The sequence below is a fragment of the Oenanthe melanoleuca genome, chromosome Z (assembly GCF_029582105.1).
Source record: "Oenanthe melanoleuca isolate GR-GAL-2019-014 chromosome Z, OMel1.0, whole genome shotgun sequence".
Classification (NCBI taxonomy): domain Eukaryota; kingdom Metazoa; phylum Chordata; class Aves; order Passeriformes; family Muscicapidae; genus Oenanthe; species Oenanthe melanoleuca.
Genome location: NC_079362.1, coordinates 17,673,314 through 17,744,716, shown reverse-complemented (window position 1 = coordinate 17,744,716; position 71,403 = coordinate 17,673,314). Strand labels below are relative to the sequence as shown.

At 41.5% G+C, this 71,403-nt stretch overlaps 2 protein-coding genes across 4 annotated transcripts; both read right to left on the bottom strand.

Annotated features, from left to right (window-relative positions):
* Positions 1-25,979: 25,979 nt before the first annotated feature.
* Positions 25,980-38,805, bottom strand: LOC130265248 (IgGFc-binding protein-like). 2 transcript variants are annotated; one of them, XM_056514169.1, is made up of 14 exons: positions 38,669-38,805; positions 37,417-37,483; positions 35,249-36,502; positions 34,161-34,477; positions 33,350-33,680; positions 32,363-32,826; positions 30,787-31,348; positions 30,000-30,592; positions 29,213-29,786; positions 28,051-28,250; positions 27,256-27,636; positions 26,738-27,024; positions 26,564-26,596; positions 26,215-26,297 (listed from the first exon to the last, which is right to left on the bottom strand). In XM_056514169.1, exons 2-13 carry the CDS (start codon positions 37,475-37,477, stop codon positions 26,590-26,592), a joined length of 5,031 nt encoding a protein of 1,676 aa, XP_056370144.1. In that variant the 5' UTR covers positions 37,478-37,483; positions 38,669-38,805; the 3' UTR covers positions 26,215-26,297; positions 26,564-26,589. The 2 variants fall into 2 exon arrangements, with proteins under 2 accessions (XP_056370143.1, XP_056370144.1); XM_056514168.1 differs by lacking the exon at positions 26,564-26,596 and having other exon boundaries at positions 25,980-26,297; positions 38,669-38,795.
* A 1,410-nt stretch (positions 38,806-40,215) lies between these two features.
* LOC130265249 (sushi, nidogen and EGF-like domain-containing protein 1) lies at positions 40,216-44,225 on the bottom strand. 2 transcript variants are annotated; one of them, XM_056514170.1, is made up of 8 exons: positions 44,048-44,225; positions 43,251-43,304; positions 43,124-43,159; positions 42,700-42,830; positions 41,683-41,964; positions 41,403-41,540; positions 40,738-40,913; positions 40,216-40,334 (listed from the first exon to the last, which is right to left on the bottom strand). In XM_056514170.1, the coding sequence occupies exons 2-8, from the start codon at positions 43,285-43,287 to the stop codon at positions 40,331-40,333; spliced, it is 804 nt and encodes a 267-aa protein (XP_056370145.1). In that variant the 5' UTR covers positions 43,288-43,304; positions 44,048-44,225; the 3' UTR covers positions 40,216-40,330. The 2 variants fall into 2 exon arrangements, with proteins under 2 accessions (XP_056370145.1, XP_056370146.1); XM_056514171.1 differs by having other exon boundaries at positions 43,251-43,322; positions 44,048-44,224.
* Between the last annotated feature and the right edge of the window lie 27,178 nt (positions 44,226-71,403).

Genomic DNA, 71,403 nt, shown 5'->3' with positions numbered 1-71,403 from the left:
CAAAGCTGCTTCCAAGTGGCCCAGGACTGATGTAACTTCACAGACCAGGTGAGAAACACAGAGGTCTTTTCCTCCAGCACTGGCCCTCAGCAGGACATGGGCACCCTGTGTGCCCTCCACTGGGTGCCACAACACGTTCCCTGGGGGGAGAGGTTCTGCTGGAGCCAGGAAATAAAAGAGCAGGTGGATGGATGGATGGACAGCAGTTCAGATCTGGATCTGCAAAAGGGGGTTGCTAAGGGAACCCACAAAATCTCCCATCTCAGCCTTGGGATTCTATTTTGTTCCCACAGCTATTCCCACAGAAATGGCTGCTGAAAAGACAATTTACTTCTGTAAATGCCCGCTTTAAAATGAGAGTATAGTGTCATGCAACTAGTCTGAAAGGGAATCAATAGAGGCTTTCTCCCAAACCTCCTGAATAAAAAGCAGGACTCTAACAAGAGAGGATGGTGTTACAGATTTTATCCAAATTCTGATGCCAGCAGTTCTTTTGCTTACACAGTTATCTGCACAGCCATTTTTCCATCTCCTTATTTCTAAAAGGATGACTTTTGACAGAAATGCCCCATGTGGGCACCCAGCAGGATTCAGATTAAGGAGCTCCCTGGGTTTATGCAGAGACAGAGAAGCACTTGTTGTCTCTGCTTGGGCCCAACAAACAGATGGAATCTCACTGTCCCTGGGGGCACAGCTCCAGTTTAACAAAGTGATCACAAACAGCTTTCTGCTCCTGAAGCATTGTCCAAATAAAATAAATCCCATCCCAGCTGTGCTACAGCACAGACAGAAGTGAGGAACTAATTTCTGCCACCATGACCAGCTGGATAGTGTGGATAATGAGACCAGAATGGATTCACAGGACATAGATAAATCATCATAGTTTGTGGAAGAAGGAATGGCTAAAAAACATTACATCATTTTATCACAGGTGATCCATCCTGTTCCTTGTTTCTCCAGGAAAAGAAAATAATTTAGTCCTCATGTTTTTGTTCAGACAGATGCACAAAGACAGGATTTGCCATATTGTACCTGTCTATCAATTACTTTCCCTGACACAGTCTGGTTAATATAACACATTTACATTATTATGGAAAATGGTAATTTCCTCAGTAGTGGCCCTGGATTTTGACTGGCAACAGTACAACAATCAGCCTTTTCTTGCATTCTAGGAGTGACTGTTGCACATTATTTTTTTAAATATTCCACTGCTGGAAGACCTGCAGTCTGAGCTGATTCAAGGTATAGACAAGTCAGAGTGGGAGAATGATTCAGCTGCAATTCCTATTTAAAATTACCATAAATCAGTTAGTTGCACAGCCAAACTTCCTAAAACTTCCTTAGGCTTCCTTAAAAGAGTCTAATTAGGAATCAGACACAGGGTAATTTTGTCTCCAGGGATTTTTGAGCCTCCAATACCACTTTAGCCAATTTCTAACAGGCTCTTGTTTAATAAGTGCATTTGTATGGAATGTGCTGTTATCACAGCCACTCGAAAAAACTCCAAGGTTTTCCAGTGTTGGATTGTGGTGATTGGGGGGGTTTATATATATTTTTGTTTCTATAGTCACCATCTAATTCTATATCAGACAGACACAGGTAGGGGTGGGAGGGCTTAGTTCTGTGCCTCTTCACAGTGATGTGTTTAAAATCTTGATCTTGGAAAACTTTTTGGTATCTTCAAAGTTTTACAGGATAGAGAAAGTAAACGTTGTGTGGACGAGGAAAATATTTGCAGGGAGAGTATAACTGTGGAAGTTGTGAGCTGCCTTGTCACTCTAAATATGGGCAGGATTGGATCCAAAGTTTGTTCTTGACTTTAAAGGCTGACTTAAAAGAGAAGTTCATGTGCTGTTGGAGGCTGAATGTGATCTGTCCCATCACAGACCTCTTCTATCATCACCAATCTAAGGGTGTCATAAAGCTAAGGTTCAGGATGAGGAAAATACCAGGACCTGCTGATTTAAAAGTGCCCTACAAACCCTGGGATATTTCTGCAAGAGTGCACCATCCTCATCCTCACAACACAGTGGTGGTTTTCTGTGTCCCTGGTAATTCTTTTCAAACCTCGAACAGAAACAAAAATGCCTAGTGATGAGATCAGAGATTTAGTTATTACTTTACAGTGTCTACAATAACTGAACCTTTTTCAGCTTGAAGCAGTGTAATAGTTGAAGTACTGATGTGAAACTAAGGCAGAAAAATAAAAAAATGCAGCCTACTTTTACTACATTCTTTAAATCCAGGCTCCTTTCACTTCTTTGGAGACTTGCAAAATGAAATACCAATCTCAAACTATCACCTCTTTTTCTAACTTGATTTTATGCTGTCAAGTATCTGAAAAGTACAGTCAACCTAGGTGTTTCTGGGAACATCTCACCCTACATTTTTCTCAGCTTCTGTAATTAGTTAAGCAGACACATGTTGTTACTTGATTCTGGATCAGAACAATAATCAGTACATGAGAAGGGAGAATAGTTCCTAAACTCTCTTCTAGACATTTTTCTGACAGAGATGTTGAGGTGCAGTGAAGCTGGCCTGGAGTACAAACCCTGAACCCACTCACCAATGCCAAATTTGGCAGCTTTTTCTTTATCATTCATGGCAGTGTCTGTATTTCATGGCAAAACCCTGTCCTTTAGGCTACCTTCCAAACACAACAATAATGGCTCAGAAGCTAACACTATTACTGAATTTTGAAGGAATCACAAAATTTTCATGACCTAATCCCCCCAGGACTGTTTGACACCAAGGTGTGAAAATTGCAGGAAGCAACCCACAGGTTATGTCTGCAGTGCCCAGCACAGGCTGCAAATGGGAGGTTGATCTCTCTGTTCATAAAATTAGACAGAGATAGCAAAGTACTTGGGTCTTGTGAATCCCAGGAAATTAGCTAGTTCCCAAAGTTCCCGGTAAAGTTCCCAAAGAAATGAAACCTGTCACCAAAATTGGTTTTTTCCACATAAGAATTTGAGTGGGAGATGTAGGCCATATGGCACAAAGGTAACTTCTTAGATTAGGGGGCTCTCTCTGAAGTCTGGTTAAAATGGAAAGTAAAATTTGAGGAAATGTTCTGTCTCTCCTATTCATCCAATGGGCAGAGAGAGAATGGTCTATAGGGTAGAAATTCTGCATCACTAAACTCTTAATTCTCCAAATTTTGAGTTCTAGGTTATAGATCCCTACCATCCACTGTTTCAAAATACACCATGATTGAGAAGAAAAATATTCCATGAGATTGCTCTATTTTTGTTGAAGTGTGGCAAGAAAAAACCAGTGACGAATGGATGAAATATGTAGGAGTATTTTGTCCAGAAAATGTTAGGAGAGGTGTTTTAGGGACCACTGAAGCTCCTCAAATCTGCCCTCCAAAAAGACAGAGCAAAAAATCCAGCACAAGTTTTGCTTTGGGTATTTCAAGCAAATCATCCTAGGGAGGAGTTTGCTGAGAAGTGTAAGGAACAAGAGCCCCTGGGTCCCCACCCTGCCCTCCCACTGAGGAGTGAAAAATCCTGTAGCAGAAAATTCAAATCAGTTTACACTGACACAAAGCCTGACTTTAATTTCTTTAAAGGCCTGGAGAGACAGAATGACCTTTTAAAAAATCTCCCTGTGACTGAACTCTTTGAAGGATATTTGCCAGGAAACTGTAGAACAGGCTTATCAAAAAGTCCCAATTTTGAAATGCTCATTGCTTTCCTACAGACTGTGCAGAGCTGTGAAGAATTGAGTTTATATAGAAGCCAAGAAGGAAGAATTTCAAAGACTTTTCTGCTGTTTCACTGGACTAAAAACCACTCTTTTTTTTGTTTGTTTTTACAAGGGTATAATGAAGAATGGGAAGAGGAAGTAAAGAACAAAGTTTTCTATACTCTCTGTCCTGTGCCTGGAGGAATTGAATAAGAGATGAGCCTTGTGTTTCCCTGGGAGCATTGATGGAATGTTTCATCTGTCTGACCTTCTGCTGTCACTACATTTTAGGGAGCTGAATCCATGTGAGAGCTGGATCTTCTAGCCCCAGCTTTGCAAATTCCTGGGTCACCAGGAAGAAAAGGAACAAACATGAACACATGAGAGGAGACCCCAAAGTGCCACCAAACAGCCCAGGCTCCTGCTCTCCTGCAGGCTGGGCACTGCACATGCCTTGGTAATTTATATTAATATGTCAATGCCAAACATCTCTGAGGAGACATGGAGCAGCAACAAAGATTTACTGTCAGTCCTTTGCATGACAAGCCCTACAAACAAACAAACAAACAAACAGATAAATTTTCCTCATTCCAAAGCTGAGTCTTGCCTGAGGCAGGTTTGGGAGGCCAAGAAGGATCTCACCCCTGCATGGTCCCTCTGCCCTGCTCCTCCCCACATCTCTGCTGCAGCTTTCCCTGGCAGCAAAGCCCAAACTGGAGCTGCAGGTGAGGATTCATCCTGCTTGGCAGTTCAGGGAAACCATGGAAACCGTGCAGGGCAGCTAATAAGTTTTCAGAGGCAGCACTCTGCCTTCTAAAGGGATATAAACACATACCTTGGGTAATTCTTCCACCTGCCAGGTGCATGGGACACACCAGAATTTTTGTGTACATTTCTACAAGGACCTGCAGGCAGTGCAGCCTCTGTCTAGCTGTGTTTCATGGGTAAGGGTTTTTGTGTGTTTTGCAGGAGGACACAGATAGCTTTCAGGCTCCATTGCTCATCTGCTTTGATATTGTCACACATGAGCATTGTGCTGTTCTGTGCTGGCAGCAGCAGGAACATGTGGAGTTACACAGCAGTTTTATCTCCAGTTTGTGAATCCTTCTCATCTGATCTTACTGCAGATTAACTATTTATCTTACATAAAGTGCAGCCAGGCAGAACCAAATAATGGACTCTGACCAATTTAAAATGGATGATTCCACATCACCTCCCCCCCAACACATCTTAACTGGTTTTCACATTGAAAATGTAATTTTTCATGGCAAACAGGGACAGGTTTGCCAGAGTGACCCAAACAGAGAGCTAAGTGCCAGCTCTGGGAAGAGGGGTTAGGCACTGTGGGCCCAAAGACCCCATTCCTATGACCTTAGAAACCCAAAATATTAGGCAAGATAGGTACTGCATGTAATAAATAAGAAGCCTTTTGTTCGCTCCCTGACATTGAAGGAATGTTGCCAAGACTTATGAGGCCAGGATGTTAATTCTTCTGCTTTGATCCTCTGACAGACAGACCTTGAAAAAGATATCGCTAGAACTTGTTAATAGTTTTGCTCTGCTTGATAGGCCTTAAAGTAAAAAGACAGAATGTGTTCTGCTTTTGCTTGCATAATCACATATTGTTTTAAGTGCCAAGAAAGGAGTCAGTGGCTGAGGAAGACTACTCGCCCTCATCCCCCGACCACCAGAAGGCAGAAAAAGACCCCCTGGCAACTGGAGGAGCATGCGCTGAACTACTGGAGGAGGAGCACGTAACCCGAAAACTGAACAGCATAAAAGAAACAAACTAAGGGGGTGAGGTGCAGCAGTAGGTAATGGAGCGAGACTCTGCTGCCCAGCGCTGAAGTTGCTTTTGCTTTCTGTAACCAATAAATCTTTAAATTGTTATTCGATCTTTTATGGCCCATTGCGCTCATTTATAACACTGCATAAAAGACTGTAAACAAATTTTTTTAGAAAGTTGAAGATTGTTGAGTAAATGTTACTTTTCCTTTCATTTGGCTTTTTAAGGTCAAATTGTGCAACCAGAGATTTGACACCAAGGGAAGGAGCCTCTGTCACAGGTTTGTCTGTTGGCTTCTCTTCCACTTGCTCATTGTCAAGAGTGTGTGTTTGATTTATTTTTATTTGTTTATGGCTGTTTGTAGAAAGGGGTCTGGGATTTCTAGAAGCTGCTGCTGAGCACAGGGAGGACCACGATGGAGCTTTGCAGGGATGGGAAGGGGGATCTAAAACAGGCCAAAAAGTCATGAAGGGGAAACCAAACCAGAAACATTTAATTCAGATATATCTTAGTAATGGGGAGAGGAGTAAAAAGTGTCAGCAAGAAAATGCCCATGGACCTCTGCTCCCTGCAGGTGTGGAGTTCACCTTGGTCTGCTCAGAGGAGGGATGAAATCCTGTGGTGTTTAGTCCATTCTTCTCCAAGTAATGATGCTTTTTTGTGAATCTGTTTTATGTGAAAAAAAAAAAAGTTTTTTGAGCAATTATTGTTTTATTTGTTCCTTCTCAAATAGCTACAGCAACCCAAAGCAGAACAACTGAGATTTAGGTTTTCTCTGACTTGACTTCTCTCTTTTGTTATTTTTTTTCCTTCACCTATGATGCTACTGAAAGCCAAGAAATTTTAGGGACAGCATTGTGAAACATTTATATTCAATTTTGAGATAATTAATAATCTTGTGAACAGGAGAGCATAAACCATTTCAAGCAGATAGTAGCAATTTGATCTAGCTCTAGGGACATGAAAGACCAAAGAAATAAACATGTGTTAATTGTTTTTTAGAAAGAAAAAATATGAACTCCATTATAAAAAGTACTCTGTCAAATATAAAAATTCCCAGGTTCATTAAATTTAATGAAGTTATCCATTACAGTAAATACAATATGATACCTTATGATAAGAGGAAGAAACTGAAGTGTATTTAATACTGCTCAAGTCTATAACAAATAGGGGTTTTATTAATTAATTGTTAGTCAGAGCAGGATTGCATTAGTATTACTATTTTATATCTTGTTTGTCAGCCTGGACAGACATAAGAACTACAATGTTCCAGGATGACTGGGCAGAATAGTACTCAAGGGGCAGGCAAATAAACCAGCTTGTGAGTTTAGGATCTCTCCCATGTGGGTCTCTTTAGTAGATATTAAAGATAGCTGAAAACAAAAAAAAGATCAGCATTTCATTGTAAGAACACTTTGGATTACATTTACAACCTCTTAGATTAAATCTTACAACCTCAGAGAAAATGAATTGCAGTAAGATGATAAATGCTGGCCTATTAAGCCAAGATTGACTTCTTCCTTTTCTCTTTTCCTTTCTTTCTTTCTTTCTTTCTTTCTTTCTTTCTTTCTTTCTTTCTTTCTTTCTTTCTTTCTTTCTTTCTTTCTTTCTTTCTTTCTTTCTTTCTTTCTTTCTTTCTTTCTTTTCTTTCTTTCTTTCTTTCTTTCTTTCTTTCTTTCTTTCTTTCTTTCTTTCTTTCTTTCTTTCTTTCTTTCTTTCTTTCTTTTTGAAAAGACTCCCAAGCAAACAACAAAAAACTGTCATGTTTGACCACACTGACTGTAAATGCCCCTGTTTAAAATCCTGACTCTGTACACAAGGACAATCCTTTTTATCTTCTCTGTGCTCCTTCCTCATCCACAGCCTTTCCAGGCAAAGGAAAGTTTTGGCTGACATAGGGTCATGGGCTTAGGCCTTTCATAAAGCACCAAAGTGCTTCAATATTTCTCTGGGTCTACCAGTAATTTCACAGTGATTGTCCAGAAAACTTGTTGTGTGGACATGCTGGAGTCTTCCACGTGTGAGCACATGTGAATAAAAACAGCAGGTGTGAGAAGGACAAACTATTTTATTTTGTGACAACAGAAATATGTTTAAGACTTTTTATTCCCCTCCCTTCAAAATGCAAAGCCTGGCAGGAGCCAGAGCCACTCTCAGGGAGGAGAGACAGCCCAGCTGTGAGTGGGGAGGAGTGAACTGGCTGACAGCATCCTTTTTGTTTGTGCTGTTGAGAAATTGGCTTTCCCGAGAGATCACGCAGAGGGTTTTGTTCCAATACTTACCAGAACTGTTAATCCTTTTCCCCTGCTCACCACTGGGTTAGATCTGTGCTCATGGCTGATAAAGAACAGAGAGTCTGTGGTCAGACTTAATTCCTCTCAGCTGGTTCTCCTCCACAGCAGAGTTTTCTGCACTGAGAGAAGCCATCTCCATTTCCTGTCTGAGCAAATCTGACACATTTCACTTTTGGCAAAAGCAAAATCTCCTCCCAGTGCAAAAGTTTCTCTTCTATCAGTCCCCTCATTTCTTTTTTCCACTTGAAAACTGTTTTCTTGTTTCATATCTGACAGGATTTTGGAAGCTATTTTAAGGATTTAGTTATTTGTTTAAGTCACTTCTATTTTTTTTCTTCTTTTTCTTTTTTTTTTTTTTTTCCTCCCCAGTTTCTAGAGCTTTTTCCCAGAGATGCCTTTTTGTGGGGGGATATTCAGCATCCACTTCATCTCCCAGACTGAAGCAGGAGGATGAGTCAAGCACATCTTCCTCCCATCTCACTCTGGGCACCTTAGAACTCTGGTCAGCTCAGGGAAGTTCCCTCCAGGAAATTATGAAGTGAAACTCTCTCTTTTATCAGTCTCTTTTTGTAACAGTGTGGGCTTGAGGATTATTTTTATCATCTCACAAACATGTAACTAAAAAATATGAGCAGTTGCTGTTAGGAGTGTTGAATGAATCTGACAGACATGAGGCAGCTCCATGTCTCGGGTCCACCTAGCAGAGAGGCTGAAGGTGTACCCCCAATGATTTATTTTCTTTTGAATTTTATATATTCAAAATAATCTCTTGACAAATTCAAAACATGAAAAATATGATGGTGATATGCATTTGCTTGACTCATTTGTGAATTACAAAAAAGAGGAACAAAAGCAAGCCAGTGCAAATTGACAGAGCAGGAGAAAGAATGAGGCACACTGAGGCTTGAGACAAAAGGTGATTGTGTAGTAATTAGTAACAAGAGTTTCCATGGTTGCTGGGGATGCTTGTTCTGATGAAGAATTTAAAAGCATCTTCATTAATTGATGGGCTATTTCTCCAGCCTGGCTAGCCTCAGTTTTCAGATTGTGGCAGCTCTCCTTTCCTGCAAAAGGTGTTTCTGAGGGCTGCTCACAGCAGTGCGAAATCCAGTGCCTGCAGATTTATCATCTCTGTCTCTGCACCTTGTAAGAGCAGTTGCTTCATTTGTGCATATCTGAATGCTAAGCCAATTTTATTAGCTACCTGATTAGGTTCTCATTAAGAACAAAGCCTTTGTGTTTTTATATCCAAAATGTTGTGTGTATCTCATAGCAATTCCAGCCTATTAGCCAGGCTGTGTTTCTTCCACTGGTATTTTCAGGCATTCAGTCCAGAACAGTGGTTTTTTTTATTTCCTCAGAGAAGCCCTAACCATTCTGGCAGCTCAGATCAAGCCCTATCAGCCATGAAAATGCTAGGGGACATATTGCAGTTTTCTCTTTCCAAGAGCAATCTGCTTGCACCCAGATAAAAATAAAAATTTAGTGTGTTAAGGAGATACAGGAAACCTGTGGTTTTCAAAAGGTTGGCATTATAAATTGTACTTGTCATTTCATGCTGAATACCTTGTTCAGTGTACAGAGTCAGGACTCATCAAAAGAAGAATTTCTGAAATGGTAAATAGTGACCTTTGGTTTTTTTTCCCTCCCCAAAAAACATAATGAAAAAAACAACCTTCAGTATAAAAAGTTTCCCCATGATCAGCTCTGGTTGTGCATGCAAGAAGGCAAAGCAGTTAATCAATCCTTGAGCCATTCACTTGCTGGAAATAGGCAAATGAAGACAGAAAAACCATTGTAGTGAACTATATTACTTGTTTATGGAAGAATAATTTTTTTTAAAATTAAGTGTTTCTTAAGAGACATTTGGTTATTGTTTATTTACATTAGATTTTCTGATGTGGTCACTGTGCAGTGTTCACAGAGTCAGAGCCAGACTCACATTGCACTTTTGAATGAGGGGGCTGAAATGGCAATTTAAAAAGAGAGTCACATGTATATTGTGAGGCACTCTGCCTTTTAATTTGCTCTGCTCACATGTAATAATAAAAAGTATTTTTAACTCCAGAAGTTAAAAAAAATTAGGGCTTGTAAGAGAACATTTCATTTTACACTTGTAAGACAGCTACACCACATCATAGGGCAAACAAATGTATTGGACAAGATAAAAGCTGAAGGAAATGGTACACACTTACTGGATCTTTATTTTTCCTTTATGCATTTCTAGAAGCTGTATGGAAGGAAAATAACAAACAAGGAGAAAAAAAATATGCATGCCTGTGGTTAAAATAAACTAATTGGAAGAGAAAAATCCTCACTGAAATTGCATCTGTGTACCAAAAGGAAAATCTCTACATGCTGTGAGACCTGTGTGTGAAAATACCTTACACCTGAAAATGTATGAACTGGATCTGAGCAGGACAGCTGAGGTCAGCAAGAGAGAAATAAACTGGTGAGGACAGGCACAAACCTCTCATTGTTCTGAAGTTCCTCCAAAACCCCAGTGATCAGGAGAATATAGTTTTAAGTACTGAGAAACAAACGTTTTAAGACTTGGCCAATATAAATGATATGTGCTGCATGAAATAGTTTTTGTATCCATGAAGATCTCTTTTCGTGTTTATTTCATTTTGGTTTTAATTTTCACTCCTTTTTGGTGTGAAGGAAGTAGCTGTGGCTTACACTGTGTCCAAATGAATAGATTGGATAGGAGGTGAAATTTATCCTTGTCAATTTAAGTTTTTGACAAGAAAAAAAAAAGAAAAAAAAGTTTTCTGCTTCAGAAAATGACACTGAAAAAACTGGATGTCCTCAACCAGCACCTGAGAAAGGTGCTTTCAGTGGAGGGGGAGTTTCTAAACTAAATCATGATGATGTATCCCTCAAGAAAGTACACAGAGTAAGCTCTATAAAGAGGAACTGAATAAACATCAATGCTTTATTTTCATGTGAAACACTATTCTTAGTGTAAATCAATTCTCTGCAGTGTTCCTTGGGACTGTGGTACTGATAAGGATCGAGTTACCAGACCAGGTTTATGCTCAGAGCTGTCTAAAAACATTTCAGAAGTCACCTGCTTATGGTGTCACTCTAAACCCCTGCCTGTTCCACTTCCTCAAAGAGGTACTTCAGTAACCCAGTTCTACTGGCAAAAAGAGCTGGAAGAAAATCCACAGTCATGATTTCAGGCTGTTATGGAAAATCCCCTTTAAATTTCTATGCACAATTATTGTTGAGGGAGGCTTAGGTGTATCCATTCAGGGCAGAGGAAAAGTGTTATGTAGATGATTTGGCTGCCTCAGGATGCTGATGGAGAAGGCTGAACATGTTCAGTGAACTTGGAGGGGAGAAACAACCACCCACTGCTCAGGAAGGGTCTGTGAGGGCAGTGGGTGGACTGGCAGCTCCTCTGGGTGCAGAGGATGCTGTGACCAGCTCCAGTGTAACCTCATTCTGCTGCTGGTGTTGCAGTCACCCAGTGGCACAACTGATGCCAACTTCAGAGTCTCCTCCACCTACAGCTAAATTCAGAAAACAGAAAAAAAAAAAATCTCTAACAAAGTCTTCCTTTCTTTTCCTTCTCTGTAATTTTATTTTCAGCCATTCACAATCTAGTTGTAAAGGACTTTCTTTTATAGTTTTATTGGATTTCCATCTAAATCAGTGGCAAATTAATGCCTGCAACACAGTATTGAAAGCCAGGCAACATTGATTTTGAGGAGAGGGATAAATCCCTCTGTTAGTCGTCAGATAGTTTTCAATTTTTGTCCCGTTCTGCCTTTAGAGTTCCCAAAGGTCCAGTCAGATTTAAAGATCCACTATGCATGCAGCCATGAACTGAAGCATTAACTTGTTTTTCTCTCTTTTCTGCATTTACAGGGGAGTTTGTGTTGAATTCTGGCAAACTAGCCCAAACGACACCCTCACATGTCCCACTGGTGGTTGTTCTGCAGCTCCTCCTCCTCTTCCTATGACACTACAGTGAATAAATTTTGCCTTTGCAGGTCAGGAATTTACACAATAAGGGCTCAATGATATATTCAAAATCCTATATTTCTGGGACAGAAAAAAAATACCAAAACAAACAAAATGCCCCCCAAAAAGCAGCCATTTGGATTTCCTCAGTGGGTTTTGCATTGGCTAAATTGCTAGTGCACCAACTAGAATTATTCTTTATTCATTATTTCATGCTGTGAGATAGGATTAGGACGAAGGCAAAACAGACTTGAACTTTAAAGGGATCAAAGAAAGCTTTATTACTAGAGACTATAAGGAAAAATAATAAGAATCAGAATAAAACTTTAAGAACACTTTCTCTTCCTCCCCCAACTTATTTTCTTTCACACCAACCATGCACAGAAACAATTCAGTCAGTTTACCATCTTTAAAACAGTATTTCATCAATTCACTTGGGAGAGAAGACTTAACTAGGGAGTTTTGATTTCATAAATGCTCAAAAAACACATGAAGTCATCATTTCTGATGATGCAAGCAGAAATACAGATGTTGTCCCTTTAAAAGTTAAGCAGTTCACTTGGGCAAGCAGTAGAAAGATGCATAGAGGGAGCAACTAGACAGCTGCTGTTTTTCCATGTGCTGGAGGTGTAAGGCTCAAATACTTCTGCTCTGGGCATCACTCTCTGAAACAAGGCTTCATTTTTTTTCCAGTGCAGCATGACACTGTGTGTAATTAGTCCTCATTACTGTATGAAATTACATGAGCAGACAAACCCTGTAGGGGAAAAGGTGAGCCCTGGAAGTGTTTAAATTATCATTTCACATGAAGGAAATGGATGCAGAACAGTATTGACACAAAGAACTTCTTGACATAATGGTTTTGAAGTGATGCAGTGTGCCATCATGTCATTTCTCCAGCGAGAGGCACTAAACACTGTCAAATTAATCAAATTTCACTGCAAAATTCATATTAGTATGTCTGACAATGCAATCCCTTGGCCATCAAAATGCAATAAAATCCCTAAAGTTGATTTTGAGCTTGATGGACATCACTGCAAGGTTATCTCTGGTATCACCCTTCTGTGCCCTTCTGAGGAAATATGAACTTGTGGCCCTTTGGTACTAACTCATTGCTTTTGTTAATGTTTGCAAAAATTTCTCTATGGACAAAAAAAGTTCAAACATAGAATGCAAGAGCCAGCTTGGAATAAAAGAGCCATGTACTGCAATAAAGGGCAGATTTATAATACCCACTGAGATACTTATTTTAACCCAGCACTTCATTAATCAGTTTTATTCCTTTACTTGTTATTCAAAATTAGAATAGAATAGGATTCATGCCAAAGCATAAATCAGTCAGTTACCATGTTTTGTGTACCACAAAGATAAATTCTATTTTTTGAAGAAAAGTGAATACCGAAAAATTACGCATTTCTACAGAGTGTTCTGTATCAATTGACAGTTTTCTGTTCAAATGAAAGTAACTTATGCTAATAGATTAATTTGCCTTGGACTCATTCAGATGAGACTGTATTTGTATTGTTGTGTTTCTCATTTCTGGCTGACAGTTGTGGCTTGGCAGTTCAGGGAATGCACTCTAAAACAGATGCTTTGAAATTAAGACAGATTAAGTTGAACACAGCTGCTTAAGACTGAGACCAAAACCAGCCACAAGTCTTTATTAAATATCAATTGCTCGAAATTGGCACAAATGTGTCCTTTCAGCCTTTTTGCTAGTTGAATAAGGGATTTGTCCTAGAAATCTCCCGCCTTTTCAGGGCTGCATAGTCACAGCCTATCCTTCTGGAAGGTGCTGTAATCAAGGATTTAAACTGCTACTCTGCCTCTGATGAGACCCTAGGAGAGCATCCTGCTTGTCATCTCTAGCTTCAGAGACAGTGACAGGCTTTCCTAGCACTCCTGGGATCACTGTGTAATGCCTCCATGTCAGTCTCCAGTCCCAGACCCACAGAACTGCCAGGTCCCATCACTGTGGGACACTCCTGGGGTTTGGAGTCATTGTCAGGGAAGCCAAATTCCCGTGTCCAGAGACCGCTTTGTGACGCCAGTGGAGATGATCCACAAATTTTCCACAGAAACGTTTTTCCAACACAAACAACATTATTGCAAAAACAACAGATGGACTCTGGAGACAAAGGAGCCCATTCTAGGAAACAAGAGGAGCAAGGATTTAGAGAGGTGAGTCTGCAACAGGAACCCATCTGTCACAAACTCACCAGAGCGCAAGTGGCCTTTCAGATTTTTACGAATTTTGCACTCATTCCTTTCAAAAGTAGCAGCATTTTTCTCATCTACCAGATGTATCCCATTCTGCTCTGAGTGTTCTGGTTTTGCTCTATTCTGCCTTTCTACATTTCTGATGGTACAGACACAGCACACCCTGCTGCAGTAACCATGCACACCTTGGGGCCCTGCACATCTAACAGGGGGTCACCACTCTGCCTCTTGACTCATTTTCATCAGTGGCCTTGCTCCTCCTAATAAGGAGTGCAAAGCCATCGAGACTGATCAAAAATATTCACATTCTTCCCAAACAGATTCCTGAAACTAATCTTCTTTTCACATCTTACCCCAAAACCAAAGTCAGGACTTGAGAAGATTTGTTGAGACACACCAGAGTCAATGTTTCCACCTTGACCAAGCATTTGGTATCCTCTCTGTGTGATGTCATTTGGAGTAGCTAGCTTAAAATCATACATTTTTTCTTTATAGAGTTGCCTTCTATAATTTTTGTTATTTTTTCCATCATGTTATTTTATCACATGGCACAGTGTCACCTCATTTGAAAAATATATTTTTTCAGGCATTATGCTCTTGACAAGCTCAAAATCTCAAAGGAGATGGGGCATATTTGTTAAATACTACTCACTCCTAAAGTTAACTTGTAGAAATAAGGTCAGCTCCTGAACACTCTCATTAGAGAACATTGTTTGAAAAATTTTGATTCTGTGCTTCACCTGCCTTGTTTTATTTTCTCTTTCCTGCTAAATATGGAATATATCTCACATATCTGAAGCTCCTGAAAGAATGAAAAACTAGAACTGCTACTATTTTTTCCTCTATCCATCTCTCTCTTGCACATCTTTAGCTACTATGACTAGATTTGGTCGTTTTGTGACAGGTTTATTCTGAAGTTTATGAAAAGTGCTTCCCAAATTATTTAAAGAGCCTTGTATTACATCTTTATTTGCTTCCTAAGTTTTTTTGCTAACACCTGCAGGACAATGCATATATGTATATATCTATGCAATACAGCACAAGTCATCAATAACACAGCTGTTTAAAATATTCCCATTGCAAAGCTTTCAGAAAAACTTTAAAAAAGGAATTTTAAAACTGACCACAAAAGATTTTCCTTGTGAGGCTCAAAAGAAAGGCAGTCCTGGTAGTGTAAAGGGTTTCCCCTGCACACACACACACCACAGACAGACACACTGCCCTGAATAAGGTGTGAACTTCCATTTTCTGAAATTTGTGGGTGTGCTGATTCCTGGTTGTTTCTTTGGTAAAAGATTTGCTGTGAAAAATCTGGCAGTGCTCGTTCAGACATGAACCAAATGTTGTGGGGCAAAAAAACAAAACAAAAAAACAGTGAGGGATTGCAACACTGTGAGATGGAATTTCACAGAAACAGGCAGAATAGTCTCCATAAAAGTATTCTGGGTGTATGTAACTGCACTCCACAAATAAGCAGGTGCTTTTACACAGGGCTCAGTTAAAGCTTCTCCTTTCCCAGTGCCACCTGCTCACCCTGTGTCCCTTTTCCCTCCCCTGTGCAAGGTGGCACTTATGATACAGCAAATAACCACTGTGATGTACCAGAGGCCTTGGAAGATTTTTTTTTTTTCGGTTGTTGATTTTTGCCTTTTTAATGTGATTTGGTTTGGGTTGGGGTTTTTTTGTTTCTGTTTTTGTGTTTTGTTTTGTTTTGTTTTGTTTTGTTTTGTTTTGTTTTGTTTTGTTGGTTTGTTTGGTTAGTCAAGGTTTTTTTTCTTTTTCCCTTTTCCTTCTTTCCTTGCAACATCTGTAACAACTTAATTCAGTGACATATGCTACTAATTTCTGGATTTTGGCCTTGCACTTCTATTTTGTAATTTTTATTGGTGCACATTCAGTCTAAATTTCACTCTGAGCTTCTGGAACCTTAGGGATAAAGTTGTGCTCCATGGCAGTGTGTAGATATATGATGGTTAAACGAGGCACAAAGCAAAAGTTGACAGTTCCCCATCCTGCATGTGCACCAAGGACATGAATTGTATCTGCTAAGGGAGTCATTACAGGGAGGTTTCAGACATTTATAGGTTTCAGCTATGAATTACCACACACAATTTGCATAGGTTTCTCAGCTGAACATATTCTAAAGTATTCTTTTTTGGCCTGCTGACCTTTAAACACATTTTTCAAAGGCAGTGGAAATGTTGATATGGTTGTTTTACTCTTCTGAATGCAACAAATTTCTCAGTTGCCATGACTGCACATACTGATGGGGCTCTTTGAGTTCCCAGTGTGTTCATACAGCCAAACAGACACTGGGACTACATCATCCCCATCTCTTTCCCACAAAAATTATGGGTGTTTGCTTAACAGCCCAGCACAAAATTTGAATGCCATTTTTGGAGAAGCAAACCCAGCATGCCACATGTCCCCTGCTAGTGCTGCCCAGCCCGGGTTGGCCCCTGTGGCACCCCCAGGTCTCCCACACTTATCTCACACCCATGGGGCAGATCTGCTGCCCCTCACCCCATATCAGGGAGGGAGATAAATCATGAAGCGTGATGGAGATGTTTAGAGGCCAGCCTGGATCTTCCCTGGGGCATCAATGGTAAAGCCCCATATTTTGGGCTTGATTTCATGCATTTTACACATTGTCACCACTGCACAGTGAGCTGGTCACTCATATTTGATGACTTTCCCATAGGGAGAAAATGGCCCTAATGTAATTTCTGTCATGAAAGGCAGAGGGTTGCTTTCATTCTGGAAAAGAGGTAAAATAAATTAATGTTTTATTTTACAGCAGTAGTTTCACGCCACTGTTTTTTACAGCATCCCTCTACTGGGGGGTGCTCTGTGTTTTTTTTAAAAATGGTGATTTTTGTTAGTGGTTTGTGTTTGCACACTTTGTTGATTATTAATAATCATCACTTCAGGAGAAAACAGAAGTTCTCTTCTATCTTTAGGTTCAGAAATCAAGAGAGATGACAGTGACACCAGCAATAACACAAGACATAGCTGTTCAAAATATATGTCATCCTTTTCTCATGTTGGGCTGCCTACAAATATCCATAATAAATAAAATATTGCATGTGTCAATAATGGGAAAAAATCCATGTTTCTGCTTAAATATTTTCCTAGTTTAATTTTTTTTTTAATTGAGACCACCTATTCCCACACATTTTTATGGAAAAATATAAACAACACCTAAACAACTAATATTGCCTATATGAGTAAAATCCACCACACATGGCAAAACTGATAAGGCTCTTGGATTTGAATGGAAAACATTGCTTGTTCAGTATTTAGCCCTTCTTGCTAATCTAGGAAGAGCATATGAAATCTGCTATTTATTTATAATTACAGACATTATACAGAAAACATCAGAGCAGTATATTTATTAGATGACTTTCAATAAATTATGTGATTATTCCTTCTCTTAATTCTGAAAATTACAAGCTATCTGCTTTCCTAGCACACTCATTACATGTACAAAGGGGCATCTTAAGCATCAGGCTTAAGACCTCAGGCTTGCTAAATATAATAATGAATGACAAGTCTTGAAAATATAATTTTTGTTCAATTTCTCCAAGAGTTTCAGCATCTCAATTCATAACGACTGTGTAGACCAGTCCTTCTCTGTACTGAACTGTGCACATTTTTCAATTTCTCTTTGTCAATGGATGCTTCAGATATCCCAAGGGTAAAGAAAACCTAGTCTTTTTTTGCAGTCTTCCAACAGATGTCTCACCTGGGGACCTTGGCTGGTGGCAGGTGCAGTTATACCTGCACGAGGTGGGGACAGCTCAGTCCTGCTGAAGAAGGTTTTGATTTCTGCTGCTGAAGGCAATATTTGCATAGGAAGCTGTTTTAGCAGGGAGGATTCAATGCAGATAAAATTTTCAATATTGCTCTTGAATGATGAGGGATGAGAGCAATAGAAATATTGACACCAAGTTTAGGAGAATTTCACAGCAAAATATGAAAAATGTCATGCTCAACTATATCCATGAGGTTTCTTATAAATTTTTTTTGAAGGGCTTTTCTACTGCAGGACAGAGACACCTATTTCCAGGTATTTTTCTACCATTCATCACTCTGACTTATATGCTCTAAATTATTTATGTCTTGCATGAAAAGAAGGCTTCAATTGCATCCTCAGTGCTCGTGTCCTTCTCAGCCTCCTGACCACCAGAACTTGGGATAAAATTTGCCCCTCACAGGTTTTCTTGCCCCATGGCCTGTTTGTGAGATTTGCACCTCTTGCACTCAGGTCATGGTATGAGTCATTCCACCAGAAATACTTTGCTTGTGGATGCAATAAAGGTCTGGTCTGCAACAAATAGATATCTATGAGAACTGGAGTGTGAAAGTACAGGCTGCTTGACGTGAACCCTGGTGCACAAGCTGCCCCAGATGCTCACTGGGCCAGAGAGCTCAGCCTGCACTGCCTCCTGCTTTCACCAAAAAAAAAAAAAAACTCCATAAGCCCTGCTCTAAAAAAGGGAATTTTAGAGATCCCAGTTGTTTAATCTTATGCATAAAGTTCTTTTCTCCTTCTTTTCTTCTTCTTTATGCTTAATACATCACTGGCATATAACCTGTATCACAAGGACTACACAGGATCACAGCTTCTCCTTTCAGCCTGTGCCAGCTCCAAGTGGAAGATTAGCACATTCTGTACACATTTTAGTGAAATCAGGGCTGTTAGGTGGCTTTGAAATGCGTTTGATGCTGGATTTGCTCTGGCTCAGGATTTTACCAGCTGCCTGAGGGTGATGGTCTGGTGATACTCTGAGGTTCTTGGTCCAAGTCACGATGAAAATTGAAGACATTTCAAAGAGAGAGAAAAATAGTTGGCATACACAGGACAAGGACAATGGTTTGACTTTCATGATGCATGTGTTTAACAAATGGTCATTTCCCTTTTCAGGGTCAAAAGAGCAGTTTAAAGAAATATGGGGTTTGCTTCTTTGGAGAGACTGGATATTCATCAGCCTGTCCAGACATGGCCATGAACTCAAACCCAGTTCTGAGCCATGGGATCCATGCTTGTGTCTCTAGCTTGGGGCAAATATGAGGCAGTTTGGCTTAGGCTGCTCCTCTTTTGATCACTTCTCTATGACATGTGCCATCCTGTGCAAAATCCCAGAGACAACCTCAGCAATCCCTGGCCCCTTTTTTCTGTTCTGTTTCCATGCTTAACAAGGCTACACCATCTGCAACAGGAGTGAGCCATTGGCATCTCTTCTGCCTCACAGTGTCTGGGATGGAGTTTGGTATCATTCCAACAGGTGTGTGCCATAAAAATCAGAGCCATTGGAGCACGTGTGGTATTTCAGAGTCCATGAATGTGTGAGAGAAACTCCTTTTTTCCTGCACCAGGGACACTGCTCTTCTGCTAGCACTGAGGCAGGTGTTCCTGGGCATGTGCTGAGCAGAGAGATCAGAGCAGTCCTTTCATCCCTGTCTGGCTTGTGCCTTCATTCCCCCCTGAAGCACCTGATTTTGCCTTCAGAAAGGGCTTAGATTTTATAATCATGATGGGATTATTATTTTGTGGGAGAAACATTGTAGTATTCAAATGAGGTGTGATGGACTCTTGCTTGAACTGCCCCATTGCTGTGATTTTATTTGTTGCTTAACTCTTCTCGTGTAAAGAATGAAACCTAAATCAATTAATCACTGATGTTGCATACATTTTCCTTTATCATTGTGTTTGCTGCTGTGGTTTGTTGGACCACATGGCTTCACTGAGGAGTTCTGTGTCTTTTCTTTGAGTGGCTTCTCTTCTTTTCCCCACTGCCTGAAGCAGGACTGCTTGTTTCACTCCTTGAAAGAAAGACAGTTTTTTTCTTAACAGAATTAATGCTGATTTATTTTTAGCAGGCTGGGAAGGCATTAAGCACTGAGCAGGCCCCTGAAGCATTTCTGCAGGGACTTACAGGACAGTGATTCATTTTCTGCATCTGCTGAGGCTGTCAGTAGCAGGGTCACCTGTGGTTTTACATTGACTTGTCCTTTCATAGCACTTCTAATCTCATTAGTTGTGATAAAATATGAATATAATCTGCCGTGTGGATTTACCATGAGTATCACTCTTCCTGGATTAAAAAAAAAAAAAAAAAGCAAGCGTTGTCATTACCCTTTTCAGAAGATTTTAGCTTTCTGTTTTCAATAACTGTGCCCTTTCTGGGAGAATGAAGCACTTTTTTGGGGGTAACTTTCCCTCTCAGTCATACTAAGACCTTTCTTAATAATTTTCAGATATGAAGGAAATCTTATTTGTCCATAAGCTCATTCATTTCCTCACACAGCCATCACAACCACAGTGCTGCTTGGGCAGAGAAAAGTGGCTGAGAGACCATAACACAATGTTTGTTACTTGAAAGCTTCTGCAGAAGTATTCAGATTCATATGGCATAATAATCTCTGTGGGTTTTAATTAAATCTACTCAGCAGGCTTGCTCTGCCAAAAAGGCACCTTTTAGCTGTGTATATTCTCCTTTGAGAATAGCTGTGCAGGGCAGTAGTGTCTGTCATCAGCCAGTTGTTTTAATTATTTCCAGTTTTAATTGTATTGGCTTTACAACAGTATGGCTTTTGTGTTTCTGTTGTAGTAGGTGTGTGAATCACACTCTGCATCAGGCAGACACACAGATCCTTTCTCTGTTGTCTTAGAGAAGCAGTAAAACATGTAGACTGGCACAGAAACTCAATTCCTCCTCCCACTTCCCTTGGATTCCTGACAAATGGGTGAAGCACGGTTCAGTGCTCTGAGAAATTATTGCAAACAAGCAAATAATAAGTATCTGTACACGTTTGTTTAGCTATACTGTGGGAGGAGAGGGAGACAGGTGAGGTTATTGCTGCAAGATCCTATCCCAGTGCTCCCAAATTGAAGGTTTATCTCCACAGGTTTTGGATTTGTGACTGAATCAAGTCCTGTAAGAGTTGCTATGGATCCAGGACTGCAAAAATTATTCCAAGAGTGGTTCAGAATCGACTAGTAGGAAAAGATGTTTATATTTGTTTCTTCACTTGGTGATTCATAACTCCTGCCCTCTAAGGAAAAAGGGGAAGTGCAGAAGAGACACTACTGTGCCTGGCAAAGGAAGATATTTACAAATTACTGGTGATTTTTGTCTTTTTACCCAGGCCCTCCCAGAAGGATTCAGCCTGTGATATCTCTAAACACCTGCTCTCTGCAGCCAAAACACAGAGCACCTTTAGAAACAGGACAATTTAAGATTTAAATCAGCCCCAGAGGGGTCCCTGTGGCCTTGGCGACAGCAGAGCAGCAAGGTTCTGCTGTGCACAGGCACACCAAGAGGGCTTTCCATGACAGAACATCACAACTCTGATTTAGAAGCTGCAGGGACATCCTCCCTGCAGTGAAAGGCAAGCTAAAAATGTGGCTTATTCTTGTTTTGGGAGATAGTGCCACTTCTCTTGTCCCTCCTTTCTTCACTGCATTTAGGGCTGGAGGAGCTGAATCTCATCTTCAGTGGCCTGAGACAAGCTCTCCTGGTGCTTTGCACTTGTGTTCCAGCAGTTCTTAGTTCTCCACACCTTTCCTCTGTATTCCATGTCTTGTTTCCATCCTCCTCCACACAATCCTTCAGTGGAAAAGGAAACTTTGGGGGGTTTTTTTAATTAAGAGGCACAGCTCCCTCCTTGTACAGCACATGTGCACGCCAGCTCCACTCCTGCTCCACCAGCGAAGCAGTCACTGAAATTTTTCTTCACTGACTGCATTGCCTGCAGCTGGTGCTGGATTTGTAATTCCAAGTTCTGCTGTCTGAGGATATTATTGAACAACAAAGAGCCTGAAAGTGCTGCCCAAAACTGTGTGAGACTTTGTAAAACACAATAGGATTATAACTCCAGCCTCACTGGCTGCCTTGCCAGCTCTCTGCCCTGCCAGGAGGGAGGATGCAGTCGTGCAAAGCAGGTGTTTTTGGCAAGTGATCACAGTTTACTCACACAGAACACACTTTCATCACAGTTTCACTGGAATAAAAGCTTCTCCTGTTTCTGGTTCTGCTGGCATAAAAGCCTGCTCTCAATTCTTAGAATTATTTGTAATATTCGGACTGGGCAAGGCACAACTATCAGACTATCATCTCAGTTCTGATGGGGCTGAGACTTAGCAGTGCCAAAACACAGTGGTATAAGGGGCAGTACTGTCATTTCCATGGTCTGGTCTTGTCTTTTTTCATTCAGCTTAGCTACATCTTTATACCTGCTTGTCTTTCCCAGAGCTGGATCAGTATTATGAACAAATCATGTAACCTTCTAGACTGCATCCACTTTCATATATAGGAATTTTAAAAAGACATATCTAAGCATCTAGGCTTATTTTGCAGAAAGAAAATACCATTGGCATTTTTATTGTTTTTAAGCAGATAATGACTGCAGAGGTGACCCAGTCTCTGAGACATGAGCTAGGTTTACTCCTAGTCCCTTTCAATTCCAAAAGGGAAGTTGTCACTTAGTTTAAATACAAAAGTTCTCCACTGAGGGGAAAAAAAATTCACAGGGGTTCAGAAGTAACCTTCACTGGTTTTACTTGTGGAAGTACTTTGAAGGTAGAGCACACATCTTGTGCCATGGCGCAGGGGTACAAACTGGAGGTACCCTGCTTTTCCTAGGGCTCTGCTCTCCCTCAGCACAGGGAGGGTGTGTGGAACCATCAAATACAAAATACCATCAAAAATTGACACCCTAGCCAAAAATCCTGGATCCTAGAGCAAAACATAGTCTGTGACTCATTAGGAGTGCAAAAGTCAGGGTAGAATGTGTGGCTGCTCCATCTTTAGAAGTGTCCAAGTCCAGGCTGGACAGGGCTTGGAGCACCCTGGGATAGTGGAAGGTGTCCCTGCCCATGGCAGGGGTGGGACTGGATGGGCTTTAAGGTCCCTTCCAACCCAAACCATTGGATTGGAAAACTCTTTGTGCCATCTCCTGTGTGCTCCCATTGCTGTTACCTCCAGTCCCTGGCTGATGGATCTATGGATAGATCTGCTGAAAAAATCCAGGGAGAGAAGGTGATTTTTGTTTGCAGCAACCTCTTATAATTTTTTTTTTTCTAAATTAAGTTTGTCTGACTAGTTGGTAGGCAAAAATGTTCATGATGCTATAGGTCCCCTGTGAAAAAAAAATGTGAGATTCACACCTTTTGTTTTATATTTCTGTGGTTTATTATCAAAGCTGTACTTCCACTTTCCCATAAGGTTTTCAGTTGAAGCTTAAGGTGGCATTTTTAATTTACTGAGAGTTTGAATGATTGGGCTGCAACTAAGGAGCAAATTAAATTGTAGCCTTGCAGCCAAAGCTAGTGCATGATCTTTAAAAAAAAAAAAAAAAAAAAAAAAAATGTTGGCGCTTGCAGGCAAAAGAAAAGAAGATAAAAACAACAAGAGAGGCTTGTTTGTTTTAATTGGAGCCATTCCCTCAGACTGATAATTTTGAGGCAAAAACTAACTGCATTTTGTCTTTGATGTAGAAACAACTGGCTGTACTTTTGAGTTAGAGAGCTTTTTCTCCTGGAAAACTGCTGCAGGATATTTGGCTTGAACAGGTGGCAAAACACCACATGGAATGTGCACGCTCTGCCTGGTCTTATTTTAAGGGAATCTTGTCTTTCTAAAATTTTTAAATAAGGATTTTATTTTATGCTTCTAATGGTTTTAAACCAACAGCTTTTATTCTCCATGAGACTTGGGCATCTTCTGTGACTGTATTATAAAAATACTTGAAACAGAATAAATTATCAAATAAGGATGATTTAAGAGTTAACATCAACTCCTGTGTGCCAGTGAAGTTTTTCTCCATTAAAACACAAAGAAAAGTTAAATGCATTTGTTTCTGAGGAAAAGGCGAAATATTGATCAACCTTTGATTTATTGCAATTGATCTTTTACAACACAATAACCTAAAAAGGCTTCTGAGACATCCCCCACACTCTAGGTATTCCAGGGCTCAGAAACCACCATAAATAGGTGACTGAAAATCCTTTAATAGTCGAAAAAAATTAAGACATAAATAAATAAATAAATAAATAAATAAATATTAATAAATAAATAAACAAAAGGTCAGAGCACTAGCAAGTTTGCAAAATAAAAATTCCTTTCAGATGTGGAGAGCACGGTGAAGGTGACAAAAACCGTCACTGCAAAATGCAACTATGTTCATTCTTGACTCAGAAGGCAATTAAAAATCCTTTAAAGGTTGCTGTATCATACAAAAATAAAATAAAAAACACAACTGCAATAATAATGGTTGAATTTAATTGAATGTGGGAAATATTTTCGTATCATAATATTTGAAATGCACCAGCAGAGTTTTGTCTCCTGGTGCTCCCAGGGCTTCCAGTGCCCAGCAGAGCTTCTGGCCCTTCACCTTAACCTCCTCCCCCACCTTGGGGACCCCAAAACCCCCACACACACTGGAGCACACCAATCCCCCTTTCCCAAACCTCTCTCCCAACTCCTTCCATCCCCAAGACCTTTTTCCTCTCTGGGTCACACCAAAAGAACTCAAAACTCATCTCATCAGGTTGGGGTACCCCACTCCCCCGGATAAACCCCAATCCCATGACACCTTCCTTGAAAATTACCTGCAGACCAACTTTTCCCACTTTTTTACCCAAAAAAATTACCAGATTTTTGAGGGTGAAAATGGCATAAAAAGGTAATTTATGCTTATTTTTTAGCTTTTATTTCAAAATAATTACAAGGGCTTTTTGCTGGCCCCAAGTTGTTGCGAAAATACCCAGGAATTCTGCCAGGCCTTCCCGTATTTCTGGGAATTTTGTATCCCACTGCCAAGGTTTTGTTATTATTTTTGAGGTGAGAGCTCAGAGATTTGGGGACTTCCCAAGGCAGGGTGGGAGACACCTGCTCCCATGGAGATAAGTGAGAAGGAACTGGGAGTCTCCACCTCGCAGTCTGGGTGGTCAAGAATCCAAGTGGGAATGGGGAAGAAAAAGGGAAGAAGAGGTGGGGAGGGAGAGAGGGGGAATTCAGCATGGAGGGGGGAGACTGGGGAGGGAGGGGCTCAAAAACTGGGGTCACAATGCCTTGAAATTTGGGCTTACAACACCTCAAAATTGGGGAGCATATTGCCCCATGTTTTTGGGTCTCATTGTCCCAAACTTTGAAGTCACATGCCCCCCATTTTGGGGTCAAAACGTCCCAGAATTGGGGGCCAAAATGCACCAATGATATCCCACACTTGGGGGTTAAAGTGCCCTCACTTAACCTCAAGTGTGGGGATCACAGTACCCCACATTTAGGGTAGCAGGACCCCATATTTGTTGTTACATTGTCCCACATTTTGGGGTCTCAGTGTGCCACACTTTGGGGTCACAGTGACTCCCATATAGGAGTCTCAATACCTCAAACCTGGGGATCACAGTACCACATATTTTGGGGCCACAATGCCCTGCATTTTGGGATAAAAAAGTGTCACACTTGGGGATCACATTGCCCCGTACTTGAGTGTCACATTGTTTTACTCTGGGGTCACAATGATCCACAATGATGCCCAGGCATCACTTTGCCCCAGACTTGTGGGTTATGGTACACCACATTTTGCACATACCACATGATTTAGGGCCAAAATGCCCCACAATTTGGGGTCATAGTGCCTCACTCTTTGGAGTCACATTGCACCACACTTTGGGGTGAAACACACCACACTTAGGGATCACAGTGCTACCCACTTTTAGGTCACATGGCCCCACAATTTGCAGTCAAAATGCCTCATGTTTGGAGTTGTGATGTGCCACACTTGGGGGCCATGTGCTACAAATTTAGGGGCCACAAGTCCCCCTGGATTTTGGGGTCAGGATGCCACATACATCAAAGCTGCAGTTCCCCACATAAGGGTCCCAGTGCCCCACATTTAGGGGTCAAGTTGACCCACATTTATGGGTAAAATATCCCTAACCATTGGGTTGATGACCCCCCCAGTTTTCTGATTCAGCAAATAAACCTCAAATATCACATCCCAAAAAAGCCTTTAGAAGCATTTATTGACTGCTGCATCAAAACCAGCCCTTGGCAATACTATTTTTATATGGGAAAAAGCACTGGGATTTGGATATTTTTGACATGAATTTGATGTATTTCTGGGTTCCAGGGGGTGGATGGGACATCAGGACATTAGGATCCACACAGAGTTAATCCATTTGGAAAAAATCCAGGAAAATGTCATGGATTTGAAGCAAAATCCAGAATTTTCCCAAATTTGGGGGAATTTGGGGTGGATCCACCTATTGGATGGGGTAGATAGGAGCGTCAACTTCCTGACGGATCTGGTGGTAGATGTTGCTGGAAGAGAAAGAAATTAATGATTTTGGGCATAATTGGGTCAGTTTTGGCAAAAATGGGGAAGCATTATGCAAAATGGATTGTTAATGTGCAAGTAATGTCAGCATTATGTGTAATGGCCTGATTTGGGGGAAAGGGGCTACTTTTGGGGGGGAAATGGTATGTACTATGCAAAATGGCTCGTTGGGAAAATGATTTCATTATTGGGCAAAAAAAGTCCCCTTATAATGCAAAATGGCTCATTTTTTGGCAAAGCAGTTGCTTACCCTGATCGTTCCCACAGGATCCTGTCTCAGTCGCTGCGGATGAAACCAAAGAAACTGGAAAATTCCTTCCAGGATCTGCCCAGCCCCTCCCCCACTGACAATATTGCCAAATTTCTGAGTGGGAAAACACAATTTTTCTTGGATTTTGGAGCAAATAAATTAGGAATTACTCACCATCCAGCAAAATCCCGGGATTTCCACATGTCCACCACTTCTCCAACACTCTGGGCATCACGTCCATCTGGAAGCTTCAGGTCATCTCTGGGGCTTCCGTTGAAATTCCCACAGGGGGCACAAAGACGAGAGGCCAGGGCTGAGGTCACGGTGATGGTCGCCTCCCCATTCCGGGTGATGGTGATGGACATCCCGGACCAGTGGGTGATGGTGACATTCTCAGGGGAAGATGCCACAAAGATGGAGTCAGAGATGGTGGTGGGGGGCCGGGTGAAGAGGCCATTGACCTGGGGATATTACAGAAAATTACATGATGGAAAACCAGTTTGTTCTTGGGCAGAGGGTTGGCTAGAGCCAAAATCACTCTCCTCTTTTTTCTAAAAATGGCTCATTATTGGGCAAAATCTCTCCACATCAGACAAAGTAGGTCACTACCAGGCAAAATCTAGAGGGATTTTTGCCCAAATCTCTCTAGATTGACCCGAGCCACCCCACAGCCCCTCACCTGCTCCACTCACCCACACCTCCATGTCGCTGTTGACGCTGACAACGCCCTCGCGGACAAAGACGATGGCAGCCGTGGCTGCGGGGACATTCATGTCGCGACAGTCGCTGACCTCAACCACCACCTTGAACCAGTCAGGCGCGTTCTCATCGCAGAGGGCTGACACCTTGTAGGTGCCACTGGCCAGCAGGGGCCCGGCAGCACCATCGAAGGTGGCCAAGGTGGCTCCAGGCGTGACCTTGCAGTGGCCTTCCCGCCTGGCACACGCCTGTGCCCCATCACGGGTGATGCACACCTGGTCCTGGGGACACTGTGTGTCCCGGCACACCAGTCCCCGTGATGGGTGACAGTGGCATTCCTTGGAGCAGTTATTGAAGGTGACAGTCTCACGTGCCTGGAACAGGAAATCTCACAGGTTAAGCACAGTCTCCTAATTTCCTGAATTTCAAGGGGAGAAATCATAGAGAGTGAGAAATTCAGGTGGGTTTGGGGGACTTTGGGCAGTTCAACCAGTTAATGGCAACTTTTGTCCAGCTAATCACAATTTTTTTTTGTGTTCTTTGTTCTTTTTTCCCCATTAATTGTTCCTTTTTCTTCATTAATTATTAATCCATTTTTCCTGGCTACTCCTTTGCTAATTGTCCTTTTTCCCCCTCCGCTAATTGCCCTTTCTGCTGTTAATTGTCCCTTTTTTTCCCCCAAACCCTCTGGAACTTTCAGCACGGGGCAGCTCAACCCCCTGACTGATTCCAAGAGAACCAACCCCACCAGTCCCCAGCCTGGGATGCCACATGTCCCATCACCTGACCTTGAGGTAGCGTCCCCTGTGGAGGCAGCCGCAGCGCTCAGGTGACACGCAGGTGTCCCCGTCGAAGACGAACCCCTCGTCACACTGACACCCCTCAAAGCACCCCCAGGTGCAGGGGGCAGGACCCACGAGGGCAGCACAGGTGAGGTCACAGGTGCGAGTGCAGAGCTCGTAGTGGCTGTTTGGGGGGCAGGACAGGGCTAGGGAAAAATGGGAAAAACCCAGTTGTTGGGACAATTCCGAAACTGAGTGGGGTTTTGATCAAAATTTGAAGGTCTTCAGAAAAATATGTGGGTTTTAAAATTTGATGGAGTATTTTTCAAAATGGGAGTTTTTTCCCTAGTTTGGGCATTTTCCTCAAAACTTTTTTTTTTTTTTTTTTTTTTTTTTTTTTTTCCTTATCAAAATTGGGGTGTTTTTTCTTTTAATTTTAGAGCATCATTCCAAACTGGCATTATTCCTCCATACTGGAGTGTTTTCAGCAAAATGCTATTAATTTTACCTAAATGGGCTGGTTTCTTCAAAAATTTTGGGTTTTTTTCTTCAAGAAATTTGAGCAGAATTTGAAGGGTTTTAGCAAAATTTAAAGGTTTCCTGCAAAATATTTTTTTCCAAACTGAAGAGGTTTTTTTTTCCAAAATTAGAGGAAAGAAGTGCCAGACTGGAGGGAATTTTTAAAAATTTGATCATTTGTTAAAAATTGTGAGCAGTTTTTTTCAGATTCTTTTTCACAATTGAAAAGTTTTAATCAAAATTGAGAGAGAACTTTCAAAATTTAAAGGAATTTTTGCATAATGGGAGAATGTTTTTTCCAAACAGAAGGGAATTTTTCAAAAAACCACAGTGAATTCTTTCAAAAATAGAAGGCTTTTTTCACTTTTTTTAGGGTTTTCATAATATTGGAGGGTATTTTCTAAAACTTGAAGGAATTTTTGCAAAACGTGAGGATTTTTTTGAAACACAGGGGAGCTTTCTCAAAATTTGAAGCAACATTTTCCAAAATGAGGAAAATTTTCCCCAGGTGGGGAAAATACCTTCCAAAACTATTTTTCCAACGCTTGAGGGATTTTTTTCCCACAAAATGTGAGGGGGTTTTTTTCCTGGAGAAAAGGTAGTTTTTGAGGAAAAGAGGACCTGAGTGGCAAGATTCCTCCTGACTTACGGCAGAACTCCTTTGTCCTCCACGCTCTGACGGTTGCGCCAGCGGCTTGGCAAGCGGCGGCGTAGGCCTGCAGCGCGTGGCACAAAGCAGCGCGGTCCCCGCTGGCAGCACAAACGTCATGGACGCAGTGGGTGAAATATTCCACGGGGCTGACACGCGGGTGGCACTCCCGGAATGGCCCTGCCGCGTCACGGATGATCCCGCAGGATCCGTTCCTGCCGTATGCCTCCTCGTTGGCGACGTCACACCTGCTGCACGTGCTGTCGTCGCAGCCGTCACCGCATGCTCTGTTCTTCTCTGGAACCTTCCAAGAGGTGACAAATTCCTGGGTGGTTCCCGCCAGTGCCCCGCTGGGCAGACGGAAGTCATCGCTGGGGTCCCCGTCATAGTCACCGCCCAAGCCGCACAGCCGGCCGCGGTAGACGTCGGGGACCGTGATGAGCAGGAAGGTGGCTGTGTTGTAGAGGACACGGACTCCTGCAGCAGTGTGGAGGATGATGTTATTCCCTTCTTGGCCAATGCGGAGGTTCTTGTCCTCTGTCACCAGTGGGAGGGTGTAGCGCTCCGAGTCCACCTGGTATGGGGATAAGGTGACACGCGTGACACTTGGAATAGACCCAAGTCCATAGTGACAGGGTAGCTGTGGAGGGAAGCACCCACCCTCCTTATAATCATGGCATCACCATGGGAATCACTGGATCCTCTCCACAATTGACATTGTACCCATGGATGGACATCACCACCCTCTTCATCACCACCACATCACTATGTGGGTCTCCAGACTTACCGTCACCTCCCACCTCCGTCCCCGCTCCATGGTGACGGTGTACCCGTGGATGGATACCACCACCCTCTTCATCAGCACTGGGCCACCATGACTGCCTGCCTCATGCTCCACCAACACCGTGAAGTTGACCAGCCGTCGTGCCGGCTCACACACGCGGGCCAGGACGTAGGTGCAGGATCCCGGGACGTTGAAGGTGCGTCCATCAAAGGTGACATAGTGGGGGTCTCCTGACACAACCAACCGACCATAACCAGTGGGGTAACATCCCAACACCCCATCTTCCACCCGGCACTCCTCGTGGGCGCCACAGAACGCCTCCTGGCAGGTCACTGTGCCGTTAGCGCCGCAGCGGCAGCGTTCTCGGCACGAGGGGTAAAACTCTGTGTTCTTCTGGTAGTAGCGACCGTGGTACTCACAGCCACACTCAGACTCCGGGACGCAGTCGGAGCCACTGAGGATATATCCCGTGTCGCAGAAACAGCCCTCTGAGCAAGGAGATGCAGGACAGGAGGTGGGGACGGAGGGAGTGTGGCAGGTGGGCTGGCACGGGCTCCCACAGAGCTCATAGTGGGAGTGAGGGGGGCAGGAAAGAGCTGGGAAAAAAAAAATAAGGAAATAGGGAGTGAGAGGAATATCTGAAGGGAAGGGGAGTCCCTCAAGGAAGGAAGGACAAAAGGAGGGATGGAGGAAGGGAGGGAACGAAAAGGGAAGGATAAGGAGGGAGGAAGGGAGAGAAGGAAGGGAGGAGAGGGAGGGTCCCATTTGCCCCCACCCCACCCACACTCACTGCAGAACTCTGCCGTCCTCCACGCCTCCACAGCCACCCCGTGATTCTGGCAGGCGGTGACATAGGCAGCGACACCCTGACACACCGTGTCGCGGTGCCCCTTGTAGTGACAGGCATCGAAAGCACAGTCCTGCAGGAACGGCTCCGGGTTGATGACACGGTGGCACTCTCGGAAGGGTCCCTCTGCTCGGGCGATCACCCCGCAGTACCTGTCCCCGCGGTACGGCTGCACCTTGACCGCGTCGCACACCGGGCACTCCGCGCCACAACCAGCCGAGCACCCGGGGACATCCCCCACTTTCCAGCTGTCGCCCAGCTGCGTCTCATGGGAGGCGCGGTGGCCACCAGGGGTGACAAAGTCATCGTCGGGGTCACCATTGGCGTTGCCACAGAGGCCGCAAACGGCACCCTGGTAGGTGGTGGGGAGCAGGACACGGGCGTAGCTGTACCAGTCAAAGGTGACAGTGACACCAAAGTCGGTGGTGACAAAGCCATGCACGCCGCGGTAGAACACGGAAAAGTGGGGGTGGGTGAAGGGTAGGGACACAAAGGTGCCGTCCACCTGTGGGGTGGGAAGGGGAGGGAGACAAAGGGTGGAGAAAGGAGGGAATAAGCTTGAAATAATAGTTTGGTAATTTTATGTACTGTATTTTTATTTATATTATAATTTTATTTTAATTTGTCTTCTATTTTTAATTCTATTTTTTCTTTTTACATTTATTCCTTCTTACTGGCTTTGATTTTTATCTTTATGCTTTTTATTCTTATTTACTTTTTTCAAATTTTTATTAGAATTATTTTTGTATTTTAATTCAGTTTTAATGTATTATATATTTAATATAATTTGGGGTAAAAAATTGGGGAAAAATAGAGTTCGGCAGGAAAAGGGAATTTGTGACAACATGTTGGATTTAGAGGGGAAAGGAGGATTGGCTGGGAAGAAAGGACAAAACGTGAGAAAGAAAATGGAATTTCAGGGAAAATAGGTAATTTGGGGGACTAGGAGGATTCGGAAAATAGGGTTTTTAGGGCAAAGAGGTGATTTTGGGGGAGAAAAATAGTATTTGAGGGATAAAAGGGGGAGTTGAGTGAGAAGAAGGATACTTGGGCAGAAAAAGAGGAAAAATTGCAGACAAAGGCATTTTAGGGGAGAAAATGAAACTTTTTTGTGAAAAGGGGATTTTACAGGAAAAAAGAACAATTTTGAGGGCAAATTGGGGAATATTTTGGGAAAAGGGGTAATTGGAGGAAAATGAAGAGCCATTTGGGGGTAAAAGGGAGGAGTCCAGGAGTATAAAGTGGTACTTGGTGAAAGAAACATATTTGGAGAGATAAAGGAGATTTGAGGGATAAAAAGGGGATTTGGAGAAAAAAAAAAAAGGTGTGGGGGGGGAATCTGGAGGAAAATGGAGAATTTAACATTAAAAATGGTACTTTGAGGGGAAAAAGGAATACTTTGGGGGGGGCAAAGGTAATTAGAATGAAGAAAAAAAGGGGAATATGTGGGAAATTGGGGGTGAAAATAATTTTTTGAGGGACTTTGGGGGTGAAAGGGATTCCTTGAGGGGTTACCCACCTTGACCTTGCGTGGGTGCTCCTGGCTCATGCTGATGACACTCCCATAGACCTCCAGGTTGACGGTCTTGGTGAAGGACACGGCTCGGCTGCCGCGGTGGTTGTTCTCCACGGTGACATTGAAGGGGACCAGGGCAGGCTTGGGGATGCAGAGGGCAGCGAACTGGTAGATGCAGGAGCCTTGGAAGTCAAACCTCAGCCCGTCAAAGGTGGTGTAGTGTGGGTCACCTGTCCCGATGCAGGTGTAGTGCTTGTTGGGCGTACACCTGGCGATGCCATTTGCCGTGACACACTTCTCATGGGATCTGCATCCCCCTGGCTTGCAAGTCACTGTCCCTGAACCCTCACAGCGGCACCGCTTCTGGCAGCTCCCACCTTCCCAAAATTCCTCATGAAGCTTGTAGGAGCGATTGTTGTGGAAGCAAGCAGAGGCTGTGGTGCTGGGATTGCTAGTTGCCTTGATGCCTGCAAGGGATTTAAGAGTCTGTGAGACATCATACAGGGATGGACCTCAGGAAAGCCTCAGTGGAATTATTTTAGAGAGAACCAACCAATGCAAGACTTCCCTGTAATGGAGGTGTTGGTTACATTGACCCCTAGACCAAATGAGAGTTCAAGATACACTCCACATAACTCTCAGGAAAAATCTCAGCATAATTCCATTCTTTGGGCAGCTGGCGTGAGATCAGGTAGATTTGGGGGTCATTCCTTCCCTACTGGTTTTGTTGGTGCCATCAAGGGTTGTGGAATCCATGAGACACCAAGCAGGGATGGCGTTCAGGAAAATGCTGGTATAATTCCATGTGTTATGGACACCTAGGGTCAGAATAGCTGGATAGGTGGATTTGGGGATGTTTCGGAGTGAAAAGACACATTGATTGTGTTGATAGCTACAACCATTGCTCTAGGCTAATACCCACAGCTGAGTTCTCACAAGGATCCTCTTCTCCCTTCCCCAAGATCTTCACAGACCCCCACATGAACTCACCACACCCCTCTGTGCCCTGTGCAGTCTCCTGGTCTCCACAATCTTCCTGGCATGAGGGATCTCTCCAGCTTTCTGCCCAATCCTCACCACCTTCACCAGGAATACCATTGGGAACCATGGCTTCATCGTCTGTATCCTCATTGAAGTTGCCACAGAGGCCACAGCTGGCCCCAAAATAGCTGCTGGGCACTGCCACCATGATAACCTGGTCCTCATCATAGGTCACCTGAAGCCCAAAATCCGTCTGGAGGATGGTCCGACCCTCATTTTGGAAAATCTGGACTTTTCCATCTTCCAGGGTGGCTGGAAGGTTGGTGGGTTGGTTGTTAACCTTGTGGGGTGGGAAGGTGAGGAGGGTTAAACCTCAGCAGGTAGTTCCCAACCTCACAAAAAGCACATAGGTACAAACAGAGGGAGAAATGATTTTATGAATAATTAATTTTCATTATAAATCAAAATTTTTGCCCTACTTCCCACAGATTCACACCAAGAAAAGCTCAAGCCCCAGATCTGAACCATTTCCTACATCTTCTGAGCTATTCTTGTTTGCACAAAGACCAGGATTGGGAAAAAACCCATTCCACCTGGAAAAATTGATTTGGAATGTAAAAAATTTCCCAAATTCCACAGATGTGGAGGTTCTAGTTATTTTTTAAGGCCAAAATCAATATAGCAATGATTTATCCTCTCATGCTATTTTTTTGGTGCTGTTCCTTGTTTTTTTGAAGGTCAGGCTCACCCAGAAATTTTAATCCACTTGGAACAAATGGTTTTATTGGGAATAATGAACCCGACACCTGGGGAAACTCACCTGGACAGCCTTGTCCTCACCGGCGCGGATGGAGACGTTGTAGGCGTAGACGTAGACATTGGCCAACGGCTTCTTGGAGTGATCCTGGCTCCGCTGCTCCTCCACGGTGAAGGGCTCCAGGGTGGGGTCGGCCCCGCAGTACCTGGCCAGGGTGTACCTGCAGCCGCCGCGGGGGGACACGGAGGCCCCATCAAAGGTGTGGTACTGCAGGGATGGGGAGCCCGTGCAGGTGCCCAGGTAGTCGTGGCGGCAGGTGGGCGCGCCCTTGTCCAGGTGACAGCTCTCCTTAGGGCGGCACTGCACCTGCCGGCACGGGTCTGCGGGGTTATCAGTGACAGAGGATTAAATTCTGTTAATTCAGTATATTATTGATACGTCTGAGTATACATTTATTTCTATATTTTGCATGTTTTTATGTCTCATTCGTATTTACATGTCATTTTTTTCTGTATTATTTATAAATATCTATATATAATCTCCGTGTTTATTTAGATATGAATTACTTATCCACATATTGCTTATGTATTTCCATCATACAGAACTATTAAAAATATAATCAATGTGTATGATTCTAAATGATGTATATATATAAATTTATCACAGACATCTTATATATATCCTATACTTGTCTCTAATACTTAGATATTTGCTATTTATTAGATGTTTGTAGATAGTGATTTCTGTGTATTATTTATATATTTCTCCATTAGTTCTTATTAATTTATTTAGTATATTACATTTAGGGTTCTTTTTACTATTATTCCTATATATTTGTATATTAGTATTAGAAAAGTATTACTAATATTATATATTATACATTATACATTATCATATAATGTTATATATGATTCTAATACAATGATATTATTATGTAATGCTATTTTTTATTGAATTCATTATTGTCATTTTTATGATTACTTATAATATAATTATTATAAATATTTGTTATGGATATGGATATGGATATGGATATGGATATGTGTTTTGATATGGATATGGATATGGATATGGATATGGATATGGATATGGATATGGATATTGATATAATTGTAGCTAATTTATTGATATCAAAGTCCACCTCCACTCACCACTGTCGCAAGCTCCCTCTGCTCCATAGCGCTTCCCCTGTCCCATCCCAACGTTCCACACCCCAAATGCTGCTGTCTCATGCTCCACACGATGGATTCCAAATCCGCTTCCCAAATTTATCCCAACCCATGAATATTCTGTCCCAGGGATCTTCTCCCACGCCACACTCCCCAACGGCCTCTGGTTCAGCAGTATCCCAGAAGTTTCTGCTGTCTTGGCCACCAGCAGGATGCGGTTGTCGTATCCCTCCAGCGCAACGACGCTGTAGGAGTTGCAGTAACTGCTTATGTCTGGGATGCTGACAAAAAACGGCTCAAAGTTCACCGCTCCGCTGTTCCCACCACTGCCCAACAGAAAAACCTGGACGCCAGCCTCTGACGTGACGAACAAGCCCAGGGGGGATTGGGTGCCGTAGAGCAGCGAGTGGTTGGGGTCTATCTCACGCGTGGTCTTGGTGACTTCACCATGGCCTGTGACACGAGTTGGTTGGGCAGCGGTGATGTAGATGAGGTTGGATTGTCCTTGGAAGGGCACTGGCGGCACAAGGAAGGATTTTCCCCACTGGGTGACAGGGTGGAGCTGTTCCACCACATGATCACAGCGGCTCAACCTGCCCACACAGGTATGACCGCTGAAGACAGCCACGGGCTTCTGTGCCACCACCCGTGTTCCAGAAAGATCGGCTGCACTCTGGATCTGTGCTGCTTGGAACGGCTCCAGCGGGATGGTGAGGGTGGAGCCACGCCGGTGCAGCTGTCCACGGAAGGTGACGTCGGCGTTGAGGTGAATGTTGACTCTGGTGGGCTGATCCCAAGCAGCCACCACAAACTGTGCATTGCGGGTGGGGCCAGGGTTAGGGGTGACCACGTGGTATTCCGTCCCCCACCTATGGACTGGAATAATGACAGCAGAATCAGCTGCCGTGGGTTTGTCGTTGACCATCACTGCGGTGACGGCGGCAGTGGTCTTCACCACCACAGCGTTCTCAAACATTTGGCTTCCCACCATCTCGGCTTGGGGTGGGATCTTCACCAGGACTGGTTGGTTGGCAGCTGCCTGGACCGTCATCCGTAATCCAGGTCTCTTCATGGAGATGGTGGCGGTGGTGGACGGGGAGGGGCCAGTGAGGAGGAGGAGGCGGAAGTCGCTGCGAAGGGTGCGCTGGTCACCGTTCTGCAGGAAGGCCACCAGGAACTCATCACCCAGGTGAAGAGGTGACGTCTCAGAGGTAATGCTGGGGGCATGGAGGAGAGCTGGGGGGATGAAGAAGAGGGGCAGGTAATTTGATAGATTATTGATTTGATGGAGATTTGATCAGTTTGATGGATAATTGGTTTGATGGACAGTCGATTTCATGGATCACTGCTTGCTGAATTATTGATTTGGTGGACTACTGATTTGATAACTTGATCAATTTGGTTGATTATTGATTAATGGATTATTAATTTAATGGGTTAAAGATTAGATAAATTATTGGCTTGATGGACTTTCAGTCTAATAGACGTTTGGTTTCGTTTGCTAGACCATTGATTTGATGGATCATTAATTTAATGGATTATTGATTCAATAGATTATTGAGCCAATGGACTTTTGAGTCAATGGATTAATAGATTAAAGGACTTTTTATTGGGCAGACTGTTGATGAACTGTTAATTTCATGGGTCATCAATTTTGATTTGACAGCTTACTGAGTTTATGGGATGTGGATTTGATTTGATGGGATATTATTTTGGAGAAAAAAAAATAAATTAACATTGATCTGATGAATTATAGCTTTAAAGGATTACAGATTTGATGGACTTGATTGATTTTATGAACTATTAATTTGTTAGATCATTGATTTGATGGAGTGTTAATTTGATTATTGATTTGATTAATTTTTCATACACTCATTCTCCAGGTAGGAGAGTAAACTCTGATTGGGAGAGTAAACTCTGAACAAATATTTAATGAATTAGATTAATCCGTTGGATCATCATTCCCAGGAACAAACCATTTGAAGAACTGCTATTTTGGTGAAAACCCAATTAATTCCCTGGGCAAAAGATGAAGTTTTTGGGCTGGAAAATCCTTCTTCTGGGCTGGAAAACCCTTATTTTGAGGAAATTCATTATTTCAGGGGAATTTTACAGCTTTTGGAGCATTACCCCACCCTTTTTCAACTTACCCCAGAACATAACAGTCCAGAACCATCTCAGGACATCTGCTTTTCCCAAGCTGCCATCCATGATGCTCTGGGTGAAAAGGTAAAAAAAAAAAAACTAGTCAAATTCTCATACTGTTCGAAATCTCACTAGAATTTTCCCAAAATTCATTATTTCTTAACATAAAACTCTACAATTCCCCAAAATCTGTGTTTTTCAGCCTTGTACTCATCTCAAAAATCAGTGTTATACTGAATTTGTCCCCAAAATCTGTTCTTCTCATTCAAGCTATCCTCAAATTCATTATTTTAATTGCATTTACTCAAATATCTGAATTTTATTGCAAAATAAAATTTAAAATAAAACCTGGTGCAAAAATTGGCTTTTGTGGGGGCATTTCCACATGCCTTCCCCCACCATCTCAGCTACCTTTGAATCTTCATTTCCTTTACCTCTTTTTTTCCTTCCCCTTTTCCTCCCTTTTCCTTTTTCCTGTTCTATTTTTCATAATCTCCTCTTTTCCCTTTATTTCCCCCATTCTTTCTTTTGCTTCATTTTTCCACTATCTCCTCTTTTTTCCAAATCCCATTTTTCCATCCAGACCCCCTTTGGGCTTTTTAATTTTTCATCTTTTTTTTTCCCTTTCTATCCCTTTTCCCCCTTTTTACTCTTTTTCTCCATTTTTCACTTCCTTACCCTTTTATCCTGTCCTTCTTGTTTTTCTTTTTCCCCCTCCACTTCCTAATTTTTCTTTTCTTCTCCCCCGTTATTTCCTTTTTGTCTTACTTTACTCTTTTCCCCTTTTTCCTGCTTTTTCCCCCTTTTCCACATTTTTCCTACTTTCCTCCCTTCTTTCCCTAGTTTTCTTTTCCTCCTCATTTTTCCTTTTCCTCCCTTGTTTTCCCTTTTCCCCCTTATCCCACTCTTTCCCTTTTTTCTTTCTTTTGCTCTCTTCTTTCCACAATTTATCTTTCCTCCCTCCTTTTCCTTTCCTTCTTCTTTTTCCCTTTTCTTCTCTCTTCTTTCTTTCCTTCCTTTTCTCCCTCTCTTGTTCCTTTCCACCCCCCTATCCTGTCATTTTCTCCTCCAAATCCTTTCACAAACCTTCCAATCCCACTGCTCCTAGGATCAGACCCAGGGCTGAGGTGAGGGGGAGGGAGGGTGGGGAGGGTAGGGGGGATTGGGGAGGTTTAGGAATTTTCAGGTGTATTTTCCCACCTTAGGGTCTTTCCTGCCAAAAAAATTATCAATTATTAGATATTCATTTGCCCTTACCAGCCTTTGATCCCCAGCTTAGCTCCGTATCCCCAAAGAGCTCTGTTTTATCCCCAAATCTGTGAAGAAAACACAATCCCAGGACAGCAGATCTGACTCCTCCCTCAATTATTTTCTAATTTTGGCAGAAAAAGGGGAAAGAAAATGACTAATCCAGGCACCCCCAGGGGATGACCCCACCCAATGACGTGAGATAATTTTTGGCCAAGAAAGGTGAAAACAGAGAGAAAAACAGGGGTTTTTTGTTAAAACTGATGTCAAAAATTGGCATTACCAGATATCGAGGTTTTTTGTCCAATGTGTTTTAAATTATTCCACAATGACAAGGAGGTGGGGGAGTAAAAATAGTGTATTTTTTTTGAGAAGTAGAGGGTGCAATTTGGGTAAAAAAAGAGGAAAAGGGGGAAAAAAATGGAAGGGGAAGAGGGAATTTTTTTAAAAATATGCATTTTGTGGGCTGAGGAGTTGATGGGATCAAAAGACCCAGGCCAATGGCAAGAGGTGCACCAAGGGGCAGTGCCAAGTCCTGCCCTTGGGTCACAACAACCTCTGCAGCTCCAGGCTGGGGCAGAGTGGCTGGGAATCTGGGAATCTGTCCATTATAAAAGGCATGACAGCAGCAAAACCTGGGCCAGGTGCTCCAGGTGGCCAGGAAGGCCCAGGGCCCGTGGGCTGTCCCAGCCTTAGTGTGGCAGCAGGAGCAGGGCAGTGACTGTCCCTGTTGAAACCAGTTTTGGTTCTCTCATGGTAATAAAGACACTGAAAGCCTGGAGGATGTCAGGAGAAGGGAACAGAGCTGGGGAAGGGTCTGGAAAACCAGGAGCGACTGAAGGAGACTCAGCCTGGAGAAAAGGATGATTGGAGTGACTTTAGCTCTTCCTACAGTTACCTGGAAAAGAGGTTGCTGCCAGGTGGGAGTGAGTCTTTTCTCCCAGGCAACCAGCAGCAGGACAAGAGGAAATGGTCCCAAGCTGTGCTAGGGGAGGTTCAGGCTGGACATCAGGAGGAATTTCTTCACAGAAGGGGTGATTTGGCATTGGAATGGTCTACTGAGGGAGGTGGTGTTATCACCATCCCTGAAGTGTTCGAGAAACATCTTGACGTGGCACTCAGTGCTGTGGTCTGCTTGACATGGGGTGTTTAGTCAAAGGTTGCATTTGAGGATTTTGGAATTCTCTTCCAGCTTTAATGATCCTGTAATTCTGTGACTAGAAGTCAAGGGTAGGGAGGGATAAAGTTGTGTCTTGTATATTTTGTGTATCTTGTGATGTCCAGGTGTGTTGTAGTTGCAGCATTTTGGGGGTGTGTGCCAAGCTGTCTGTTGTGGGTTGTGTCTCTTGTGCACACGGATGCCAGGTGACTTCATATTGTGCAAGACTCCAAAAATTAACACCCAAAAAAGGCCAAATTGGATAAATTCTGTCACATTTCACCCCAAAGCCCCTCAGATCCTATGCAGCTGTGGGAACAGTGAGGGTGATGGTGACATAAGTGTGATGACTGCACCATGGGTGCCATGCAATGACAAGGACATGGATAGTGCAATATCTTGGCTGAAATTTTATTGCTCTGATAGAGGTTGGCATGATCTTGATATGCACAGTGGCTTCATCGGTGATAACAGTGGCAGTGGTGATATCCCTCTGCCCCACTCCCCTCAATTCACCTGGAGGAGATATCAACAGTCCAAGAGGAACAGCCACTTTCCACCCAAATGCCCAATACCCCACAAAAAAATCCCAATATTCCCCTCAGAATCCAAATTTTCCTCACAAATTATCCCATATAATCCCCACCTTTCCCCAACAAACTTCCAATTGTTCCCCAAATACCCAAATTTCTCCAGTTCCTAATTTGCCCCTAAATCCTCAACATTCCAACCAAGTTTCCCACTATTCCCCCCTGAATTCCTAATTTTCCCCAGCAAATCCTGTCTTCCCCTGAATTCTCAGTGGTCTTCCCACAGTCACAAATTATTCCCCCAAATCCCCATGTTTCCCCCCACTCATGAATTTACTCACCAAATTCCCACTTTTCCTCAAAATTCCCAGTTTTTTCCTCCAACTTACAGCCAGCAGTTGTTCAGCTGGGGGGGATCCACACCTGTCACCTGGAAGTCATCCACCCGGAAGACCCAGCGTCCCGGGACCTTGACGTTGGAGGTGGTGGTGATGTTGATGATGGCATCAGTCTGGGATCCGGGAATGTTGTAGAAGTTGGTGTCATCACCGCTATTGAATCCTGCCTGGAAAATAGAGTGGGGGAAGTGGGCAGTGAGGAGGACTGATCCCATCCAAAGTGGGTGGTGGGCCCCCAAAATTATTTTAGGATATGAACATATTTGGTATTGCCCAGAAATGATATGGACCAATCCATGACCATCAGTATCATGATCATCATCTCCAGAAGAAGGGTGGACTACACCATCTTCACCATCATCATCATCATCACCATCACCATCATCATCACCATCACTATCATCATTACATCACTATCATCTCCAATACCTGGGGTGGGCCAACCTCTGACCTTCATCATCATCATCTCCAGAAAGGGACAGGACAACTTGATCTCCCCAAAAATGTTGTGGGCCAATCCTGGACCTTCATCATGATCATGATCATCTTCATGCCCAGGAAATAGGATGGGCCAATCCCTGACCTTCATCATCATCATCATCCTCAGAACATGGAGTGGGACAACCTCCCCCTTCTCCTCCACCCTCCCCACCTACATGTGCTGGGGTCCCCCCGAGTCCCGTTTCAGCGTCCCCATCACTTGCTGCCCCTGTGGTCCACTGGATGTCCCAGTAGTTGAGGATGATGTAGAACATCTTGGAGTCTGTGGTCAGCACAGCCTGGAAGGTGTTGCCCTATGGAGAAAGGTCACAGAGGTCAAGGCTGAGTCATGGAGGTTGTGGGTGGGTTCTGGAGGTCAAAGAGAGGTCGGTCAACAAGGCCACCAAGTGGGACAGCAGGAGGCAGTGAGTGACCTTCATACCCCACAGACCTCACCTTTTCAGAGATGGAGCCATAGTAGGCCACGTGGTCCCAGGTGGCCACCAAGGCCCAGGTGGCCGTGAAGGGGCTTTTGGGGAAGTACTGTGTGATGTGCTGGCTGATGGCCTCCAGCAGGGCTGGGTCGGTGGTCTGGCGGTAGAAGATGTCCCCACCCAGCACGTTGTCCACATCGGCCCAGTAGGGAGCCACAAACGGGCTCCCGTCCTCCAGAGGGAAGGGGTCAGGGGTGTACTGCCTGACGGGCTCGTTGAAGGAGATCACCCCATTGTTGTTCACCTGGAGGCGACACCAAGGAGCTGGTGGGTGCAACACCTTGACTTGGGTTGTGGAGTCCTAGAGATGAACCTTACAAGCACATCATGAACCACCACCCCAACACCTATCAACACCCCAAGACCCACAGCCCACAGGTCTCCCCCAAAACCTACCAACCACAGGAACCCTCACCCACAGGGCCCCCAACACCCAAAGAACCCCTCAACATCCAACAACCTCCCAAGGCACACCACACACAGGACCCCCCTCAAACATCAGATCCATAGAACCCCCTAACAGCAACCACCCCCAGGACTTTCTGGAGACTCACCACCCACAGGACTCCACAACACACACCAATCCCCCCGAGACCCACCCCTCAAAGACCATCAAAAAATCCACCACCCATGTGATCCCACAGTGCCCACCAGCACACCTCAAGATCCACCCACCATGGGACCCTCCAAAACCAACCAACTGCCCCAAGACCCACCAGCCATATGACCACGAAGGACCACACCACCACCCACCACTGTCAGAACCCCTCAAGCCCCTCAACCCCCCCAATACCACCAGCCCCCTCAAGATCCTCCACCCATCTGAAGATATTTCAGTGTCCAAGGGTAAAACCCACTACGAACTCAAGAAGGGTTGATCTTGGGGAGACACACACAGTAAAAAAACTAAGTAGAAACGGAGGGAAAATCTGGAAAAATGTAGGAAATTCCCAAAAATACGGAATTTGGGGTGACCTACGAAGGCAGTTTTGTAGGTTTTGCCATAGAAGGTGAAGGGAACAGAGAGGGTGATCTCCTTGGATGTCCCATCATCATGTTTGGGGTTGGTTTCATCCCCCTGCTGTGGTCCGTAGGGATAGAGCAGGGATCCTGTAGGAAAATCAGGATTTGGGAACTGCCCCCAAATTCCCACCCAATTACATGGATTTTGGGGTGTAACCCAGCAAATTTGAGGCTCCCATGGTCTTGGTTACCTAAAAATGGTTGTTCCTTCTACTGGGTTTTTGTGGTGAAACTGGGGTGAAAGGGAATGCCCCCAGTGGAATTACATGGAGAACACATGGATTTTGGGAGAATAGTGGGAAAATGGTATGATGTGGGTGGGAGAAAGTTTGTTTTAGGTGGAAATAATGTTTTTTTAGGGCAAAGCCCCCCAAAATCACCTTTTTCAGATAAGGTTTTGGTGTCCACCATGGAACCTAGAAAAGAAATAGCAGGGAAAATGAGTTGATCTATCATTTTTAGAATAGGGACAAAAATGACAACACTTTTGCAGAAACAAACATTTACCTAAAATCAGGAGGAAGAAAGCACTAGAGGGTAACATCCTCGACCCTAAAATAACTGCAAAAAAGAGGAAAACTTGAAAAAAACTATGAGTATATTCAAATAAGCAAACCAACATCCCCCCCACCCCCCCCCCACCCCCCACAAAGAGGTGATTCAGTAAAATGAAGTTCCAGAGGCAAAAAAACAAAAACAGGTCAAAACACCAAGCACACACTTTTCCCAGGAATTCTGTGTTGAGGGCTGTGTGTATGTGAGGCATTTTTACCATTTATTAAAAGAATTGAAGTATTTGAAAAGTTGGCTTTTTTATTTAATTACAGTACATTTGAAAGTATTATTATAATTTAATTCAGGACATTTTAAAATCTGATTTAATTTTTAAAAATTCTAATTTACTATGATTGCATTGCAACCAAAAATTTCATTTAAGTGAACATTATTTAATTTCATTTCAACTGTTAATTCTAAATGCATTGGTTTTTATTTAATAGAGTTTTAATATGTATGCTATTTTTATTTCTCTTCTATTTATTTGGGTTTTTTTTATTTAACTTTAATTGCATCTTCAGTTTTTGCTATTTGTGTGAGTGAATTGAAGATATTTTTCCCCTTCTGTGCTCAAATTCAGGATTTTTTGCCTTTTTTCTGAATAAAATGAGGATTATTTACATTTTGTTCCATGCATTTTAAGGCCATTTAAAGGCACAAATCTTCCCTAAATGCATGAAAAATCAGGATTTTAAAGAGACTGTATTCCAAGGAATGACCAAATCCCAGCAGAATAAAAATTCTCTCACCTGGATTTCAATGAAGTGAAGAGCTGCAGCCTGAAAATGAGCTCAAACACCCCCAAATGCTGGATTTCGCCTGGTCCTGCTCCTTTTTTATCAAAACAAAAGATAGAGAAACATCGAATTTGCCAACTTTCCACCCATCCAATCTCTCTGAGCTCTCCCAGGATTCTTTAGAAAGGGAAATGTAATCACGTGTTGAAGATTTAATAATGTGTTGGGGATTTTGGGCTCCTCCTGTTTTTTTTTTTTTGTTTTTTTTTTTTAAGCACAGTGAAGACATTTTTTGAATAATTTTGGGGTTCTGGAGACACCTCTGGAACCCTTCTCACCTATGTAGGGGGTTTGCCCCTATCCAAACTTTCATCCCCTTATTTAATTAAAAAAAAAAAAGTCCTTTAAAAATTATTTTTAATTATAGATTCCTTTTCACATTTTTATGATGAGGAAGAAAACAGATTATCCCTTTTTATTTGGGATTTTGAGGATTTTTTTATGCTATTGTGAGTCTAAGAAAAATCTTTATCATGTATTGTGGCCTTTATTTTTCCTAGGAAGAAAAAAGAAGTCCTTATACACTGGAATTCTACTTTTATGAGGAAAAAACCAACCATTTAAACCACCATCATTTTTAGTGTGGTTATTTTTTGTTTTTTCTAAAAGGAACTTAATATTTCTGTTTTTAGGGATTTTTTTAAGAGGAAGAAACCTTTTATTCTCTTTATTTTAAGGAAAAATTATTGTTCCTTATATACGTTGCATTTTTAAAGTATTTTTTTCAGGAAAATTTTTATTATCTCTCCTTTTTATTTCTTATTTTTCTAAAGGAAAACTCCTTCATTTGCTTGTATTTTAAGAAACCTCATTTTTCCCAGTTCCAGATAGTTTTTTTTTAAGCTCTTAAAAGTTGTTTTGTCTTGGTTTTTTTGTCCAGAATCTGGGCTGGGACTTCTCCAGAATCCTCAGCTGGGACTTCTCTCATTAGTCTTCGGGGGAAAAAAAAAAAAAAAAAAAAAAAAAAAAAAAAAAAAAAAAAAAAGGACAGGTTTGGGTCTGTCTGCCAGGAGACAGTGGACGGGGGTTGAGAGGAGGGCAGGGATTCTGAGGAATTCACTGGATTTTTGGAGGGGCTGCCTGGAGGAGAGTCATCTGGGATGTCCCTGTGCATTCCCCTCACCCGTGGGTGCCCCACAGCTTCTGAGGGACCCCATCAGTGGCAGGACCCACCCACCCACTCCCAAATTCTGTTCCACTGAGTTTGTTGCATTGATACCTATCAGTGCCTGTTTGTAGTGGAAGTTCCTGTATCTGCTCCCTACTGGTGTCTCTGTTTGCTTTTAAATCCCTGTGCCTGAATTTCTTGTGCCCCTTAATTAGTATAGGGAAAAAAAGACACTTGGAGCACCTCCCTGGTTGACACTTGGATTTTATTTATCATTAGTTGCATTGAATCTTTTTGCAATGAGCCTTTGGAAAGAGAAGGTGATGCAAGGAGACACACAAAGAAGCTCATTTGCAGATTTTAAATAAAAATCTGAGCACACATTATTAAATTTGTAATTCAACTGGCTTTTCATACTTTAGAAAATGAAAAAGAAAAGCAAGGAGTAATCTATTTTAAATGGGCTTGTGTGTGATCACTCCATCAAAAGTAGCATTCTTTTTTGTTAGCAAAGGCTCGTTTAAAAGAAGTCTACCCATAAAATGAGAGAGTACATCTTCACTGCTAAAAATTTGCCAGAGCTAAAAGTTAGATTTTAAAAAGTATTTAAGATTTGAAAAAATTCCATTTTCATTCCCTTACATTTATCTGTGACTGAATTATATTTGTGTTAGGATTCATCTGTGCATCCTGGTGTGAATTAACAATCTGCCAAGATGACAGCAGGAAAGTGGACCAGAACTGCATTAGAAAGGAATTTTATTTGTTGCCAGCAGTTTCCAGCTACAGTCGAGACTGAGAAGCTCAAATTACACAGCTAACTTATTCTGAGAAGCTATTTATTTTGATCAGACTGTAGCTTCCTTTTGTGATGACATTGAACACAATGTACTCAGGCTTTCAACAACCCAGGAAAGCCTAAGAACAGCCAGGTAAAGAAGATTTTATCAAAAAATCATATTGACCATTGATCATTTAAGATTCCCAGTGGGTTAGAAATAACATTTTCAGAACTACTAACCTTTTTTTTTTTTTTTTTTTCTTTTTTTTTTTTTTTTTGTTGGGATCTAGTTAAAAAAAGCTTTGCTTTGGAAAATTTTATGCGAGAGGACTTCAGTGTTCTCCACAAAACAGATGGGGAAGGTAATGGATATTGCACATCCTTCTTCCTCTTTTTTCTTTTTTCTTTCTGCCAAGCAATCAGATCTGCTTTACTGTGACTCACACAACCCTCTTGTTGCTGCTTTATGCATTATTTGTGCTCCTGGCTTACTTCTCACAGCCTGTCAGCAGGCTTTGAATTGGGACTGAGGTTTAATTGGACCTTGTACAACTAAGAGGGACAAGCAGATTCACTCTTTTTTTAATGAGGGAGAGACTCTGCATAGCTGCCATGGTATCTGTTCAATAAGATCTCCAATTAAATCAAACATGATAGTCAGTAACTCAGGATTTAGAAAGCCACATTTCACAAGTTTTGTGTGGATGTTTGACAGGATTTAGAAGAGATCTTATGTGAGTGTGTAATTTCAGCCTTGAACTTCCTTTCTGACTGTTTAGCCCTAACACAAATGTCCTAATTCTCTTGTGGAGAAATGTCTCAGTTCTCTGTATGCAGCTTATGAAAATGAGAAGAAGAGAAAGGAAAAAAACACTTAAAACTTTGTGCTGTCTCAAATGACAAGAACACCTATGACAATTATTAAGTGTCACCTTAAGGGATGTTTCCCTGCCAGAATCAGACTCTGCCTATTCTGCAGTGGCAGGAATTTGGTTACAAAAGCATGCATGTCTTTGTCCTCTATGAAATGTTAAAGACCAGCCCTAATTTTAACATCAACACGACAGATAGTCTCATTTATTTTTTATAGCAAATCCTTTTACATCTGGTGTCTTCCTTTACTCTTACTGACAGATTCCCGTGTTCAACACAGTGTTAAGCTTTGACCCATGACATGGTAAAATGCTTCCAGAAGGTTGCTGTGTTGTAATAAAATCAGCCAGGACTCAGTTTCTTCATGCAGGGAAAAGCCTGTTCTTTATTCCCATTATGTGTTTTTATACAGTTTTTACAGACCTGGTGTTGATCTCCTGTTGATTGTTAATTTTCTTGCTATTCAGTTAGTTGCTTAGAAGCTGTTTTGTGTGTATGTGCTAAGACACTTTCATTCAGATGTTTACATATCTTCTTCACTGATTCTCATGGGACATATTTATTGTTTGTGCAGGTGCAGACCAGGATAGATTGTTGTGTTAACTAACTTTTCATTCTTCTGATTCTTTGTTGTGGGAACTTACAGGCTACTTCCAGCATAGCTAGGGTAGCAGGGCCCAAATAATATTTTTCTTTCTTTTATAACCTTGTACCTGTCTGCAACAGTGCTGCTGTCTTCTACCCTCAAAATAGCCCCTGCCTTCCTCAGGTGATTAATGTCACCTTGCTTTGGATTTCCTTGAAAATTCAGCTGCCCATAAACTCCTGGGGTCAGCTAACTCTCAGAGTGACTTCCCAAGCTGACAGAAGCAGTCTGTGTATGTCGGAGCCAAAGGGAGCAAAGGTGAGTCAAAGGTGCAGAGGAAAATCTCTCTGAGGCATTACAATTCTGAGAAAAATTTTAAAAACACCTGGTTCAGAACGTCTGTGCCATCCATGACTGTTAAATAAAACAAAAAGTAATGTTCCTGCACTGCACTGGGCTGAGCTGGAGACTTCTTTCTGACAACACGTGTGTTTCAGATCTGGGACCAAAAGAGCATGGACGGCACTGGTGATTTCTTATTGCTGAACAGTGCACAGCATCCTCCTTTGCTTCTCTGTGCCCTCTCAGGGAGCAGTCGGTGTTTGGAAAAGGGACAGGATTTGGTACAGGCTGGACTCAAAGTGACCCAAAGCAATATTCTGTATCATCCAGGACAGTGCTCAGCGGTAAAACTGCGGGAGGTGAAGAGGAACTCTTCCCAAAGTAGCCACTTCTTGGAGACTGTCTGGGACCCAGTTTGCCAGTGGGAGGTGGATGGGTGACTGACTTCAGATCCTTTTTATTTTTTTTTTAATTCCCTTCATTTATTAGATGCTCTTTATCTGAACCCATGAGATTCTCCTGCTTTTGTTCTTCCAATTCCACCCTCACCCCTCTGGGAGAGACAGAGCAAGAAAATGACTGTTTACCCTACAAGGGACTTACCCAAATGAAACGGAGCTAAGAAAGACCCTCTTTCATTAAAAAGGCTCAGGGAAATAACAGACCAACAGAGGAACACTGGAGTGAGTACAGAAACATTTCTCAGCTGTGCTTGATATTGGTAGCTGCATCAAAAACTTTTGGAATCGGCCTTCTGTAGTTTTGGGCAATAGAATTTTGGCCTGATTGTAACACCACTATTTCAGTCTTGACTAGCATTTAACCAGCCATTTGTCTATAATTGTTAACTTTCTATAAGCAGCGTAGTACTCTTAATTATCTGTGTTTTGGGAAGTTATGATATGGCTTAAGTCAAGCCAAAATTATGCTGACCAGAAGTAACACAAGGGTGTATGTAGATTAGGATATACTGTAGAGGAAAAGGAGCAGATCTGCACAACAAAGCATTCAGGGCTGACATTCACATCACACAGATTCAGGGTGTTCTATTTAGATTAGTCCTAGGCTGGTCCTGTGGACTGAAAGGCTGCAGGAGGTGAAGCATTTTAGGAGACCCTCTGGATGTCAGGGTTTGGTTAAGCCTTGTCCAGAAAAAATCCCATCAACATGGTCTGAAAGGGCTCCATAAAATGAATGAATGTGTCATATGTGAATATGATTGGGAAATTCACTCTTGAGCCCAATTGAAGTGGTAATACAACTGTGTTATTCATAAGGAGATACACACTTCCAGAAATTATATTACTTTCTTCCAAAGCCACAAGTAATACCGATTCCTTTGACTCAATTTTTAATTAAGGCTCCCAAAATGTAAGCCATAATATATTGCAATTGATTTTAAGAATTCATGAGGATCCACAGTAATGGGTAGCAGCTTTGAGACCTGTGAGATCTGTGTCTTTGCACAGGTCCTGCCTGCCTGCCACCTCAAATTTGGGAGACATTACTTTCAAGGGGACTGAAAAGCCTGACCAGGTTTACCAAACTCATTTGTGTTTCTCTGCTGTTTTGTTTTTGCTGCCTTCCTGTGGAGGGATGGGCTGTTGGAAAAACTTATCCTGCATCCAGGCGAGGGTGTTCCATGGCAGAACACAGGGGCTCTAACCACAGTTTCCAGGCTGACTGCTGGAAGTGATTTCTAGGTGATCCAGCTGGAAAGAGTCTCCCAAGTAAACAGTAGGGTTCAGCTGGGAACGTCCTGCCTAAAGTCACTGAGCCATACTTCAGGGAGCTGAAATGTTTGTGGAAATGTTTGTGGTTACTGGGAACTGCTAGCAGAACCATCTGAGATGAGTATCTTGAAAAAACAGAAAGTGCACAGGAATTTTTTTATTTACCATTTTGTTTTTGGTGTTTGTTCGTTCATTCGTTCGTTTGTTTTGTTTGTTTGTTTTTGGATTTACTTGTGTAGAATGTCTGAAAGACAATTAAAATAAAGAAGTTGGGCTGATGTCTCCTTGGCTTTCTCTCTTTTTAATCTACCATTTCCAGCTGCTGTGCTGGGGTATGTGAGGCAGAGCCAGAGAGCAGTGCCTTGTCCCACAGTTCTCTGGCTGTCACAGGTGAGGGAATTCACTCATCAAGTTCCTCTTGTAGTCCCATCAACACAATGATGACAACAGCCCTTTTGGTCAGTAAAATAACACTTTTAATAAGAGTCTGGGTCAGAGAAATTATTTTTTTCAAAACTCTGCAGGGAGAGGCAGGTTTTGACCATCACTTTACAACGTGACAAAGCAACCAGAGGTAACCTCAGAGTCTCTGGAAGTGGCACCAGACTGTAAATGTGGGTGTCCACCTAGGGCTGGCAGATACCCCAGGGGACCCTACAGAGATCCCAGTCCTAAAACATGCAGCTTCTGCAGGGTGGGATATCCCACGTTCCTGTGACAGCAGCAGGGTCTTGCACAGTCAGAGTCAGCATCAGCACCTGCTGATGCCCACGTATTTTCAGTGTGACTCCTCTAATATGTATTAATTATTTCTGTGTATAGCTCTTTCAGTAGTTACCACAGAGTTATTCCATTTTACACATGGCAGAGGAGGTTAATGACCTGGAATCTCACAAGCACTGTATCATAATTATGTCAGTCATTAAACCTCTAATGGTATGTTTGAAATATGGGAGAGGCAAAAGCTCATCTTGCTGTTCTCTCATGCTCCAAGCTGCCTTCTACATTTTCATATTTGCTGAACTCAGGAGAGGCCAAGGATGTTAAACTCTATGTGGAAATGAGGCTGGCAGATCAGTGGTGTGTTTCATCCAATCTCTCACCTCTGAAATTAGCTACATTTGTCGGGAGAACCATTGTGATGTCCAGAGTGGCCTGGCTGGGGAGCAGGGACCTGCTGGCTCCATTTCACACCTGTGGATGTGCCACTGCAGCCTTTTGTGTCTTTATTTCTCCTGCCAGGTACCTTTCCTAACGACTGCAATTGAATGAATTTCAGCCCAGAGCTGTGGAATCAGGACAATGAGCCCCTGGTTTGCTGCTGTTGTACCAAAAATCCTCACAGAGCCAGAGAGGCCTTGAGTTCATCAGCACTTGGAGTGTTTTTGGAAGTGCAAAACTGTTGTGGTGTGGACACTTGGATATATCCTTCATTTCAGCTTCATTTTAACACCACAAAATACATAGGTGAGTTTTCCCTGAATTTTATGTCCAATGGCAGTTCCAATTACTTCCTCAGCCACAGAAATTGAAAGCTGCTGAGGAATCAGCAGAGTGGGTTCCACACTTCTGCCAGCCTGCTAAAGGTTTCAGGCTTATCACAAATCTCAGTTTGAAATACCGATTTGAAAAAAAACAAAATATAAATAACATACATCTTCACTGGAACACTTCCCTTCAGCTTTTAAATTTCAGAAGCATAAAGAGGAAAATCTTGAAAACACATCTTGGTTGCCAACATGCGTGAGGACATTTAAGTGGAAAATAATTGTGATCTGATATTTAAAGAAACCAGTCTTGTTGATTTATTTTTAATATTCTGTTGTTTATTTCTTTTTAATTTAGTTTTTACTAAAAATTCTGTTTCCTCAGTAACTTTCAGTTTCTGTGGTTGACAAACATAAACTACATTTTTTTAGATTAAAAACCCAAATACTTGTTAACAATAGTGAATAAATTTACTATTCTAAATTAGGAAATATTAAATAGTGCCTTATTACTATAGATATTATTTATACAGCTATTTAAATAAATATTCCATTATTAGTTTTAAGCACACATTTCTTTGATCAGTGGGCTTGCTTGACATTTTCACTCAAACAATTCAAAAATCATTCTTGTAGCTACACAAAATTAATCAAAATTTTCTGAAAATTTTGGGATAAAACATCAGAGTTCACTTATATACAGAGGAATGAAGAAAAAATGGTTTTCTGGAGGGAAGTTGTGAAAGAAAAGCTAAAGAACAGAATGTATTCATAATCAACAGGGATGAAACAGTGACAATGGTAATATTGAAAGATTTCTGCTAACAAGACTCCCAATACACAAATATGTTTTAAATGGCTTCTTGGTACTCCCATTAGTTGTATGTAGATATTAGAAAAACAAAAAAAGCCACAGACAAAGAAAATTATTTGAAGAGTTTTTTTAAACAAATGTTACCAATTTATGTTGTCATGTAAAAATTTTTATTTCATATCTTGATCTTTTTAATGCTATATCACAGGCTAGCTGCTGGTTTTCTTAGGAAAACATTAATTTTAAGACAAAAGCTGGAAATTGTTGGAAAAAATTTGGTAGTTTATCTGCTTTTCCCATTGTAATTCCTTTCCCAAACAATTACACACTTTGTGGTTTTATGCTGATCTGAAAAAGAAAAAAAAAAAAAAAAAAAAAAAAAAAGAAAAGAAGAAAAAAAGAAAAAAAGGAAGCTTAGAGAACATTCCCATAACACTCTTCATTTTCATCATCTTTATTCATTAGCTTTTACAAAGAGTCCCATGACCAAATTCCTTTAAATGTTTGGTTAAAAAACTCTGCTGATATTAATAAAAACTAAAACCAAACCAAACCAGCCAATCACCCAAAAAAAAAAAGAGTCCTTTCCATTTTGGGGTTTATTGTCATATATTGTAAATGTCAATGCTTAATTTTTACTATGTTAATCTGGAAGTTATGTGGGAAGGGCATAATGGTGGCCCAATGAGACCAGATAAATAACACTGAGTAATGCTTGAATAATCCTCTGACAGATTTGATGATGTTTGGGGTTGGTAAGGTTTTGGGTCCTTTTTCTGTTTCTATATAAACCATTTAGGAAATACCATTATGGAGAAAAGTAGAATAATCTCCTCTGAAACATCAAATTTTTCTTGGGTGAAATGCCTATTTTGGGGGTCAGAAATGTACTCCAGCTCCTGTTTCAAGTGCCTTAGGACTCCTGTGGAATTATGAAATATTCTTTTCCATTTTCCCTTAGTAATCAATCATAGCAAGTGTGTGCCACTGCATTGGTATTGGTATTTATGCTGCATCTAAATCTGCAAAAATTCTGTGGTAAATCACATCTTCTTTATGTGCATAACAGTGATGTAATCGTGATACTTAAATTTCACTTCACTGAAACATCCCTGCCTCGAGTTGTTTCCTGAGCAGTGTAATCAGCAAAAGTGGGGCCCCCTGTACAGTAATTGATTATTGACACAGTCAGAAATCTGCAGCTTTCATAATGAATGATAATTCCTCGAATGAGATGTGCCCTGTGCTTGTGAAATTTTACACTGCAGCATTTAACCAATACTGTGAGAATGAGTAATGTGGTACGTCTCTCTTCTTCCTAATTCTCATATTTTTGTTATCTATACATTTTTCAGCTACACCTGATGGTGCAGGAATGAGGCCAAATTTTTTTTCTTTTTTTTTTTGTCAGCTTTTATTTCCCTTTCTTTCTGCAGTTTCTCTATTTCTAGCTAGTCCTCTAAGGCAGTTTCATCTGTGTTTTTCTTCTCTTCTGCTTTTGTAGACATAATGCTGAATCAATCTTATAAGGGAATGAAAACCCCCAGAATATGTTTTTTCCACTAATTAACAGAGTGCCCAGGATTTTGGAGTTACTTTTCTGATGAATAATGTGGCTGATTTGACAGCAAATTTTGAACTATGGCATGCCTTGATCACAAAGCAAAAAATGTAAGCTCTTCTAGAAATATTACTTAGTAATATTAGATTGGATTAATTAGTGGTGTTTCTTCCCCAGGATGTTGTATTTTTTTCAGAAGTATGAGCAGGATTTATTTTTCAAGAGGGAAGTAACCCTGGAATTTCTGACAAAAATTTCTTGCAAATCCATTTTTTATGAAGAGCAGAGTGTTTCAGACCCATTAGAGGAAAATCTGCTGCTTCTCTCTGAAGAAGAAGGAGTTCTTCTCTTGGGCTGTGAAATTAGGAATTCAGCTACTTGAGCACATGGGTCTGCAATTTGCAATTAATAACTTTTTGCTGAGTAATTATTGGTTTCATTTTATGCTTAAAAAATTACGTGAGCTTTCAAAGCTATTTTAACCTTCATTTTTCTTTTGGTGTATAGCTGTGTCTGAAGTTTATTGGTAAAGCTGTAACTGTAAATATTTGGCAACTGGCAATTTGCATTGCATAATTTAATTACTTTCACTGTGTTATTTACACTCAGTAATGAGATACTTTCTAAAACTAATTAGATGTTCTTGCTTAGTTGCAAAAATCTTTTAAAGGCATTTATAATTCAATGTTCACTGCTTTTTCTATGTCCTCCAGCATCAAAGACAAGCCAAATCACCTGTTTCTGTCCCCTTTAGATGAAACAGAATTTTTTCCATTTTCTGTTCATGGACTGGTTGTGTTTCCCAGCTTCAGGTACATTGTTTAATCTTTGGTGACATTAAAGACTGCTAAAGGAAATTGTAGAAAAAAAGACGTTTTGTTTTTCTTCATTGACCAGCACCAAGGAAGACACAACTCCCATGCACAGGGAGTAGTCTGCAAGTGCAGCTTAGTCTGGTTTCAGAGAGCAGAAGGAATGACCTCTAGTGCACTGTGTAATTACCCTAATCTACTTCCATTCCTTAATTAAGACTGTGTCATTTCTCATAACTTTTGCCTTGTGGAAAGACATTTTTCTGCCCAATCTCATCAGAGAAAGAGCAATTCACTTTCTGTACATATTTTGATGACAGGTCCACTCTAAATATTTGGATTTCTTCTTAGACTTGATAACTTCACATGCTTTTGATGCCAAAGTCATTCTGCTGGGTGTTTAATTAGAGGACATCAAAGAGGGTTATTTACATTTAATTCTGTAGTTAGTGTTTGGCCTTCTCAGTTTTATGCCAGACTTACAATACAACACCCATGCTGTCTGGCATTAATTGAACTTGTAAATAATTTATGTAATTAATTTACTTGATAAGCCTTCCCATCTCATTTTATGATTTTGCTCTCTACCAAGTCAAATCTAGCTGCACTGGCAACGGGCTCAGCAAAAATAAAACACTTTGAAAGTTATATCAGTGCTGCAAGGTGGGTGATACTTCACAATGCTCAACTGCTTTGCAGAGTGTTAACCATCAGTACAAAAATGACTTCTAGGCTTGAATAATTAATACTCCTTAAAAAAAGCTTACAAGAGATGATCCTAGACTTACTGACCCTTGGGCCTGACCTGGCATGGTCAGTCCTCGGTTGCCACATTCCCTGGCATTCCCAAAGTCTCACAGCTCTGGTCTAAAGGGAAATTGTGTCAGGGTCACAGCAGCCATGGGCTGCTCCAGCAGGGGACAGAAAGTCAGACCCAGTCAAGAGGAAGTTCAGGGAAATAAGTCATCCAATATGATGGCAAAAAAAAAAAAAAAAAAAAAAAAAAAAAAAAAAAAAAAAAAAAAAAAAAAAAAAAAAAAAAAAAAAAATTGCCAGCTCAGTAACTTTTTGGGTTTTTCTCCTTATTTAAATAGTGACATACACGTGATCTTTTTGCTCTGTCTGTCCTTTCTTTCATACAAAGGCTGGTGGGCTTTTTTGTTTATTAGGCAGGGCTATTTTAAACCACTGTAGTAACAAAGTCTTTTTGCCCTTTGCTCATTTGGTGCAGGGCAGCATCCAGACTTTGAGAGGACAGAAAAAGAGAATTTTTGGATGAAATTCTGCAGGTAACTTCAGCCTATACCTTCCTGTCTCACTCTTGCTTCCATCTCTCAGCTGGCTCACCCTGCTGAAAATGTATTTTGGATTTCTTTGTCCAGTGGAAAGAACAGTTGTGCAGAAGGGGTGCACAGGATGGTGGAGATGGTAATAGCACTTGTTTCAAAGGGATTCCCAAGTATCTTCTGATCGTGTGGATGAACTCAAGGTATTTGTTCTGCTGGAAGAATTCTGAACAGGTAAATCCTGGTCTCTGCTCCAGGTGCCTACCCAGTCCATTCCCACACACAGTGGATGAGTCCAGCAGCAGAGCATCAGTCCTTTAGGAGAAAGGCTCAATGGAAACAAACACCTCAAACCCTCCTGTTTGATGTTCACCTTCCCCCTTGAAGTTTTCTGCAGATTTTGTCTGTGAATGTCAGGAGACCAGCGAGGGAGGGAACCTGGGCATGAGGCTCCAGCAATTAGCAATGTTTTCTCATTGCTGCAAAGGGAACTGTCACCACAATATCCACTTTTCAGTACATAACTGCCTCATTTTATGGCCAGCAAGCAGTGTGGCACATAGAGCCCTGAACAATAGAGGGAAATAGTAAAAATAATAATCACTTTCCCAGACAGAAAACAGCAAGTTGGGCTTGAGTTGCCAAGTGATTGAGGAGTTTGTGTTGGGAGGAAATAGCAAGGTTTACGTCCCTCAGCCAATTCAGAATACAATTATAGAATATATCTGAAAAGGCAAACAAAAGACTGAGGAAACTGGCCCTGTGGCTGGACATTCTTTTCCAATACAGCAGAATTAGGTCAGAAGCTGTGGGATGGATGGAGTTATAACTGCTGCTTTTCACTAACTCTGTTGAGAATATTCCCTAAAGCGTTGGTTCCATGGGGTTCAAATGCTGAGCCAGTTAAATTAATTTAATATATTGCATAAATATTATGCACTGATTTAGACAGGGAAAGAGGTAATTGACTGACCTCATATTCTAAACATTAAGCCACTGAAGCTGGGTAGAAAAGAGTGTGCTCCTGATCCTCAATTCACAGGCTTGTTTATTTCTTCATCATTTAAGTGAAGCAATGGCTTGTGGTGTAAAACACATTTTGCAGAGTCCCATGATGAGACAATAGAGCAGGGGGTTGAAGTCCCATCAGGACTGATGACATTGAAGGGCCCCACACAATCCAAGCAGCACCACTGCCCTGGGAGGGCAAACCCCTGGAAATTATTTGGGTGGGAATCAGAGAAAGCCTCTCTGCCCAGCTGCCATTGGCCCTTATGAGCAAATATTCAACATGAGCCAGGGACTTTGAAGATCTGATTCTTGCAGCAGGCTTCCACAGCACTGGCCTCTGATGTTCCACAGCAGAGGCTGGGATAACTGGCTCTGTGGAAAGCCAGCAGGCCAGGCAAACTGAGAAGCAGGAAGGATGACACAAACTGAATTTCCTGAGAGGTTCAGGTGCCATCCAGTGAAGACCAACAAGATCCTCAGTAAGAGAGACTGAACAGCAAAGGAAGGGAGTAAGGAGCTGCTGTTGGAAGATCCTTTTGTGAGAAAGGAACTTCTGCCTCTTGCAAATGAGAAGTATATGATCTGATGATTAAAATGTTAGCCCAAAATGGAAAGCTGCCAGGCGAATTAAAAAAGGTTTTTTTTGACAAAGCAGAAGCGGAATATTTAAAATCAAGTAATGATGGACTGTTGTGAGTGTTTCCTGAGCTGTATTTTCAGCAAGTATTACTGAGTTTAGATCCAGAACACATCACTGTCTCAGGCAAGAGCTTTTACTGCTGGCAGCATGCTGCTGCAAGGACTGTGTTTCAATCAATCCTTTGAGGAATATCTTTATATTGAGGAATTTCTTTTGAGGAAAGGGAACAGACAGGCAGGAATTCAGAAATATTTCTGTCAAACTCTTGTTGTACAATCAAGGAATTTTAAAAGACTGTTTTTTCAATATGATGGTACTGTAGGTATTTTCTAGGCAAAACATAGATTTAAAGTAAATATATATTTCTGAATCTCTTTGCAAAAATATCTCTCTTCTTGTTCATGCTCTGCAGGGCTAAATATTCATGGAAAACTAAAAAAACCCAGCATTTAGCATTTCTGTGAAGAAATTTTTCCTAAGGGATGCCGAAGGAAATGCTTTCTGCTCAGCCTTTGAACATACACAAAGAAATGACCAAATTATTCCTGAGAACTACTTATGTGTTTTATGAGGGGAATCAATTTCTGTAACGTGTTGACAGCAGCTTATTGCTTGTTAATATATTTAAAAGGCACTTGAGAGACAATTGGCTGCATTGACTGCAGAGGAAAAAATTTATTACCTGTAGCACAAGATGGGGAGGATTGCAGGTTCTCCAAGTATTGGTTACTTTGAATGGACTCAGGCTCAGTCTTTTTAAACTGTTACTAATGGAAATTTAGTTTGCAGCTGTGTGACATGAATCTGTTGGACTTATTTTTCAATTAATCTATTGGTTTTCTTTCTGCAATGCACAAGCTCTGTGCTAATAGGGGAATAGTTTCTTGTTACAACTCAGTCTGTACCAGGGATATTCCGGAAATAGGCAAAATGGGCTGTCAGGCAGGAAGAATTGGGAGTATTGGAACTACAACTGCCAAAAACCCCAAACCAACAGCAAAGTTTTTCCATGCCCAAGCACTTACTGGGATGCAGGGGCTGCAGCCAAACTGGGACCCCACAGACTGGCATCCCCCAAAATATCCCTGTCCTGCAGAAAATGTCCCCACAGAGCCCTGCCCTTCTGTGGTGTCATGGCTTTTCCAGCACTAAGCTGAGATGTCCCCAGGAATGGTCCTGCAGCAGCTGAAGCTGCAGCCAGCTGAGGGGTGTCTGTCCATCCCCAGCATCCCAGCCCTTTCCAGAGCCACCCTGGCACTGGGTCTGACACTGCTGACCTCCAGCTGTGGGAGCTGCCAGTGGAAGCAGGACAGAAAGTGCTGCAGCTCCAGGGACTGATGAGCCCACAGCCCATTTTGGTGCAAAGCCACTCAGCCAGATTACACCAGCCAGGAGCACAAATCCTCATGGATATGCATCTTTCAGTCTGCCTTCATTGAGGAACTCTATTTTATAAATCTCCCTCTTTGGATGGCTATGAACGTAAACCTTCCTTTAGTCTTTCAAAATCCCACCAAACAGACTCAGCTTTTTTCACCCTGTCCTGCTTCTTCCTCCTACCCCCATCCCCACCTTCATTATTCTCTTGTCATGTCAGACAAGATTAATGAGACTGGTGGGCCTGGTGAATTCTTGAAATAAATAGCTTCTTTTATTGTCCCATTCTAAGCATCAGTTTTCATTTTAATCTCTTCGGGTTTGCCTCTCAGCCCCCTCTGACAAAATCATCCCTCCTGGATACATAGTGTGAGATTTGTGTGAAGCTGCAATTCTCTTCAGTGCTGTTTACCAGTTCTCATCAATAAAGTAAGAAAGAAATTTAAAAATCACCCAAGAAATATTTTTCTGTTGCTGTGATGAATGCTCAGTAGCTCGTCTAAATAAAATCAGACTCAGTGTGAATTCCAAGAATTTATTTTTTTTAAGGGTGGAAATATTCTGCTTGTGTAGGGAGGTTGGATTAGATGAGCTCCAGTGGTCTCTGCAACCTTGCCCATTTTGTGTGATTTCATGAAAAGGAAAGTTGTGATATAATATTTTTAGAACTTCAGGGGGAAAAACCTGGGCAAAATTTTTCAGAAAAGTTAACAGAGAAAGAGGCAGGGTTACTCCTGGTCAGGCCACCATTTGAAAACTGTTTTCTGATGTTCTTTTTTCTTCTTTCTTTTATTTTCCTTTCCAAAGACGAATACAAGCAAGGCCCTTAGAATTCTTTTTAGATAAGATAAAAGAAATGAAATAAATTAAGGACATTGAATTGAAACCAGAGGGACACACACCACTGTAATACATAAAAAGTGTTCAAAAAAGTACCTGAGTGAAATCTGACAAAGTGCAAGATTAGAAATTATAGGTTCATGGGTTTGCTTTTATCTATTCTGAGCTCATTAGTTCACCACAGAGTAAGAGAAATTAGAATCCAGTTTCCTCTCACAGAGGCCAGGCTTTTCCAGAGGGCAGACAAGGAATATCTTCCTTTTTTTTTCCTTCACAGAAGTAAAGGACCAAGACAGAAGTCTTTGGTTGAACTCTGTGTTGCCCCAAATTATCCTATCATCTCCAATTAGGGTTTACTCTTTGTCAGCACTTTGCCTGGCTGGAGGTCAGCACTGCAGGAAGAGATGGATGTTTCAGCACCTCGTACATCTCAGATCACCTGGCTCTCTGTCTGCCTTCTTCCTGTTGAGCTCTGATGAGTCCCCGTTTGGTTTCCTTTGTGTTCAGGTGGAGATTAAAGGCACAAAAGGCAGCCAGTTCTTATAGTAAAGCCATCTCCTTCAGATGCATGAATAGGGTGTTACCACTGCTACCTACAGTAACAGGGGAAAGTTGTTGTTGATGAGGAAAGAGAATAGTGGCTACTTTCTTAATCATTTTGGTAAACAGGAAAAAATTGTTGGGGAAAAAGAGGAAGGGGAAGAGGAAGAGGAAGAGGAAGAGGAAGAGGAAGAGGAAGAGGAAGAGGAAGAGGAAGAGGAAGAGGAAAGATGGAAGGAGAAGGTGGAAGGGGAAGGTGGAAGGGGAAGGAGGTGGGGAAGGAGGTGGGGAAGGAGATGGGGAAGGAGAAGAGAGGGGAAAGGGAAGAGAAGGGAATGGGAAGAGGAAGAGGGAGGGGAAGGGGAAGGGGAAGGGGAAGGGGAAGGGGAAGGGGAAGGGGAAGGGGAAGGGGAAGGGGAAGGGGAAGGGGAAGGGGAAGGGGAAGGGGAAGGGGAAGGGGAAGGGGAAGGGGAAGGGGAAGGGGAAGGGGAAGGGGAACGGGAAGGGGAAGGAATGTGAAAACAGTCTTAAGTGTTCCCCAGAAGCACCCTGTTGCTGATGTTGGATACAGCAATGTGACAACACACTCCCAGGTTCGTGCACAACAGCCAATTTTATTGAGTGCTCTGTTTCTTCTGTAGATCCGAAGGTCTGTGCAGTCAATCCCTACTGGTGGAACCAGTTTCCACCCAGCCAACCAGCCAAGAGCTGCTCATGTCTCCAATGGCCCGCACTGGTCAAGTTATATAATCAAGGTACTTCTGTAGTTAGTTACCTTTCAGTTATAAAAGCAGGATTAATTATAACTGTGAGGCCTTCAGGCCAGCTGTTGGCCACTACAACATCCAGACATCAAAGTTCCTCCCTCCATTCCCTCTGCCTCTGACTCCCCATGTTCTCTTCACTTTCCTTGCTCGTTGTCATGAAATGTAAGTCATCTCTTGGTATCTCACAGGTCTGTTGCAGCAGATGGGACATCAAAACCTAGTCTTAAAATCCTCAAAGCTTCAAAAGCCACCAAAAGTCTCTCCTCACACTCATGTGATGTCAAGAGCCATGTGTGCTTCACTTTGCTCATCCAAAACAGAAAGAAAAATTATTAGTGCACTTTTAGTTATTAATCACATAGTAGAAGGTACAGCAGGTATAGCTTCACACCTCTTTTATGTTTTCTGCCATATATATCTGTTAGTACTTTCACAAATCAATCCAAAGAATCCCCTGTCCATTTCCCTGTGATCTGTGGAAGGAATGCTGGTTGCCATTCCCCAGCAAAAAAAAGAACAATAATTAAGAAAGAGAGTGGAAAAATTCTGTAAAAGAATATTAATTCTTGAGAAATAGTAAAAGAAAGGAAATCTTCTCTAGCAGTAACAAGGTTTTCACATCACGAGCCCTGTGTTGTCAGACCCTATAAATCCATTAATACTGACAGCCACAGAGTGACAGCTGTCACTCCTGGTCTGTTCTTCTCTCTGTGAAGGTGGAAGGGAAGGCATGCTGAAGTAAAACGAGAACCTGGTCCCACATGGATATTGGCAGACAGAAAATTTAGCAAGCATGAACTCAGTCAAGGAATTTCATTGGGAACAGGAGATCTGCAGGCACAGTGGGTACCAGCAAGAAGGAAACACACCTCCCTTCAAAGGGGCTGGCCAGTGAATGACCTGAGCAGGGACACAGCTTGCTCTGAACCATGACTGCCCTTCCCTGCTGGTAGATGTACAAGTGGCAGTGTCAGGGGAGCCCCAAGAAGGCAGTGCTGGGTGCCAAGAGGATCAGCTGAGATGTGTCTGGGCGTGTTTCTCCATGACAGCTGCCTCCTTGGCTGACACTCCACAGGCTCAACCGAGACACTCTGCCACTTAGGCTAAATGAAGACATAAAAACAGAGCTCCAGAGGTCTCAGATGGGGAATCAAAGACTCCTGCTGGGACCCCAGCAGTCACTTTTCATCTGTGGAGTGGGTTTGTCACACTCACTGCTGGGAAAGAAATCTGTCAGAGGCTTGCATATCAACATCACTTCAGCCCAGCTTCTCCTGCTGCCATTCTCTTTGGGATTTATTGGCAGTGTAGTTTAAAAACCTTTTGGAAGTCTCCCCGGTGGTTTAGGGGGAAAATCTGGATTTATGGATATACCCATATTAGTTTTGAACACCACTATGAAGGAAGGAGGGGGGAAATTAATCTAACAGAAAAAATAAAGGTTAGGGAACAGCTCAAGTGTGAATATTGATCAAGACACACACTTATGCATGCCAAGTCTGGTGCAGGTGAAGTATTTGCCTAGGTGTAGGAACTATTTCCAACTCATGTTTTTTACTGTCTGTTGCTTTGAAAGGAGCATAAGTTTGACATACTTGGCAGAAATACTTAAACCAATTGCCTGGATTTGCCTGATAACCGTTAATTTGTCTGCAGCTAAGAGAAAGAAGACTGATGGGTGACATTCTTCTGGTCTGGCCTGTTTTAATGTCCCACCACAGAAATACATTCCATTTGTACCCCATAACACAGGGGTGATTCTGTCTGAGGCTGACCACCATCCAAGGTAGATGTCCTATCCTGTGTTCTTTGCTCTGCTGCCCTGTTGTGCAGGTGCACAGTCCAGCTCCTTCTGGGTCTTGTTTTCAAGGAAATCCCTTCCATGGTGGGCATGGCAAGGCAGCCTGGGGATCACATTTCTTCTGTTTTTTCCTGCTATCTGTGCCAGCTCAGCCTGGCTGTAATGCAGTAGTAGTACTTCCATTCCTCCTAGGGCTACTTCACAGACCCTCAGAGAGAAAATGATTTGTGCACCACACTGGCCCCTAATAATCACTGCCAAGTACCTCTGAGGGGCCAGTTCCACCCAGGGATCTCCTCTTGCTGTTGTCTCTTTGTAGGAATGAGCACAACAGGTGCAGTCAGTCAGATTCACAACCTGCCTGAATGTTTAAGTAAAGACAACTCATTCCATATGTTTTCTCATATGCTTCCTGTAAAACGTTAGTTGCAATGTGGTTTAGACTTCCTGAACAGACCAGCTAACACAAAATTGTCTCTTTCATAATATTGCTGAAAAAATTTCCAAATTTACTGCTTCCCTATGATTTTAGTTCATGTTCAGGGAAATTAAGTCAGAAACCTGGCTGTTTTGTATCTCTAAGGTATTGCAAACAATAAATTCACTTTCAATAAATAAAAATCCAGTCAGACTGAGAAAACATAAGACTGGTCTCTGAACTAATATAAATCACAGCAGATACATGGAAATTGAACTCTGTGGGTTTACATCAGCTAATGTGTCCAACCCAGAATTTATGTAATGCAGTTACATAAATCTCTTAACTGAGGACTCCTACTCATTTTGTAGAAATTCATCAATTCACCAACTAGCGAGTCAACTCAAAGAGCAATTAAGTGTCTGACAACCTCAAAGAGACTTTCTTAGATGTTTCTTTGGCTGCAAAACCATGCCACCTTTTTTTGCAAAATACACCTATAAATACCCACTCAACCTGCTTTTCTCAGGAGAGAACAATCACCTGACAGCTCCTCGCTGCAGACAAAAATAAAACAAATGGTCAGTCTTATAACAGCAGACTTGTCTAGACTGAGCAAAATTACATGGACCAAAAAACAGCAAAAATGTCAGGGTTATGAAACTCCCATCATGCCCTGTTACTTAATCCCACTGTGCAGACACAGTCACAAATGAATTTGTGCTCACCTCAGCAGCTTGATTTACTCTTCAGTGTGACTTGCCAGTAATACATTGATAGCATCAATGAGATAAAAATAGAGAAAAACATAACAACCAAAGCAGCTCCTATTTCATAACTTAGAGCACTTGCTGGCAAAAACCCAGGCCTTTCAGAGGAGGTGGTAGGTTTATCATGGTTAAACCCAGACTGCACTCTGAGCACATGGTGGATAGAAACGGGTATTTATGAGCTACTCATCCTTACTTCTGCAATTTTTATATTTTGTCTTTGCCCTAAGTGACTTATTTCTCACCATTTTTTCCCCTCAAATTTGAAAAGATATCAATTGACCAAACAGCCTTTCACAGCACACCCCTTCCTGTGACACACAGTTTCAGTTCCTCTCTGCAGCTGGGCTGTTTATCCTATAAATTGTCCTTGAAGCTTTCATCTCTGCAAGATGACATCCAGTATCTCCTGAACTGGTTGCATTATGCTTGTTCCTACATTGCTACATGGAAGCAGGAACTCCCAAACACCCAGGAAGGATGAGGTGGGGAGGAAGCAGCATCACCTGTGCCGCTCAGCAGTGGTGTTGTCACCTCCACAGCCTCTGGCTGGTGACTGGACCAAGTTTGAGGGAACAGCTACAAGAAAAAACATTTTCCCATGGTGTGCACTGACTCCCCAGACCCTGAAGTGGATTTGCAGAGCACTTGGCTCTGAAGGGTTTTAAAATCCTTTTTTACACCTCCATTTTTTTTTTCCAAGCAGAAAATGATTTTTTTTTTTTCTTTCCTGCTTAATGTAGGTCTTACAAGCCAGGAAAAAAATCCTTCAGGAAAAAGACATGCTGAAAAGCCCAGTCAGTGGTCAGAACTATTAAGATCCATTTTATTTTGAGAATTTTTCTCATTCCTTTTCACTAGGGGTATTGAAATAGGTCCAGGCATGTCACAAAGTCTCCCTGATTACCAGCTGTGACTGAATATTAGGATAACCTATTGTAAACATAAAAACTTAAAGGTCAGAATTAAGCACCACATCCTTGAGAGCCTGGCCCTGTTGAATCCACTGCTGTGGAAAATTCAAATGCAGAAATGTCACAGGATTCAGTCACATCTCCTCCTCCAGGGAAGTTTCTTTGCCTCTGGTGTATCAGACCCTGTCTGCTGCTGATCTTTGGTTGGTGCCACAAAGCACCCAATTACACCTCTGCTCTTTCACACATGATGGCCTCTGCTGCATTTCATTCTGTGCTTAGACGCCTGTCACTGCCTGGTCTTACAAACAAAAATTTGACTGAACCCAAATTCGGTTAAAATTCAGCTTCCAAAGAAAAACAGCTTCTTGGAAAAAAAAAAAAAAATCCCCTCTGTTTGGCAAGCTGTTATTGTCAGACTAAACAGCAACAGAGCAGGTTGTTCTTGGCTCTTGCTCCACATATGATATACATGCTGGCTGTTCTTCAAAGCATTTAATGATCCTATGCTATGTATGAAGAAATAAAAATAGTAAGTAAAGGCAGAAAGGCAGGTGCATTTTATTTGGCAGTTAAAAGATGCTCACCATTTAAAAGTGAATATAGTACAAGTTATCTGTGCAATAAAGTGAATTTATTGAGCAGAAAATGGTTTGCTTCATACAGTAAATCATGTTATGTATTATAACTTTTTTTTTCTTTTCACCATCAAGTTGAGCTATTCCACACTGAACACAATTAAATACAATTGTGCCTGGAAGGACACCAGTTCTTTTTACTTTTTCAAATATACAGTAGGCAAATATTCAAATCTCTGCTCTCATCTATATGTGGTGTATAATACATATACCTCTGCATTATTCCCATGAGAAATGCATCCACTTAACCAATGCTCCTCCTACAGTTTCAACTGCGCAACTCTTGTTTCAGTTTCTAAAACTCAGATTATCTCCCCACTCCATATAGTGACTGTGCTTTTATAAAGCTTTCCCAAGGACCACTGAGAACCAACATCTTGCACTTATTTAAGACTCTCCTGCTGCCAACATTGACCTGGATTAAGCGATATATCAGTTTCTACTATTTTTGTTTCTAAACAGCCTCTCTTCACATATTTAATGTTCCATTAATATGTCTAAATGCCTCTGGTCTTCTCCAGATATCTCACATTATGAATAAGATATCAGACCAGTGCGTTCTTCACAGTGTAAGGTTTTGGAATAAAAGCAAAACATAAATAAACTGGCAAAAAACTACCCCAAAACCTACAGCACAGCTTTGTATAAGCCACATATTCAGTCTTTTTAAAAGAAAAATGCATAAAAGTACCTCTTACATTTTTTAACAAAATTCATTCCTTGCATAAAGATACTAATTCCAATAACTGTTCAGTTCTTGTTTTATTTCCTGGACATGTAGAGATAGAAGAAAAAGCAACAAACAGAACAAAACAAAGCACATCTCAAAACCCCACAAAACCCATAAGGATTTTTATTTAAATTTTCTTTTTAAAAACAACTTTGACCATGTTGGGTCGATTTGAAATATTTGAAGTATCAGGCATTTGAAGCTAAATTCCATCAGTTATCATCAAGCAGAATTTCAGAAATTTAAAATTCTTTAAATAAGAAAAAAAAAAAAACATTCAGAAATAATCTAGAAGTTGCAATAATATCCCCTTAGATACTGAGAGAAAAAAACTGCAAACAGAAAAACTTCTTCAGGAAAAAAGAAAAAAATATCACTTAGCAATTTTTTCCACTGTGAGTTACTGAAGAATGAGGGAAAACACTCTGACATCTTTTTAAATTTAGACTTTTGCAAGTGCCAAGAAATTTCAACGTCAGTACTTTAAAAAAAAATCTTAATTTCTTAAACCCATGTTATATTGCTGAAATATCTTCTGATAGCTAATCAAATTTCAGGCTTTTAATCCTCCTGGCCATTTAAACTTTTAGTAAATGTCATCTTTTTTTCTATTCTTTGGAACCCTCATCTCTGTGTTTTTCTAAGCAAAATGCAGATAAAGAAAAAAAAAGGCAAATGGAGATATAGATACTTTAGAATGTGCTTTGTTATGGGCTTATTTTGTCTGTTTACTTTAGAGGCAGTTTAAATAAATCATTCAACTACTATCTTTATCTAGTATTTTCCAAGCTTTTAACTTCAGAAGTAAAATTTCTCAGGATTTTTTCTCAGGATTTTCTTCAGGATGAAGATTTCTCAGCTAGGATGCAATAGTTAGTTTAATTAAATTATTCATTTTATTTTTGCCATATGTTCATTTTTAAAAATCTGTGGTCATCTCCAAACCACAAATAATCCAACCACAATTTGAGGGATTCTTCCTTTTTACAGAAGAAGAAGGAAAAAAGAACATAGCCAGAAGAACAATGACAATCCTTTAGACAGATATTACACTGAAATTTAGTGTAGTACAGTTTTACTAATAACTTTTTTTGATATCTTTAAAAGGAGGTATGTAAATGCCCCCAGGAGGAATTCTCTGTCTGCCAGAAGAGATGAATAATTTTCTGATACTTGAAGAAGCTGTATTGACTCAGGAGCCTTTGAAGAGTTTTCTTCCTCATTCCCTTCTCTGAGAGAAAATTTCCTTGATAAAAAAAATTACCTGACTGCAATGTCTGACTAAAAATATTTTTTACTAGGCATATTTCAAAATAAATACTTCAAACCCTCACTCCTCAAGATAAAGAAATGTATTTTTATTTCACAAGTACTGGGCATTGTAATAATTTACTTTATTCAAGATTTTCTTATCTGACTTACCAGGAATAATTTACTACTCCTGGATATCTAAACAGGAGAGTTTCTACCAGGTGCTGTATTTTTCTCTCTCTAAGGTGGGCTGCACTTCTGAAAAATAAGGTCACTTCCTCACCTAAAAGGGCAGATTTTCAGAGGTAGATACTCCCATGGCCACTTGCTGGAGTTGGAAACCTGTCTGCAAACTGGGAGGTTTGATGGTCGAAGTCCCCAAAGCTGCCCATGGGTTCCTGTGTTTCTGTGACAAATTCCAGCCAACAAAACCCTAAAGTAAAATTTAAAAAAAATCTTACCACAAGGAAACTATTTTTGGCAATTCATAAGAATCTCAGATAATATTCTAATTTCTCCAATGTTTATTTTAATGTCACTGCTGGAAATGAGGCTGGGCTGCACAGTTTTCGGTCCAAAGATGCTGGAAAATCAAGTGTTGTCTCATAGTAACAGACCACAGCTGGAAGAGTGAAACCTGAGATGAACAGCAAAATCCACACAGGGTCTCTATGAATTAATAGGAATGGACTCTGTGGAAGTGCAGACACTTCCCAGAATGTGAAGTGATTCACATTCCCAGAAACAGTGAAATCATATTTTTCAAGCATGGCATAGCGGGCAAGAAAATGTAGTACATTAAATTTTTAATTTTTTTCCACCCTGTACATCTGAGTCAGACTGCCAGTTTAAGCTGAAAAATGTTTTCCTAAAATTTTAATTCCTCTGAGGAACAAAGGGTAAAGGGACATGATGTTTTTCTGGATTTGAGTATCTCTAAAGGAAATGTGATCTTGGAGGAAATCAGGGCTAAGATCTCTTCAGGAAATGCTGTTAATATGAGACAACAAACTCATCAATGAAGCTCAACAACTACTTTGCACATGAAAATGTAGATCAGCAGAAGCAGAACAAAATGGGCATTTTTAGTATTACAAATATATATTCAAGCCAAGATTTATGAAGCTGGAAGTGTCCAGCCAAATGTGTTGTTTTCTGAAAGTGCTCTTTGACGTGGAAGGAACTCTGGGATTTACAGCAGCTGATATAGCTATGAAATCTGAAATTTCCAGATTTAGGAACTGCAAAAATTGACCTGGGAAGGTTTACACACAACATCTTGTGAGTACTGCCCTCCCAGTTATTCAGGACTGGAATTTTAAAAGATCCAGCTAGCTGTAATTAGCTTGAAGTTTGTCCCTCCTTGACCATTTGGAAGTGACTCTCTCAGGTGTTTTGGAAGAGTATTTTGCTAAATAATGGATCAGGTGAACAAGATAAGGTTTGTTATTTTCAATCTTATACAGACCGTATATACCGACCCAAATTTACTAAAAATTTAAGTAACAAAAGGAAAGAAAAAGGTTGTACATGACCACATCCATGAGGATTGAGGATGGAATGCTGTCTGTGAATGGGCTGCTACTTCACTCTGGTTTTGGTGGTTTATGCCATTAAGTGCCTCCAAAAGGACTTGAAATGAAATACGAAATACTCATATATAGCTTGAAATATGTAGCTCAAGTTTGCATTTTTTGTGTGGTTGCATATGCCTGAGCTACCCACAAATTCAGATACATGGTTAATAACAAAAAGAAAATGGTTTTCAGTAAGGTTTATTGTAGAGAGTTATCTGTTCTCTGGTCTAGGTCAAAACTGATCTAAATCTTGGTTTAAGCTGAAAATGGCAGTCCTCATAAATTTATAGTGTTTGGTTTTGCTCTGACACACAAACCTGGACAAATATAAAGTACATTCCAACAAGAAGTTTGCAAATTCTGGGGGAATTAGTGGCAGAGGGTTCCAAAATGTGATTTCTGTGATGTAACAAATTCAACCATAAAACATTTGAAAATACTTCCCTCTGGACAGATAAAGGGAGAGCAAACCAAACCAAAATTAAACCATCTTTACATTATGGAGCACAATCAACATTTTGAGTGTATAAATGAAAGATGATGATCCCTAATTTCTACTGAAATTTGTCATGTTGCTCAGAATTTTTATCTCACTTGAATCTAGATGAATCTATACAAGAACTTTTAATCCCCTGCAGAGCTGACCCACAGTAAAATGGAAATCAGGGCTGTCTGTAAAAATGCATCCCATGAAAACTATGATTGAGTTGGTATCAAATATGGGGTCCTCCACATGCCTATGGATCACAGAATTTCTCTTCAAATGCAAAACTGGATTTTTGTAGCTCCCTGTCATTTGCAACAATTTGTGTGAAAAAACCCAAAATTACCTGTTATTTTGGGGGGTTTGAAAAACACACTGAATGTATAAAAATATTTATCTATGTCTACTTATTTTAAAATTTTTTTCTACTAGAAGCAAGACATTTTGCTGTCCTATTTTGTTGAATGCATATGGTATTCAATGAATTCAGAACTCAGAAGGCCTTGGCAATAGGGATTTCTCAACTATGGGAATAAATATAATGTCTCCCCATTTTTTTTGTCCACAGTTATGGGTCAAATCCACTATTAAGCTGTATCATAGTTGTGAAACTCCCAAAATAAACAAAACAATACATCTTTGGGTCTTTTGAAATGTAGAAATAGTATTTATTTTCAAATCTTTAGTATGGAACCATGTGGTTGCCCCTAAAAATTTTTCTGGGCATTTTTTAAAAAACATTTTTCAAGCAAACAGTTTACACACAAAACCACTCTATGATCTTGGGGAAGATTTCATGTGAATTAGTTTTACAGGTTTTTTTAAAATATTTTATGGTAAATATTTATTGATTTAGTATTACTGTGCTCAAAAATTGAAAGATTTACATAAATGTTTAAGCTCTAAAGCAACAGACTTGGAAGCTCTGAGTGTCATATAATTCAGATTTTTGCAGACTTCATGACCATTAGCAGAAGATAAATATTAGCCTTTAGTGAGTATATCATATCACTCTAGAAACAAGCACCTAACCAGTGAGTGTGCTTTCCTCAAGAAAACAAAACAAATTTTACATTGTAAATGGTACTATGGAAAGATGTGACATATTTGAAATAGATAAACCAGGAAAAAACTCAGGCTGTAGCACTTGTCTGGTTAGGTATTATATGTTGTGTTGTGTTGTTGGGGTGTTGTGCTGTTTGTTTTGGGCTGTTCTTGTTGAATCTGTACTCCCCAGTTTCAGTCTCTAGTGCTCTGAGTTGTACCCTCCCCCACAATTCCTGTATCCTCAGTTTCCCCCTTATCTTCCGTCGAGCAAGGCCTCCGCTGCTTCCCACTTGTTCATCAAACTGCTGATGCCGCCCAATAACAAACAAATTGAGAGACTCCTGAGATGCTTAGCTCTAAGGTGGAAGTTTGATTAACACCAAAAGTTCCTAAAAGCAACGAACAGGCACGAGATCTAAATCTACAAGAGACACCATGAGGTGTGCAGAACATCAAGGTACATGTGGATAGCCTCCATCTTCCCACGATCACCTCACCATCACCTGGACAACACCACAACAGGATGGCCCCTTAGACTACACGAGCCAAAGTGAGTTCCTGGGAACCCCCGTGAGAATGGAGCCCCTAACTCTGCAGCGTGAGCAGCGGATTCGACTGGTGCCTCCTCCTCAGTGGTATCCAGTAGGAGCAGCAGCAGCACGTGTAGCCCCTCGAGTTCCCCCACCCATAGCTGTCTTAATAAAGGCTTTTGAAAAGGAGATTTGTCTCCTGGCCCTGTTCTTAACAATATTGCCAAGATTACTAATTTAAGTCAGGGGTCTGAAAAAAATATGTTTTCTCAAATCCATTGTTTTCCCCTCCCCTTCCTTACCTCCAGACAATTTGGAGGGAAAATAGCAAAATAACCCAAAATAACAGAAGAAATTCATGCCATGCCTGACATTTTGGGGGTTTGGTACTGCTAACTCTGTTTGGAATAAGGTTCAATGCTTTCTTGTGCTGGTTGTGCATATTTAACATTTGGTGTGGAGGGAAGAAGCCACTCGTAGAAATTATTTTTCTGAGACGAGCTACTGAGAGCTTTCTCTGTGTCTGGCAAAAACCAGAGATTGGTTTTGAGATGTGACAACCTGTTAAACCACTGAGAAAGCTGAATACG

Coding starts and splice junctions, on each gene's coding strand:
- LOC130265248 (XM_056514168.1), bottom strand. CDS start 37,477: ATGGATGGCAGCTTGGGAAAAGCAGATGTCCTGAGATGGTTCTGGACT. Junction 36,503..37,416: donor CTGGACTGTTATGTTCTGGG/GTAAGTTGAAAA, acceptor TCATCCCCCCAG/CTCTCCTCCATGCCCCCAGC. Junction 29,787..29,999: donor GACGGAGGTGGGAGGTGACG/GTAAGTCTGGAG, acceptor TCCCCATACCAG/GTGGACTCGGAGCGCTACAC.
- LOC130265249 (XM_056514170.1), bottom strand. CDS start 43,287: ATGTTACCCTCTAGTGCTTTCTTCCTCCTGATTTTAG. Junction 42,831..43,123: donor CAAAACCTTATCTGAAAAAG/GTGATTTTGGGG, acceptor ATTTTCCTACAG/GATCCCTGCTCTATCCCTAC. Junction 41,541..41,682: donor ATGGCTCCATCTCTGAAAAG/GTGAGGTCTGTG, acceptor CTTTCTCCATAG/GGCAACACCTTCCAGGCTGT.